This window comes from Mixophyes fleayi, chromosome 8 (genome assembly GCF_038048845.1).
Source record: "Mixophyes fleayi isolate aMixFle1 chromosome 8, aMixFle1.hap1, whole genome shotgun sequence".
Classification (NCBI taxonomy): Eukaryota; Metazoa; Chordata; class Amphibia; order Anura; family Limnodynastidae; genus Mixophyes; species Mixophyes fleayi.
The window spans coordinates 128,421,049-128,493,137 of record NC_134409.1 but is presented as its reverse complement, the minus strand read 5'-3'; the positions used below and the strand labels follow the sequence as shown (position 1 = coordinate 128,493,137).

General features: G+C 39.7%; 5 protein-coding genes across 6 annotated transcripts in view; 2 read left to right on the top strand and 3 right to left on the bottom strand.

The window, feature by feature from the left end:
- Nucleotides 1-695, top strand: part of LOC142099701 (mitogen-activated protein kinase 12-like) — a 30,287-nt gene extending 29,592 nt beyond the window's left edge. Inside the window, exon 12 of the mRNA XM_075183476.1 lies at nt 1-695. This exon is cut by the window's left edge and continues 526 nt beyond it. The gene's annotated coding sequence lies outside the window, so the exon portion shown is untranslated.
- The window catches only part of PLXNB1 (plexin B1), a 250,287-nt gene extending 237,388 nt beyond the window's left edge, over nt 1-12,899 (bottom strand). Inside the window, exon 1 of the mRNA XM_075183465.1 lies at nt 12,817-12,899. The gene's annotated coding sequence lies outside the window, so the exon portion shown is untranslated. The remainder of the gene's footprint in view (nt 1-12,816) is intronic.
- CCDC51 (coiled-coil domain containing 51) lies at nt 5,676-16,209 on the bottom strand. Its single transcript, XM_075184196.1, has 3 exons — nt 15,892-16,209; nt 12,817-12,981; nt 5,676-6,455 (listed from the first exon to the last, which is right to left on the bottom strand). The coding sequence occupies exons 1-3, from the start codon at nt 16,207-16,209 to the stop codon at nt 5,676-5,678; spliced, it is 1,263 nt and encodes a 420-aa protein (XP_075040297.1).
- Nucleotides 16,210-28,414: 12,205 nt separating this feature from the next.
- On the top strand, nt 28,415-35,575 carry TMA7 (translation machinery associated 7 homolog). Of its 2 annotated transcripts, none has more exons than XM_075183479.1 (5): nt 28,415-28,645; nt 29,840-30,002; nt 33,275-33,330; nt 33,845-33,932; nt 35,286-35,575. In XM_075183479.1, the coding sequence occupies exons 2-5, from the start codon at nt 29,867-29,869 to the stop codon at nt 35,318-35,320; spliced, it is 315 nt and encodes a 104-aa protein (XP_075039580.1). In that variant the 5' UTR covers nt 28,415-28,645; nt 29,840-29,866; the 3' UTR covers nt 35,321-35,575. The 2 variants fall into 2 exon arrangements, with proteins under 2 accessions (XP_075039580.1, XP_075039581.1); XM_075183480.1 differs by lacking the exon at nt 28,415-28,645 and adding an exon at nt 28,654-28,829.
- Nucleotides 35,576-49,980: 14,405 nt separating this feature from the next.
- LOC142099702 (deoxyribonuclease-1-like) lies at nt 49,981-66,709 on the bottom strand. The gene is made up of 8 exons (XM_075183478.1): nt 66,540-66,709; nt 60,261-60,349; nt 58,100-58,189; nt 56,236-56,348; nt 54,309-54,421; nt 53,614-53,771; nt 52,262-52,355; nt 49,981-51,638 (listed from the first exon to the last, which is right to left on the bottom strand). The coding sequence occupies exons 1-8, from the start codon at nt 66,660-66,662 to the stop codon at nt 51,564-51,566; spliced, it is 855 nt and encodes a 284-aa protein (XP_075039579.1). The 5' UTR covers nt 66,663-66,709; the 3' UTR covers nt 49,981-51,563.
- Nucleotides 66,710-72,089: the final 5,380 nt, after the last annotated feature.

Here is a 72,089-nt window from a genome sequence, read left to right as displayed (position 1 = left end):
AAGAGCGGACGTCCCTTTAGCAACTTTTTACAGCCATGTTGTCATGAGCAATGACTGTAATTTCGTACTCACTGTTGTGGATCGGTCGGAAGTTTATACACACTACACAACGGAAACGAGATTGGAACGAAAATATTAAACGGTACGACCAACCAAATGAGGCGACAATCGTCCATTTGGGCAGACTTTCGACCATCGTGTCACAGCACACACTGACCCGACTTTTGAACGAGCGGTCGTATGTCGGCTGATTTAGCTGATTATTGGACGAAAACCGTGTAGTGTGTACCTAGCTTTACACATCACACTTGCCAACTTTTAATTGTCCCCGCCAGAATTTTGCAGCGGAACCGGGCCAAATTGAAGCAATTGGCGACAAATCACGTCATGGAAGACCCTATCTTCATAGTAAGGTGGGCAGGAAGCGGTAGATTAGCCTGCGATCTCTGGTGAGCTAGCCGGAATTTGGGAGTTGACAAATATGTTACACATGGACATTAACAACAGTTGGCAGAGTTGTGTGCCGCCGTTATCATTCTCACTCTCTTATTGGCTACAGGTTGTTCCCGTAACCCGCCCACTTCACCTCCTGCACGTCAACTTCAGGCGGATTGTTGTGGATTACAGCACATTTCTACACTTGGCACAGTGTTATTAAGCCCTAAAATGTTTAATAAAAAAAAAATAATATTTTTTTTTTGTGTGTGTGTCTGGAATATGTGCTTCATGGGACAGGTCTTATTAAAAAAAAGAAATAGGAAATATTTGGGAGTCGCCTACTGGACAGTCCTGAAGTGCTTACTGTGCGGCAATGAAAGTTATATATAGCAGTAATTCCACTTTACATATAAAAGAGCTGTTGACCGCTGGAAAAAACTGCAGCGATACTATTTTTGCATATTATTATGATTGGCCCGAAGAGTATTTGTTTATTGGATATTTGGCAACTCTCGCTATAATTCAGGCTGCTGCTGAAGCTGCGGGAAATTTTAATATGAATGTCAATTATTCTGACTGTAATCCATCTTCACAGTGATAATGAAGAGGAAATTCCAGATGCAAGGCGTTGCTCCAGTTTCCATTTAGATAGTTATACGTTGCTGCAGCAACTATGAAATAAATGGAGAGTTTAGAAAACGTTGACAATAAAAGCTGCACCCGGTGATTGGCTAGTAGATGATTAGCATATATGGCATTACAAATATTTTAACACTTTAACACTTCTGAGCCATTTTTTGGTATATTTCATTAAGCCACAAACCAAACATGTCTGTATCATAATCTGCCTGTGCTGACATTACATCACTGTAATCAGAATGGCCAAAAATCAGATTTACAAATGAGACTTAGCGATAGAATTCCTAAAAGCTCTAACAAAAAAAAAGTGGAGGTGTTGCCCGTAGCAACCAATCAGATCCTAGCTGTCATGTTCTAGAATGTACTAGCAAAATGATCGCTAGAATCTGATTGGTTGCTACAGGCAACACCTCCACTTTTCCTTTTTAGAGGGTTTTGATAAATGATAAATCTACCTCTTAGTCTTAAAGTGCTCCAGTCGCCTACATACAGTAAAGGCAAACAGTTTGTGGACTGAACCATTATTTATGATGCAGCCTATCGGATACCAGCAATCTGTGACGTCACTGAGGCGTGGTAAACCGCATTGGCCTGAGTATTACTAAAAGCCGTAGGTGCATTTTATCAAATATGTTTGCTAATATTCTGGTACCTGCTGAATTGTACAGTTCTATAGCACATAACTTACCCGGAAAGACTAAAAGATCTTAATATGTATAGTTTGTAGCAGAGAAGGGAAAGGGGGGACACGATAGAAACGTTCAAATATATCAAGAGTTATAACAAGGTGCAGAAGGGAAACATTCTACAAAGGAAGAGAAGTATTAGAACACGAGGACATGTACTGACACTGGGGGGAAGTAGGTTCAGAGGAAATTACTTCACAGAAAGGGTAGTGGATAAGTGGAATAGCCTCCCATCAGAGGTGGTAGAGGATAATACAGTAGAGCAATTTAAACGTACTTAGGATAGACATAAGGGTATCCTTACAAAGAATCAAATAAGGTTTGAGGTTACCATAGGTTAAAAATTGGGTAGGCTAGATAGGCCAAGTGGTTCTTATCTCCCGTCAAATATGGCTTGTCATATATAACTACTTGGCTCAGAGTCATGGCACAACCTCACCGTAATAAATATAATGCAGACTTAAATTCGCAAACTACTTCGAAATTACTTCACAGAAAGGGTAGTGGATAAGTGGAATAGCCTCCCATCAGAGGTGGTAGAGGATAATACAGTAGAGCAATGTAAACATGCTTGGAATAGACACAAGGATATCCTTACAAAGAACTAAGGAACAAATAGGGTTTGAGGTTACTATAGGTTAAAAAAAATGGGCAGACTAGATGGGCCAAGTGGTTCTTATCAAATTCTGTACTGGAGACAATTGTAATTCCGGGACAGTCCCCTATACGTCCCACGTAACTTAAATTCCATTAACAAAACAGACATCCTGCAACCTAGGCTACGAGACATCATTCATTTTCCTGCTGCTTGAAGACAAACAATATAAAAACACAAACAATATGAGCAAAAAACATTTCCATTTTCATACACAACACAAACCCGTCCACTTTGATCAATCATCATAGCAGCTCCCAGTCTGCAACGTCTGTAGACAGTGAAAGGGTAACCTTTTAATTCTGGCTCTGTACGCTGTTGATAAATGTTTTTTTTTAGGCTAATTTTCATACCCAGACATCCCTCGGCTTTTCAGTCTTGCACATGGGAAAATTTTATAGCTCTAAGGCAGTGGTCAGGGAACAGGGGTAAATTACCCCAAATGGGGTAAAAATGAAATTCCTGGGGGTAATGCTGCCGATTCCCATGTTGTCAGTTGGATTGTAGACCCCTTTAAATGTGAAATTGCTGTTGTACCAGAAGAGTCTCAAGGGTTGGCAGAGGCACTTCTTGAGCTTCGATGCAATAATGAAGCACGTATTGCATTTGAAAACAAAGTAGATCCATCATATTTTTGGATGTCAACAGCTGCAAAGGCATCAAAATTGCACATGAGGAAGCAGTTAAAAAGTTGCTGCCCTTTGCCACAACCTACCTTTGCGAACAAGGATTTTGCACTCTAACGAACATAAAAACAAAGCAGAGAAATCGATTGGACGCTGAAGACTGTATCCAAATTGCTCTGACATCAAAATGCCCCAATATTGATGCTCTCGTATCAAAAATGAAGCAACATCGTTTCTCCAAAACCTGAAGTTTTGAAGTTGAATCTTTCAAAGAAATGTTGAATAGATTCAATAAAATTTTGAATTCCAATAATTAATAATATATGATTTCCTTCCTTTCAAATCAAAGGGGTAACGTTGGCGTATCTAAATATATTTGGGGGTAAAAGGTAAAAAAGTTCCCTGACCCCACCTCTAAGGCAAACTTCCAAAGGAAAGCCCACCAATCTTAGCATGTTTGTCAGTCTAAAGACTTTCTCACCTTCATCAGTATTATAATGTTGATTTTGCCCTAGGCGTGATGTCGTGTTTGTTTATCGTGGTAACACAGCTTTGTCCAATGTTATTATTAACATTGGTTAAAAAAAACGCCACCGTGCTGCCACCGGGGCAGCACGGTGGCGTAGTGGTTAGCACTTCTGCCTCACAGCACTGGGGTCATGCGTTTAATAACCACTATGGCCTTATCTGTGAGGAGTTTGTATGTTCTCCCCGTGTTTGCGTGGGTTTCCTCCGGGTGCTCCGGTTTCCACCCACACTCCAAAAAACATACTGGTAGGTTAATTGGCTGCTAACAAATTGACCCTAGTCTGTGTGTGCCTCTCTCTGTCTGTCTGTGTGTGTGTGTGTGTGTGTGTGTTAGGGAATTTAGACTGTAAGCTCCAAAGGGGCAGGGACTGATGTGAGTGAGTTCTCTGTACAGCGCTGCGGAATTAGTGGCGCTATATAAATAAATGATGATGATGATGATGATTATTAGAAATAAATGGCTTCCTAATGATACGTCCACTTTAATCATCGCATTTAGTAACAAGGTAAAGTGCTCAAAATGCAACACAGACATTAATCAACACAAGGACACATAGGCTGTGGGTTTATACCACGGTCAGTCAGTAGTTTATAACAGTTATCAGTTAAAGGGCAACATCAAAATATAAATATATGGTTACATACCTCTACTCTGAACACATATATCTAGGACTGCGGTGATTAAACGGTTTCCTAATTTTCACAATTTCAAAAAAAATAAATACATTTTCATTACAGGAACAGTTCCTGGTTAAATAGTAAGAATTTTTGCTTGTACACCAAGATCATTTCTAATCACTGGCTGTCATTATCTGTCTAAAGGATGCTAACATTTTATTAATAATGATAGCAATGGACATCTGTTTTGACTATAAAACCCTGATACAGCATGAGGAGTACTAGAAAAGGTTTTCGATTTCATTTTATGTCAAATAAAATAATATCATATTTGTCTGAAAAGTGGAGATGTTGCCCATAGCAACCAATCAGGTTCTAGCTCTCATTTATTTTTTACATTGTAGAAAATGATAACTAGAATCTGATTGGTTGCTATGGGCTACACCTCCACTTTTCCTGTTTAAAAGGTTTGCTAAATCTACTCCTTAGGGTCATTTATGAAGCTGCAAACCCTTGTTCCCAAATACTGTTTTGTGAAAGTCACTGTACCTATTTGATCACATTTGCAACCAACCTTAGTCATAGGGTTTGCACATGTCTCCCTGGTTTCCTCCCACAATTACAAAAACATACTGGTTGGTTAATTGCCTGCTATCAAAAAATTGACCCGTGTATGTGTGTGTGTTAGGGAATTTAGACTGTAAGCTCCAATGGGGCAGGGACTGATGTGAGTGGGTTCTCTGTACAGCGCTGCGGATCTAGTGGCGCTATATAAATAAATGATGATGAATGCGTCAAGAATGAGCCAATTTTGCTTGGTGCTGTGGGAGGAGCTTGGGTGAGGTGGGAGGAGCTGGGTGGGTTGGGCCCACATGATAAAAGCAAGATTCTGTATCGCGGTAACAGAGATTTAAATAAGATTAAAGGGGTGAAGATTGCACATTTAGGGTAGTGTTCCTCCTTAAGCAGGGGTTACAGATTCTCTACCCAGGCAAAATAACTCAATTTTTACACATACTTGGCAGTATCGAATCTGGGCATTGGTCTATATTTTTTCCATCAAATCAGGTACATTTTAAATGAGATAGTAGATTCTAAGGCTTAAAAATAAAATGTAATAAAATCAAATCTATAAGTATGACACAGTAAAGATGTACTTGCTCCTCTTACGCTCATTACTTAAGGCAATTAATGATGCTTGAACAGTATTTTTGGAGAAAAATGCAGGAGTGAATTAGGTGGCCATAACTGGATGTAAATTGTAAAAAGAATTGTTTGTTTTGCAGTTAGTACGCGACCTTATTTTCACTTACATGAAGCCGTTTTTGGATGACAGGTGAATATGAATTATGAAGCCCTGTTTTCTGCTTTAAATATGGCAAGAAAGTTGTATAAAAACTTAAAATTTTAACAATAAGATCCCATTAACATTTTGCGAAAGCACGAGTGGGTGTAGAACATTTTATTATTTTTGCTTGGCCCTGTCTAGTTTCCTTTCAGTAAAATGTACAGTATAGGAAAGGACAATGCGAGCACCGTACAGGTAAACGCGGTGCTGTAAATGGAATTCCTGTTGATCCGAGTGCCCAGTCTCTGCTCAGCTTCCGACAATCCCAGTATAACGTTCTGCAGAGGACCTTCCTGCCCGCCGTCCCCGGGCACAGAAACGGGGACGGAGAGCCTCTCCATGGGTCGCGAGTAAAGCTTCGACTTCACGTTCTGCACGTCCGTCGCTACTTTGCCGAGACTCATTTCCAGGCTGCCGAATTTCTGTTGTAAACTTTCCAAATATTTCCCCGTTTCCTTTGTGTAAGCCATGTGTTCCTTAATTACCGTAAACACCTGGTCGTCTGAACCGGCGGCCTTCGATGGAGGCTCACGGCCTCCTTTTTGCAATTCTTGGGATGACGGTTCAGTAGCCGGTACCATGTTTCTTAAAGATAAAATGAGATTGCCAAGATCCTTTTGTTGGGATTGGTGTACCGTAGCGTGTTCATGGATAGCTTCCTGTAAGCTGATTGGTCCTTTCTGTGCTTCTAGAAGCAGGCCCTTTAATTCTTGCAGCCTGACCCGATTAATATAGGTTGATCCCATGACCCCGATAATTGCACCCAACACCGATCCAATAATTGACCAATTCTTAGTCCGCTCTGCTCTAGTTCTCTCTTTTTCGTGACTCTCCCTGACTGAGGCGGAGAACAGGAAAAACGTCTCTCTCTCATTCTCTTCTGCGTGGATGTACGAAGTTTTCAATCTTTTCTCTTCCTGAATAAAGAATGTAAGATATGGTTTTAATTTACAAGACAAAAACAAGCTTCTCCTAGAATAGGTTTATAATACACAAATGTTGCCAATGTATGTATCATCATCATCATCACCATTTATTTATATAGCGCCACTAATTCCCCAGCGCTGTACAGAGAACTCACTCACTTCAGTCCCTGCCCTATTGGAGCTTACAGTCTAAATTCCCTAACATACACACAGACAGAGAGGGACTAGGGTCAATTTTGACACATATATAATATATATATATATATATATATATATATATATATATAGCAGCCAATTAACCTACTAGTATGTTTTTGGAGTGTGGGAGGAAACCGGAGCACCCGGAGGAAACCCACGCAAACACAGGGAGAACAAACTCCACACAGATAATGCCATGGTCGGGAAATGAACTCATGACCCCAGTGCTGTAAGGCAGAAGTGCTAACCACTAGGCCACCGTGCTGCCCATATGTATAAAGCCTAGTATATCTTTATCAAAGGAGCGCTCTGTGTTATCACTACGAAAATGTGTGTATTATAAAGAATAACACATCCATTACTATAATCTATTATTAATATAGATGTTACTTTATACCTATATAAACAACTGTATAAAATATCCATACTTTTGTCACCCTCTGACATCACTAGTCAAAAGTGGTTAGTTGCCTGATCCATGTCAGAGAGTGACAAAAATAATATACCTTCCAGCTATTCATAAAAGATCTTTGAACAATACTTACAGTTTCTCTCCTTCATTCCAATCTTTCTTCTACAAATTTATCTCAGCTAAACATTACACTGCATAACATCAGCTTTAGCCCTGTTTAACCTTCCTAAAATAAGTATTTTATTAACTATAAATCCTTTTCTCCTACTGCATAAAGTTTAAACAAAGACAATATTAAAAACTAACAAAACGCTTAGCGGATATGAATTATTTGATAATGGCTATCTAACATTTGCTATAGAACAATAATTAGGTCAATAAAAATGACAACATATCATCATCATTTATATAGCGCCACTGATTCCGCAGCGCTAAACAGAGAACTCTGTAACATCAGTCCCTGCCCCATTGGGGCTTACAGTCTAAATTACCTAACAAACACACAGAGAGACTAGGGTCAATTTTGATAGAAGCCAATTAACCTACCAGTATATTTTAGGAGTGTGGGAGGAAACCAGAGCGCCCAGAGGAAACCCACGCAAACACGGGGAGAGCATACAAACTCCACACAGATAAGGTCATGGTCAGGAATTGAACTCATGACCCCAGCGCTATGAGGCAGAAGTGCTAACCACTAAGCCACCATATATAGGGCCCATATTGGCCACACCAATTGTAAAAGGTTAATATTAGCAAATCATAAAGATTTTATTTGTCATAAAGAATACATTAACAACACACATTTGTCGGCAACTAACGTCAAACAGAATGGATGATGGATCTACGTACAAGAGGTTAACTCCTGCCTGCAGTATATGCCATTATGTTTTCATTAATTATTTTTCTCTTTCAAATACATAACACATGTTGGATATGATGATACTGATTGGATTAGAGATGTTCTGGACGGATCAAATCTAATTATTAAACAACATATTTAAGGCTGAGTCACTGGATTTCTTTCAAATTGAGCTGCGAAAAGAGGAAACTGACACAGGAAACATAGAAAATAGGTCTCTCGGGAGAATCCAAAACCAGTTTTGCAAATCGCACCATCTTATCTTTAACAGAGATTTAACTACCCTCCCCCCCTCCCCCCCCCCGCAGCCTCCACCACTTCAAGCAATGGAAAGATAATATTTTATGAATTATGGTCAGTTAACGACCAATGTATTCTGGGAAATAAATAAAACTCAGTGATCCATTTAGTTATCAGAGCATTCATAGTTTATCCTTTACAGTGATGCAAGAGCTCCCCCTTACTGAAATAAATACACTCTGGTAATTATACATAAACATATGTTTGTTTCTTGTGTCACTTAGATGCAGAAAAGCTAAATTGATCCTTTTGGAGTGAATCTACCGTTAATATGTTTGTATGAAGTTGTGATATTTATATAAAAAAAATAATATTGGCAATCATGGCTGCAACAAGCAAGATGAAAGAAACAGTAATGTATTACTAATCACGACATATTAAAAGTACATTTAAATGGCCCCATTTGAGTTCGGAGTGTGCAGCAATTGTTTTGGTGTAATATAAGCATTCTCCCATACCAAAAATATCTTCCTATCAAGATTTTTAGACTTGCGTGCCCTTCTAATTTGAAGACGCAGAACCGGGGAGGGCAAGTGTAAATCGTTCACGTAAATGCGACATAATTAAACTTTGATGCGTCCCCAGATGCACCTCTTAGCAGACGGGTACAGGAGGGCTGGTAGAAAACTAATCCGTGATGATGACGACAGTTGGCAGCACTAGCTAGCGGCTTCTGATTGGCTGTTTGTGTTCTGACCTCACTAGCGGACAGTGCGGTTAATTTGCGTTGCGGCTATAAAATTTGTTATTGAGCTGAGCTGCGAGCTGAAATCCAGCGTTAAAGGTACCGTAATAACGGTAATTACGCGCACTATTACCGTAATGACCGTAATCCAGGGATAGGAACGTCCGTCTTCAACTACAAGTGGATCTGAAGTAACGTCTCTTGTTGAATACAGTTGTAGACTCACTCTGCCTTATTAAGACAGACACATCTTACTACACGATACGAACAATACATAAAGTCCCAGTAGAATGCACAGGGCAGGGTTTCCCAAACCCAGTCCTCGGGGCTCCCCAACAGTGCAGGTTTTCCAGGTCACATGTGACATAATTAGGACCACCTGTGGATCTGTTACAATGTGTCAGTCAGTAATGAATACACCTGTGCTCCAGCAAGGAGATATGGAAAACATGCACTGTTGGGGAGCCCTGAGGACTGGGTTTGGGAAACCCTGGCACAGGGGAAAAAAGTATTCAATTATTGTCATTAAAGAAAAAAAAATTAAAAAAATAAAAGTCCCCTCCCCCATGAAAAACATTTATCGGATGTTATTAATGTGCACTGAACATAATAAGCATTTTGACAGTTGCTCCCGATTGCAAACACATGTTCTAGCTGCATATGTGACCATCGCTATCACACGGCGCCTACACCTGCCGTGTAGCTGGTGCACGTGATACGGCCGATTCAGACGGATGTGTGTTCCGCCCATGAAACCGTAGACTGTTGGAAGTGTCCTTTGCGTTCCAAGATGCATTGGATGTACCTGCGTTCACTGGCGTATAGCCCTATTCTGAGCATGCACGGTGCAATTGTATGCAAAATAAGGTACATGTAGGCATTCACGTTCCTTAATGAATATCTATAGATTATATTTGGGGGGGACTGGTGTTATTATTAGTATTTTGTTATAAAGCTTACAAATATCTTGCAGCACCGCACAACAGGGAGGCAAATTATTTTCCAGTGTTGACCACAAAACTGGGAACACCGAAAAGCTCTGGGGGTAAATGTATCAAGCTGAGAGTTGTCCGGCAGGTTTGAAAAGTGGAGATGTTGCCTATAGCAACCAATCAGATTCTAGCTGTCATTTTGTAGAATGTACTAAATAAATGATAGCTAGAATGTGATTGGTTTTTCAAACCCGCCGGAAAACTCTCAGCTTGATACATTTACCCCTTGGTGTCTAACCGGGGTCCCACCAATGCTTCACTTGTCGCCCAGGGCATGAGAACGGAGAAGGGAATTAAAGGGTTACTGCTTTACTAACAGCCCTGGAAGTGATAGGGTTAATGAAACGTTTACAATAATGTGCATCGCCGCTGGACACTCTTTGTGTAACGCTTAGGTTCCTGCGGTACCTCAACATCGCGGATTTCTTATCGCACCTCTGTGGGGTGAAAGTAGAAACCCGCAATGTTACATCGCCGCGGAGTCCCATCACGGCCGTTCCGGATGCACTCCGCGACCAATTGAATTCCCCCCTTAAAGGCAGAAGGGGTTGCTCGGTGATCATTTATACAAATAAGGGGGTTACTTGGAATAAATTAGAACACTTCTGGGACTGTTTGTCATCATTGTACACAACATTAAGAGCACTTAGTTGACCATTGTGAGGAGTATATCATACATAACACGTTGAGCAGCTATAATCTATTGTATACCAGCTCACTGCTGCCAAAACATATTTGTGGCTGTCTGTCTGGAAGTGACAATACAATGTATGGAATAAATTACAAACTAGTTTGGAAGAAGCCCACATAGACATAGACAGATGAAACACCAGTAAAACCACAGCACTAGAAGCGGATCATACTATAATTACTGACGCGTGTTGGATTACGTCTACTGTATACAATATGTTACAGTAACTGCAGAATTCTGGGAGAAAGATCAAAGGTTCTACACGTGGAAGCGAATAACCGAGCTCTATCCCCAATGAACGCTACAGAAACGTGACTTGAAAGCTATACTGCTTATCGCTGAGTCTACGACGTATTCGTGCGAATGTTTGGGACTCAATTTTCACCTGAAGGATAATCTCTGGAGCGACTTCCTCCTAATACAAACGGGAGCAATTTACCTTGGAGTTCCTAATTATCCATTAAGCAGTATTGGGAATTTGCCTAATTATCTGTATAATCTTACTTCGTAGCGCACATAGTACTTTTCTGATGGACCAAAACTATTTCTATATTTAAGTGTCTGTGGAAGTAGACTTGAATATTTTAGCCATTATACATTGCTATTAAAGTACATCATTTTATAAGCCAATTCTCTGAAGTTTTATTAACTCTTCTACAGTGTTTTGGGTCTTTTGAATTGCTCTTTTTATTGAGATTTTTTTCTTCTATTGGATATTTAAGGATATTATCCAGTGCTGTTGTTCCAATATATGAGGTAAACGTAGTAATTTCCTCATGAATAGCTGCTTAGGGATTGTGTCTTCATTTTAAAGTTAAACGGTTTATTAGCTCCTGAAGTTTAGTTTGTTTTAATTACAAATCGTGGTTTGTTTGTTTTTTTTAAACCTGCCAACGTGAACAAAAGTTTCTCTGATAAATTAAAAGTTTATAAAGAAAGCAACAAACAGCATCACAGTACAGGGTAAAGCCACATCTATTAATAATACTCATTTTATTGTAGATGGGAGGAAATGTCTAGTGCACAATTCCCAGGCTCTTGTGACTGCGGCTCATGTGTTGACTGAGGAACGACTTTAAAATAGAAATTGAGGAGAATCCTGGGGGTTGGAGGAAAGCTGGGACTAAGAGCTGTAGTATCATCATCATCATCATTTATTTATATAGCGCCAACATATTCCGTAGCGCTTTACAATTGGGGACAGTGTTGTCCTGTGTAACTGACTGTCTTTCTGCCATTTCAACGTGGATGTCCTTTCGTCAACTCAAACGTAATCTTTCTAAAACAGAGTTAATAATATTCCCACCCACCAACAAGAGCATACCTGACATTTCTATCTCTGTTGATAACATGACCATAAATCCCACCCCACAAGCTCGCTGCCTAGGTGTAATCCTTGACTCACACCTATCCTTTGTTCCATACATTGACTCTATATCTAAATCATGTTACATACATCTAAAAAAAAAATCCAGAATTCGCACATATCTCACACAATACCCTGCAAAAACCTTAATTCATGCATCATCATCTCCCGCATCGACTATTGCAATTCCCTCCTTACTGGTCTTATCCAAAACAGACTCAAACCACTACAATCTATTTTGCACGCAGCGGCTAGATTGATTTTCCTTGTAAACCGTTATTCCTCTGCTGAGCCACTCTGTCAGTCTCTACACTGGCTGCCTGTTTTCTACAGAATCCAATATAAAATAATTTTATTAACCTACAAGGCCATCAACAAAGTTGCACCAACATACATCTCCTCTCTTGTCTCAAAATATCTCCCAACTCAGCAACTCCGTTCTGCACTAGATCTGCGTCTCTCATCCACCCTCATTACATCCTCCCATTCCCGGTTACAGGACTTTTTCCGGGCTGCACCCACTCTACGGAATTCTCTCCCTCGCACAATAAGACTCTCCTCTGGTCTACAAGCTTTCAAGCGTTCTCTGAAAACCCACCTCTTCAGACAAGCTTATAATATTCCTCAACCACCCTCTTAACCTCACTACATTACCCTATTACCACCCGTTATACAACTACCCCTTGACCAACATTGTTGTGTGACGGGATCATTTAGCTTATGAGTCACTTTTACCTTTGTAGTCTGGCTGGGCCGAAACGCAAAATGTAGACTTGGCCTTAGCCTCATGTACACAGGCATTTTGACTGAGACATACAGGGAAGGGCACTATCCTGTGGCTGGACATACCTGCAACATTTTATGCTCCAGAGTGGCTAGTTCCAAGTACTGGATGTCATCGCGGGACACTCGGTCCAGCCGATCGCGCACCTCTTTCAGTTTCAACAGCTGGGTCTCCACGCTCTCGCGGGCCTCCCGCACTATCCCGCGGGCCACCATGAAGTCCTTCTCCGCCTGCAGGGGAAGCAGAGGGAGACGCGGGTTGATGATCTTTAAATAGGTCCGTGCACCGTTATGAATTTAAAAACTATATTTTATAAATTTTTCTGACAAGTTAAAACTGAAAACCTAAAATAAAAGCAGACAAAATGATCATTGTGTCCTAGTGCCTGTGTGCATAAGTATGTGTATGTAAGAGATGCATTAAATCTGTCCATGCATTATATTGTCAGTGGATTACAGAATCCTGTTATAAAATATTCTGCTGCTTACAGAAATTTAACCATAATTTGCATATTAAAATGAAGCAAAAACAGTATCAGCCCTTAAAAACCTAGGGCCTGATTCATTAAGGATCTTAAATTAAGAAGTTTCTTATTTCAGTCTCCTGGACAAAACCATCTTACAATGCAAGGGGTGCAAATTTGTTTTCTGTTTTGCACATAAGTTAAATACTGACTGTTTTTTCATGTAGCACACAAATAATAACTTTACATTTCAGTGTACAAATAAGCTATCAAGTATTTGTGTGTTACATGAAAAAACAGTCAGTATTTAACTTATGTGCAAAACAGAATACTAATTTGCACCCCTTGCATTGTAACATGGTTTTGTCCAGGAGACTGAAGTAAGAAGTTTCTCAAGTTAAGATCCTTAATGAATCAGGCCCCTAATATGACACATTGCCTCTATAGAAATTACATACCATTTCTCTGGCAGGAACAGGTATATGGTCGTGTGGATACAACGGCTCTTTGTTCAATCACAAAATCAAGGATGTAATGCCACTCATTAATTGATTAATAATAGTAATACTTAGCTCTATATGACCATAGAATTTGTTAGCGATTTGCAATTTTATACTGCTAATAACCCTCCAGAATCTAAGAACCTCCGAATTCTAGAACTTAATACAGAACTTTTTTAAAACTACCTATCCTTGTAGAGATTTACAGTAGTTTATCGCTCCAAACTTTTCATTACCCCCACCCCCCTCCACTATTTTTAATATTGGCACTCAACTATATTATCATATTTTCTATTGTCCTGCGTAATGTTGTACCGTTAAAGAAAAATTTGGTTGGACGAGTTATTACTTATGTACTCTTACATGTTCAATTATATATATATATATATATATATATATATATATATATATATATATATATATATTTATTTGCTGACCACTGAAATCATTAAAACATTTTTTTTAAAAAAAAAAGATAAAATCTTATTGTAACTTTTAGCTCTGATTGGCGAAATCCTAAGCGCTCAGCCAGAATCTCTTTCAGCCTCTCCAAAAACCCTTAGGATTCAGTGAAATCCGTAAACAAACGCTCGATTAGACACATCCTAAAAAATCGCGGATTTCCTGGCGACGGATTCTACAGCGTATGAGTTATCCGTGCAGAGTCACGTCACACTAATGTCTAATTGGGCTTCTTTGGATATGCCGCATTTTTAAATCTTTGTATCTCGTTGCTTCCAGGAACAAATACACACCAAGTTTTCTTTATGCATCCAGGTTTGTGTGATTTTGCCCAGCGCTGCGGAATCTGTTTTTGCTATATAAATACAGGATAATAATAATATTAATACTTAGCTACCGTGATAATAGGAAGTTAGATATCCAGTGAAATTGAGGGTGTAGTTGGGTGCAGTATGTATGGACATGTGTACCTGTCATTCTCTGCTGCTGTGACTCAGTATCTTCTCCTGTCTGTAGGAAAACCTGCACAACACCATTGTGCTATTAGTGTTAATTATTCTGCTTTAATGTTGTTCATTTGTTGAGTAATGAGCATGATATGGCTCCCAATATCATATATCTGCACCCACCCCCCCCTCCAGGTTGGCACGGTGGCTCAGTGGTTAGCACTTCTGCCTTAAAACACTGGGGTCATTAGTTCAATTCCCGACCATGGCCTTATCTTTGAGGAGTTTGTATGTTCTCCCCGTGTGTGCGTAGGTTTCCTCCGGGTGCTCCGGTTTCCTCCCACGCTCCAAAAACATACTGGTAGGTTAATTGGCACTAACAAATTGACCCTAGTCTGTGTGTGAGTGTCTGTCTCTCTCTGTTTGTTTGTGCGTGATAGGAAATTTAGACTGTAAGCCCCAATGGGGCAGGGACTGATATGAGTGAGTTCTCTGTACAGCGCTGCGGAATTAGTGGCGCTATATAAATAATCTGTAATAATAAAATAATAAAAACTATCCTAAGAGGTTTAGAAGCAGCTGTGAATTTTCAGTTTTATAAACTTTCAGGAACTTGCCATACGGTTCTCTGCTATTTCCAAACAGGGGGTAAATGTATGAACATGCGGGTTCTTCAACACCCGCGTGTTCAGCGATTAAATTTCAAGCAGCGCTGCATTGTAAAGGGAAGTTTCCCTTTACAATGCAGCGCCGCTTGAAATTTAATCACTGAACACGCTGAACACGAGGGTGTTGAAGAACCCGCATGTTCATACATTTACCCCCAGGTGTAAGAGAACCATAGATCTACCTACTGCCCGATCCCCAATGCCTGCAAAGCCACCACTTTTATGCTCTTTAACGCTATTATTCAGGTAAATTAAGAGAAAAACTTTACAAAGGAGGCCACATATCTACCAAAGACAGCAAACGAGCCCTCAAAATGACCTGCATGCTTGAGCACTATCGAAACAAAGTCACTCACATTTTCAGGCATGTTCAGAAATCCTTTTTGAAGAAGACCACTATCTGCCCCCTACCCCACTAAAAGGCCCCCATGTGACTCGACCAATCGGTCCAACTGTTGAACAATTTACCACACAGCTCCGTACCAGTACTGTACACTAATGCTTCGCTCAGTGCATAGATCTGTATCACAGCAATGCCCTAAAGGTTGTCCATCAGTCCGTGTTAGATTACCACCGATCAGTAACCAACGAGTGACCTTACCTCTGCTACTTTCCCTTGAGCTTCTCGAACTTCGACAATTCCGACAAACTCTTCGTATCGGTCCCACCAGCTTTTGGCCGTGGTAGAGAGCTTCTGCATGGAGTTTTTACCCACATTTTGCGCCGCTTCCTTCCAACCCTGTAAGGGGCTGGCTCCAGAATCGTGTGATGGGGGTTTTATGTCTGGAAGTTTGGATGCAGGGGAGCAGAGAGTCCTTACAGTGAGGAGCTTGATTCTATGGTTCAGAAGAAGAGAAGAGGACCAACTAGGTGGTCTCACAGCACCAATAACAACCTGCGTACCACAGAAGTGTTTCATGGTGTACTACGGTGTATGGATACAAGACCTAAAAGAGAAATAAAAGAGGAATTAACCATACAGATTTCAGTATTTAAACAGTCTCAAGTCCATGATTATGGACCTAGAAGTCAATAAATTTACAGGGTTTTCCACATCTTCAGTTGACTCTAATACTGTCCATTTCCTGGATATTGATCTCTGACAATATACTTATATGAATTAACTAGCAGTACTAGGGAGGGAAGAGATATGAAGATGTGGATGCTTGCAAAATAAATATCTATTCTGTATTAGCAAACTCAGCTTAGTAATGATAATCAAAAATATAAGTGGACATTTACTTAACTGCCTCGATAAACCTTGGCAAATGCCGCAGCAAAGCGGACAAACCCTTGTTGGAAGAGGCTAAAATATCTTCTCAAACTGGAGAACTGTTCAGTCTATGACATGTGGATCATGTTTGCGATCTAGTTATCTGTGGTTGTGAGACTGCTTCACCATTACTAATTCCCTCCTGGAAGAACAAAACAGCCTGTTCCTCTTTCACATACTTTGCTTATGGTAGACACAACATCTTATTGCTCTGAACACAATGACTGTTCCTGGTGAGAGTCTGGGACTGGCTGGAGGGCAGGCTGAACCTATTTTCGGCTAAAATGAAAAGAAATTGCCACTTTATAAATTAGCTCTTGCATTGGTCTCCAGAATAACTCTAGAAAGACAGTAAGTGAAAGATTCTTGTTGTCTGAATTCATGAAACGCGCCTTGAGGAGGTAACGGCAACCTCTATCCTACTTGTATCAGGAGAAAATAAATCTTCTTCCGCTCATTGTCTAGTGTTTGTTCCATGAGATCCTTAAAGGGGCTAGAACCTTTATTTCTAACTGATACTCTTTTGTTTTAGGGGTTTATGGCACTGAAGCCTCCTAACTCCATGGTTTTATTGATGCTTTGTTCAAAGAGTGCAACTAGAATTTAGCCAAAACTGGGGCATCTTTGCAGGGAAGATTGACGCACCTGGCTCTTCTAAATCCTGTATTCTTTCACACTGACATATGGAAGAGTATTGCTGATGTATTCTGGATATCGAAAGGGAAGAAACATCCCTTGTCTTTGTAGTTGATGTTGTTGCTCCGGTATGCTTACAGGGCAAGTTTCTTTGACTTTTACTGGAACTCCTCAAGGAACTAGTAGAAGACATCTTTCCCATCGCTGTGAGGTAGCAATGCTAACCGCTGGTTCACAAACTGCCCTTTTAAAAATAACAAACGCTCTTACAGATTATCCTAATTGTGTGGCTCGCCTACAGGGAAGGGGGAGCTCATGGGAAGGCAGATGGTGATGTACTTTTGAATTCTAAAATTAAAATTCACTGCGGTTGATCCTCTCATTCCCTTTGGTCTTCTTTCTTGGTCTCACACAGCAGAAGAGCAAACTGACTGGGTGGTTCAGGAACTTCAGTAAACGTGCTTAATATATACATCTTAAAACATTGAATACATGCAACAAGAAACATTGATCGCAAGCATACAACAAATATATGAACACTGGAACATTGACATATTCTATGCTAGATATCTGGGTGGTCCACGATACTGGGAATAATTCTCCACTCATTTATGATTATTACAACTGTTAATGTGTCTTGCCTCAAGGTGAAGGGAACATCCCTAGTTTGCTCAATGACAATATAATATGCCAATAATTAAACTTAGGTTCTTTTACAGAGGACCCAGATATACTACACTGCTGTAGCATGAACGTGTAACAAGCACTCCTTACTATATAATAATGAAATATAATGTGCCTACCTCTGAGCAATCTGTACTTCCTGCTTCTAGTAAAATTTTAATACATTTAGGACAAACGCACCATAGTCACATAATTTCATTCATATATTGAATTTCCCTGTGCCTCCTAATACCATCCCTGTAAAGTGTTCTCTTACCTGGATTTATTAACCCACACTCATTCTTTTTTTCCCACCGATACTGTCACTGGTACAAAGTGCTTCATGCAGATGACACAGGGGTTATACCGCTCTCTATAGACTTCCAGCTCCTTGAGAGTACAAAGATGGCCGCGGTCATAGTTCCGCGGTACTGTCACACCAATAGGCTCAATATCAGAGGAGACGTACCAAGATGGCCTCAGACACGCTTCCGGCACCTTCCGTTTCTGTCGCAAATATTAGGTGTACCAAGATGGTAGCACTTAATCTAACTACTGTCGCAAATATTAGTTGTGCCAAGATGACAGCAGTTACTCTAATTACGGTCGCAAATATTGGGTGTACCAAGATGGCAGCACTTAATTTAACTACTGTCGCAAATATTAGTTGTACCAAGATGGCACCACTTAATCTAACTGACGTCGAATCGACTGTAGCCAATTAAAATTACTTCGGAAAGGCGGGGTGGTCTGAGGTAAAGCTGTCTTATGTATGAGTCATAGCAGCGTTGGTAATCTATAACCCGCTTTCAATAATCGCTTATTATTTTCTGTATAGTATTTACAAGGGACGTAAGGGCGGAAGCACCCGGCTCTGAGTTAGACACCTCTTTCCGGTGCAGTGAGGGGTCCTCGCATAACAGTCACAGCAGCAGAAATGTCTGGAAGAGAAGGTTAGTGAGAGTGGGTCGGTGGTATCCGGTGCCATCCTCCCTGGGGGGCAGCTGGGAGCGGGCAGAAGTGGTCCTACCCCCGGGGGGGCAGCTAGAACTGGCTCTTGTATTGGTTATTGTGCAGTGTTGGGCGGCTTGTTCTAGGAGTGTAATAGAACACCCCACACATGCCAGAACTACATCACTATATAGTGGTATGTGGTCTCCGGCTGCCGTAGAACTACAAGTCCCAGCATGCTTTGGAAGACTGGCTCACCTCTTATGATGGGGCTTGTAGTTCCACAACTGGCAAGACCAGTCTGCCCTATCCTGGCTTAATATATATTGTATTACTGGAATCCTTAGCCCTTTGTTTTTTGGGGTTCAGCAGATCTGTCAATCATTGGTCTAGACTGGTGTCCACCATCTTTGCTCCCAAAAGTACCAAAGCAGCTATGGTGTTCAATCTTCATGAAACCAGTTTTTAAACAACCTATATCTCCCTGTACCAGAAATATTGGGATTACAGATTTACTTTACAGTTGTCCCTATTTTCTCCTATTTCCCTCTTTAGTGTCAGATATATGAATAAACACCTCCATGGGTTCCTCAACGTCTTATAGACTCATACCCAATGTGTGCTTAAATGTGTGTTTAAGGCATGTTAACAGCTCTGAGGTCAGAGAGCATTGAGTGTTTTTACTTATTTTGCAGTCCTCAGAATGCTGCCTGTTTTGTTTTTTTGTTGCATTTGCCACATGTAAACCCATCAAAAAGCATACAATGAGCTCTAAAACACTAGTAAAAATGCTTATCACACATGTTTGTGTGTTTACTGTCATAATTACTCTTTTGGTAAAATTAGACTGTTGTAATCTATTATCCCTTAGTGTAAATCTCGGATATTAACTGTCTGCTAATACATTTTGGTCCTTGCTTATTGTACACATGTCACTGTGCTGTGGGATGCATATTTATATAGGGATCCGTGATCCCTACACATGATGCATTTTGTTGGCCTCTGAGTGCAGTTCAAGATGTTTGTCTGGATAAACTATTGAAAACTGGCTCCACCGATGTGTCCATATTAGACGGTATCATGGCTGAGATGCTGAATCCCTTTCTGCATTCTCCAACTTGTATGATAATGTTTTGATGGGATTAGGTACTGCTGTGAGTTTTGGGTCACACACTCTTTCTACCACAACACGTGTGGGAAGCATTCTGATTACGATAATATCGGTATAACAATCTTTTACTCTTATATTCTAGGTGGTAAGAAGAAGCCCTTGAAGCAGTCTAAGAAACAGAGCAAGGAACTAGATGAGGTATTTAACCAATATGAAGCCGTAATGTTTGACACTTAAACTTTTAAATGCTAATATTGTTTTCAAATCTGTTTTATTTCTTTTTGTGGGACTGTTCTCGTCCGGATTGTCACAAACTAGCACTTTCCTGAGCCTGTGTGATGTGTGAGACAAGGGTTAATCACAGCAAACACACTTGCTCTTTCTAGCAATGATTAAGATCCCCTTTATAGTACACACTTTCTATTAATTCCAAAATGCTGAACTCCATGCCCACTCTGAAATCAACCAGAGTTGCCATTAACCAAAAAATACCTTGTATTTCAATTATGTAGCGCTCTGTGACCAAGCTTATTTAGAACATGAATTTGTTAAGATTACACAGATGAAACAGCCACAATGGTTAAGATATTAATAAGATAACATAACAAAGTGGCATACAGTAATATTAAGCAAACCTGTTTCTTTAAAAATAAAAAGGGGAAATGAAGAAAGACTAGGTGTAATGAAAGTATGGATATTCTGTATCTAAATCATACACACTATGGAAGCATACATTACTGATAACAGGACGGATGACAGATTATCGATCAGTCAGTGATTTGTGAGGGTTGACCGATTACCCACCTCTCCAGCTGCCCAGCCCAACAGCCAAGTGGCTCGATCTTAGATTAATTTTTATAGTTTAAAAGACACATAAAAAAAAAAAAAAAAACTAGTGAAGAAAGGGGAGTTTTAGCAGGGTTTTAAGGACCCCTTGCCGCAGCTTTAGACTAGTCAAAGCATGAATAGTTGTTATAGGGAATATAAAGTTATTAAAGGCTTCTTGAACACTAAATGATAAAGACTTTGATTAGGGGATGGAAAGGGGGGACCTTTTTACCTTCCTCAAGAAGGCTTTAATGAAATCCAGTTGAGTTCTACTTCAATGTTTATGGAATTAGCTGCCGCTGGAATGGTGAATGTTGAGTATAAAATTGTAGATTACATCTGATTTCCCCACCAAAGATCAATGTCTGTACATTACATGAACAGCTATTATCATTTCACTATAGCCGCACACTCTGTGGGCAGCATAGTAGTGATTGTTCTGATCAATTTCCTATGCTGCTTATATAAAAGTCTACAAGCATGTGGACATGGAGGAAATAACCAGCTTGTATTTAAAGGGATCGCTTTAAACTCTGCTGCAGTTGCTACAGATGGCTTAGTTATAAATGTTACAGCTCGTATGGTTTTGTCCATCATAAAGATTTATCAGCTACTCTGTGTCTGACAAATGTGAACCACAGGTAGCAGGTTAGTGGCCAATTAACCTGTACCAAGTGGATGGTCTAGTTTGGAAGGGAAGAGTACATTGAGATGCTGGCTTACAGCTGGGGCAATTCCAACTAAGATAGAGGAGACAGAGGTCTTTAGCTGCCAATTTTGCAAGCCAGAAAACGATTGGAAAGTTTTGTAGCCGTGGCAGCCACATACACCAACATTTTCTGGTTATTATCGCCAACATATTCCACAAAGCTGTCTCTGCCTTCACTAATCACCTTTTACTTGGTGTTGGCATTTAAATAATATGATTTAAAAACCTAACATTAGCTGAGTGTACTTCCTACAGTTTGGAACCATATTGTATTTATTTATTTTGCACACCAATGCCTAAAATATGTGTCCACCTTTCTACAAACATTCATTGATATGTAGGCGGAAGTTATTTTTAGAAAGTTGACAATAGAAGACGGCAGCTGTGTGGTTTGTAATAACTCCAGTCCCACAATGTTCCAGTTACATCCAGATGTAGGATTAAAATGAACCTGTTCCCTGTTGTCTGATTTTAGGAGGACATGGTGTTCAAGCAGAAACAGAAGGAAGAGCAGAAAAAGCTGGAAGAATTAAAGGGCAAAGCGGCTCAGAAGGGCCCCCTCAGTAAGTTCTCAGAATCTGTATAACGAGATTCCTTTCATAATGTTCCTCATGGGCAAATTAAATTTCATTAAAAATGCCATAGACCTTATCCACTTCCACAGTCGCCTTATTTCTCCTTTTAGGCTTTGCGTACAATAATGTTCTTTAAATCTGTTTTAGTTTTTCCCCTGACCCCGTTCCACATCTGCTCTAACTACTGTGCACTGTACCAGTATCTCTAAAGCTGGGTACACACTACAGAATTTCCCACCAACTTTTTATGCCGTGCGATTTTACATGCGACCGATGGTCCCATCGCTGGGTCCATGGACTGCATACACACTAGCCTTGTTTAGGACGATAAAGGGAAGAGCGGACGTCCCTTTAGCGACTTTTTACAGCCATGTTGTCGTGAGCAATGACTGTAATTTCGTACTCACTGTTGTGGATCGGTGGGAAGTTTATACACACTACACAGCGGAAACGAGATTGGAACGAAAATATTAAACGGTACGACCAACCAAATGAGGCGACAATCGTCCATTTGGGCAGACTTTCGACCATCGTGTCACTGCACACACTGACCCAACTTTAGAACGAGTGGTCGTATGTCAGCTGATTGAGCCGATTATTGGACGAAAACTGTGTAGTGTGTACCCAGCTTTAGACATGAATAATCGGAGTTTCTCCGTTCACCTGTTACATACGGAACAAAGAGGTGGCTTTAAATAATGTCTGTGTACGAGAGCACTTAGCTTCCTCCCAGCAAGCAGAATGTCATAAGGGACATAGTACGTGGTTTATCTACAAATCACCTTGGTTCACAGGCTGGACATAGCCTGCTCGGTTACAGATTATTCTTAGTGTAATCCTATTTAGTGTGTCTTAATGCTATTTGGATGTATGCTTACTCAAGTGTATCCTTCAGTCCTGTAGTCTGTGCGACACAGCTTCACCCTTGTAATGACATTGTGTGTATCCCCTCCGCATCAGTGGTAATAAGAATGTATTTCTTTTCTCCTTCAGCTGGGGGTGGAATTAAGAAATCTGGAAAGAAGTGATTGGCCGTTTACATGACTGTTTCCTGTTTTGCGTTGGCCACGATCTCCCAGGACTGTGCGGATGTCTTGTATGTTGTGTACAGCGATAATACACGTTTTGTAACTTCCCTCTTTATTTTTATGCAGTAGCGTTTGTGACTAAACTAATATTAAAAATGTTCCCATGACCTGTGTTTCTTCCCCAAAAAATAAATGTGTTAAGATAACTTTCTTTTTTTTTTTTAAATTAGAGGACAGAGGTGTATTGAACTGGACTGATATAAAGCAAAATAATCAGCAAGTGAATTGAGGTGTACCTGTTCCCTGCACACGGGGGAACCAATCGGTTCACTAGGAACTTATGACATCACTGAGGCATGTGGTAACATTCCTCTGCTGTCACTGGTGGGCCTTTAGATTCTGGGAGTTACATTGGTGCAGACATCTGCCTTGTCACTGATTTAATGTTGTAATAAAGGTTACTACTTTGACCTGTTTGAAATCCATGCAGCTTCTAACTGTGTCGTTCCTAAATAGTTGAAAACTAACTGGAGTGATGACTCTTCATGTTGTCCTGTGGCCTCAACAATGCTACAGCTCATAATGATCTGCTTACAGGAGCATAGGGGAATGTTCTTGCCAGAAAGTAATATCCACATTATGTATGAGTCCTGAATGTAACCATATTACTTGTATTCTCTTACTTCAGTTGGTAATTAAAGGGCTGTTACATCTGTTTTGCTAAAACCAGTAGCATGCCAGACTAGGGGCCTGATTCATTTAGGATCTTAACTGGAGAAACTTCTTATTTCAGTCTCTTGGACAAAACCATGTTACAATGCAAGGGGTGCAAATTAGTATTCTGTTTTGCACATAAGTTAAATACTGAGTATTTTTTTATGTAGCGCACAAGTACTTGATAGCTTATTTGTACACTGAAATGTAAAGTTGATATTTGTGTGCTACATGAAAAAACAGTCAGTATTTATCTTATGTGCAAAACAGAAAACTAATTTGCACCCCTTGCATTGTAACATGGTTTTGTCCAGGAGACTGAAATAAGAAGTTTCTTAAGTTAAGATCCTTAATGAATCAGGCCCTAAATTATTATTTGTATTTCCTTTGTGCTCAAAACCTCCCTAGGCCAGTAGAGGTTACCCATCAATCAGTTACTAACTAGTGGTCTTACCTCTGCTATTTTTCCTGGAGCTTCTCAAACTTGGACAAGTCCTACAAACTCTTCATATCGCTCCCACCACCTTTTGCCGGTGGTCTCTCTGCACAGTTTTCACCACTTCTGTTCATCCCTGTAGAGGGTTTTCCAGAATCATACAAGGGGGACCTGATGTCCTTACACGGAGCAGTTTGATTCTAGGGCTGAGAAGAGAGGACAAACTAGGCACCAATCAAAAGCTGTCCACTACGGTAGTGTAGATTTATACAAGACCCAAAAGGAAAGAAAGTGTAGTTAACCATATTAATTGCAATATTTAAATAGTCTCTAGTAAATGACTATGGACATAGAAGTCAAATTAGAATTAATGTTAAATAAAATAAACCGTTAATACAATTTAAAAAAAACAACTCATTGCATGATACCTCACATGATACTCCACCCACCCATTTTGTAAGAGTATCATGCTCTCATACAAGTATACGTGAATGTCGTTAATAAATAGTGACACTTCTTTTTATGGCTTTGTGCAGCTACACCCATATTATCTGCCTATCACCGCTTACTCTGATCATACTTTGCACACAGATTCAGTCATAGCCTTTCTTAAAATGACAAAAAGAAAACTTAAATTAAATTGTGTACTTTTGTTCCTGGGTCTATAATGTCATTAGATCTTGGTAAACTACACAAAGTTGGTATCATTATACGCCGGAGTATAAGAAGATTAAATATTGTAACATTCTGGGCTTGTTCTATTTGTAGATAACTATGGGGAATAATCATAGAAATGTGTTTCCTCCACTTTGCTTAAGTTTTCCTATATAATACCCATGAAATAGGAATACAATTATTACACTGAGCTACCGAAAGGAAATCCAATCTGCACCTCAACCCAAAGAAATAACTGTCACCAAAGTGGACTATTAAGTATGTTAGTTCCAGTAAAACTAGTACATCTTATAAACATGACATTTATTCTGGGCATTAAGGTAATTGAGCCATACAACATTATGTTCATTATGGGTGAAAGGTTATTTGGGCTCATTATACATTACATGGCCAACTGTAGGTGGACACCATCTAATTTGTGTGTTTGGCTTTTCCAGCTGCACAAACAAGCATACAGCCCTGTAATCTCCACAGTCATTGAGCCGTACTGAGGAGCTTGTGGCTTTGCTCCGTCCCAGGATACCACCGTTCCAACAAGTCAGTTTGTCAAATTTGTGCCCTGTTCAACTGTAAGTGTTTATACTGTTGAATGGAAACTTTTAGAAACAACAGCTCCGATTCAACGCAGTAGGCCACAGGAGCTCACAAAGTGGGATGGGCGAGTGCTATGGGGTGTAAAACTCATCCGTCTTTTACACGACAGAGACCCAAAATGCCTCTCCAAGCAACATCATAAGAAGAACTGCTTGTCAGGATTTATGGATTGCGTTTCTGTGGCTAAGTAGCCGCACACAAACCTCAGCTCATAATGTCAAACGTTTTCTGCAGTGGTAAAGCTGGGTACACACTACACTGTTTTCGTCCAATAATCGGCTGAATCAGCCGACATACGACCGCTCGTTCAAAAGTCGGGTCAGTGTGTGCAGTGACACGATGGTCGAAAGTCTGCCCAAATGGACGATTATCGCCTCATTTGGTTGGTCGTACTGTTTAATATTTTCGTTCCAATCTCGTTTCCGTTGTGTAGTGTGTATAAACTTCCGACCGATCCACAACAGTGAGAAGGAAATTACAGTCATTGCTCACGACAACATGGCTGTAAAAAGTCGCTAAAGGGACGTCCGCTCTTCCCTTTATCTTCCTAAACAAGGCTAGTGTGTATGCAGTCCATGGACCGGGCGATCGGACCATCGATCGCATGTAAAATCGCTCGGCATAAAAAGTTGGTCGAAATTTCTGTAGTGTGTACCCAGCTTTAGAAGCACACCGCCACTGGACTCGAGCAGTGGAATGGCGTTCTCTGGACTGATGAATAATGCATCGCCATCTAACGGTCTGATGGACAAATCTGGGTTTAAAAGGACACCAGAATAAAGCTTCCTCCCTGGATGCATACTGAATTCTGTAATTTGGTGTAGGAGTAATAATGGTCTGGGTCTGTATTTCATAATTTTCTTGGGCATTTTAGTGGCAAATCGGGAAATCTTAATGCTACCGTATACAATGACATGCTAGAGGATTGTGTGCATCTAACTTTGTGGCAACCAAATTGGGAGGGCCCTTTCGTGTTTCAGTTTTACTGAGCTGCTTTGTTAAAGTGTGATGGAGTATTTCCTCGACTCTCTAACCACACACAGTTGTATATACTCTGCAGTACTTAGTAAAATCTTTATGACAGTGGTCAAACAGTGTAAATGGCATACTGTGTTAGTTATGCTTGCATTGAGATGCACCTCTGTGTACTAACACAAAAACTCACAAAACAACTGTTATAAAGCAATAAACTTTGAAATCTATCTTGGAGCCTAACCGATTTGATGAACTTGTCACTTTTACTTTTTTGGTCCAGACTTTCTTTAAAAGTGCGCCTTCATATACTGTCCTGAGCATTGAGACTGTAACTCTTACTTGCATCAAGTTTTTCCAGAACAGTATTGAGCCATGGTAAAGCAGAAGGTATAAACTGAGTTTAGATGATGGTCCTGCTGCCCACAGCTATGGCTCACCTACAGAAAGGGAAGACTTCCGGCAAGGCAGTTTGTGATTCACTTTTGAATTCTAAAATGAAAACTCATTGTGGTACATTGTCTTTCCTTTTGGTTTTCTTACTTGGTCTCCTGTAGCAGAACGGACAGCTGACTGAGTGTTCAGGGTGGCTGCCCTCTCTCGATAAAGACATTTAATAAATGCATGTCAAAAATGGATTATATGCAGCAAAAAACAGTGTTCACAAGCATAAACATATGTATAAAATAAATATTTTGATGTTAAGTCCTAAATTATTCCAGTGTGGACCACTGATTTATTCTACCCCTCTCCGATCTGCCTATGACTGTCGCCTCTCTTCCCCCCTGATCACCTCCTCCCATGCGCGTATCCAAAACTTCGCCCGCGCTGCCCCCCTCCACTGGAACAAGCTCCCTCCCTCTATCAGAACTTCCCCTAATCTGTCCAGTTTCAAACGGGCTCTAAAAACCCACCTTTTTCTTAAAGCCTTCCAGTCTCCCACTTAATTTCCTACCTCTTCTTCTACCCCCTCATTCCCCTTCCCTTATCCTTATCTCTCCCTCGTGTCTCTCTGTCTGTCTACCCCACCCCTTAGATTGTACGCTCCTTTGAGCAGGGTCATCTCTCCTCCTGTCTTCACCACTTTTAACTCGACTCTCCAGCTACCTAGCCCTCCTCCTCGAGGACCCTCTTCCCCCCATCCCCTCTCGCTCCTTCCTCTCCCCTCTGGGGGTTTCCCTGTCATCCGTGCCCTCCCTCTTGGGCTCAGCCGTATGCAGGACCTTCCCCTCTCCCCTCCCCTGCCCCTCTAGCTGTGCTTTGAGCTCACTGAGTTACTGTGCTTATTGTTTACTGTACTGTGCTGTCTCACCTTGTATTGTAATTTTGTTTGTCCCTGTACGGCGCTACGCACACCTAGTGGCGCCCTATAAATAAAAATTAATAATAAAATAATAATACCATAGATCTCTAGGGGTCCATGATATTGGGAGTTATTTTCCTCTAAATTTACAATCACTACAACTGGCATTCTATTGAGAACACACAATGCCCAATATGCACCTAATTAAGTTTATGTGGACACAATAAACTACATTACTGTAACATGGACACATAAATGATGAAGTGCCTACCTCTGAGCAATCTACACTTCCTGCTTCCAATATAACTTAGAGCAAATGAACCATAGTGAATTAATTAATCCCTATAAAGTGTTCTCTTACCTGGATTTTGTATTTATCTTACACTCATTCCTCTTCATGCTGATACTGTTACTAGTGTAAAATGCTCCATACAGGTGACATAGGGGTTACACTGCTCATCAAAGATTTTCAGCTCTTCTTTGAGAGTACCAAGATGGCCGCTGCCATACATCCGCGGCACTTCAACATCATTCTGAACATAAGGAGACGTACCAAGATGGCTGCTGCAAAACTTCCGCTGCAACTTAACAAGCTGACTGAATGACTCCAGTCACGTGGCTTCCGTTCCAGCCGTGAATTGGGTGTACCAAGATGGGCAAATTTCCGCTCTTAAAGATACCCAGATTAGTTTAGCAAGTCCAAATAACGTTGGAAAGGCGCAATATTATCAGTATCTATAATCTATAACTTTCTTCAAAAATATGTTTTTTATTTTGTACATAGTCTTTACCAGCTGAAAGAGGCGGCAGCATCTGGCTCTGCGTTAGTCACCTACTTCCGGTGCATTGAGGGGTCCTCACATGAACACAGATCTGTGGAAGAGCAGGTGTGTGAGCAGAAAGGCTCAGCCCTTCCCTGGCGGAGCTGCTGGGTGCCCGCAGGGGTGGTCCTACCCTCGGGGGGCAGCTAAAACTGGGTCATGTATCAGTTATTGTGCAGTGTTATGAGTTTATATTCTGAGGAGTATAATAGGGAACCCCACACATGGCAAAACTACATTGTATATAGAGGTATGTGGGCAGCAGCTGCTGTGGCACTACAAGTCTCAGCATGTCATGCAAGACTGGCCCTCAGCTTATGATGTTTAAAACTCCACACCTGCTGAGCCATAGGTTGCCCCATCTTGGCTTATTGTATATTATGAGTTACTGGAGTCATTGGCTCTTTGTTTTTGCTATCATCATTATCAGTTATTTATATAGCGCCACTAATTCTGCAGCGCTGTACAGAGAACTCACATCAGTCCCTGCCCCATTGGAGCTTACAGTCTAAATTCCCTAACATACACACAGACACACACACTAGGGTCAATTTGTTAGCAGCCAATTAACCTACTAGTATGTTTTTGGAGTGCGGGAGGAAACTGGAGCACCCGGAGGAAACCCACACAAACACGGGGAGAACATGCAACCAAACTCCTCACAAATAAGGCCATGGTCGGGATTTGAATTCATGACCCCAGTGCTGTGAGGCAGAAGTGCTAACCACTGAGCCACTGTGCTGCCCCAAAAAAGCTGTCGATCACTGACCTACACTGGTGTCCACCATCTTTGCTCCCAGTACCTAAAAGCAGATAAAAGTGCTACAAAACCATTGTTTATATGATAGATGTCTATCAGGAATGTTTGGGTTATGTTCAAACTCTTTCCCAGTGGTCCCTCTTTTTTCACAATTAATCCTTCGCTAGTGTCTGATGCATGAATAAACGCCTGCATTGGGTCCTCAATGTCTTATAGCATCCACACTGTATGTTAGTGTTTAGGGTTTATACCTGCTGGTGGCTTTTAAATGTGTTAATGCATGGGAACAGTCTGATGCTTGAAACTTGTTGGTGTTTCTACTTCTGTTGTATTTTTCAGTACGTCACTTATTTATATTTGAATTTTGTTTTGAATTTTCCTCTTTTGATAAAATTTGAGGCTGTTGTAATATTCATTGTATTTTTAATTAGCTACATAGCGTTAATAGGAAATATTAACTGTCCACTAATTCATTTTGGTTCGTGCTGCATTGTTCACAGGTTCAGTTGCTCAGACTATACACCAGAATGGATAAGAAATGTGATCTAACGGACTTTGACTGTGGAATGATAGTTGGTACCAAATGGAGTGGTTTGAGTGTCTCAGAAGCTGCTGATCTCCTGGGATTTTCACGCACAACAGTCTCTGCAGTTTACAGAGAATGTAAGTGAGCGTTAGTTGTGTGGGAAAAATGTCTCAACGGAAAGCAAAAACTTATTTCCACAACAGAAATTGGATGTACCTCTATAATACATATATTTTCTATGCCATTATCTCATTGGGCAGGGTGTTCTTCCGACTTTAGGCTAAGCTAATTTTACTAAAATACTAGAATGTTAAAAAACAACACTCAATTCACAAAAGATTTTTAAAATTCAATAAGTCTTTTTTAAAATTATATTGTATTCATCAGACCTTTCTTTTCATTCTTTTTTTTTTATGGTGAAATATGGTTAAAATACAGACAGTGTGATAAATGCAAAGTGTTAAAAATGACCATTTATTGTCTGTTCCAATCAAACCTTTAGACAAACCAGAGAAATTTAAATTGTATTTTTTGTGATTCTTCATGCCATTTATTTTGCCTCCTATTGGGCAGTTGAGGGATTTAATTCGATATCTAGGAACATTTGTTACTTTTGTGATTTCACATTCTGGACCCATCTGAAATTATTTTTAATACAATAAAGATGTTATTTAACATATCTCTGATCTCTATTCTTCCATATTACAAAGCTCTCCTGGTTCCAAAATAGTATCGCCCCTATGTACATGCGCACATAGGATGATCTCCTGTCATAAATATATTAGTGTCTCAATTTTTAGTTATTTGTATATGCAACCAATGTAGAGATTACAAACTGTCAGTCATTGTAGTATTTAAATCACTTCTCGTTGATAAAATGTTGCACTTTGATTATTTTATTTTATATATATATATATATATATATATATATATATATATTCATTTATTTACATACAGCTGTTAATACAAATGTGTTACAGTACTTTATAATATTTATGGAAGACCCACCACAATATTTTTAAGTATTCTGTATCGGATAGATATATTATACATTTAACTATAATGAATGCAGTCATCAAATGGACATTTGTTAGTATATTTTCTACATAATCAATTTATATTTGGCAATAGCGGGTCTGAGTCGTTAAGAGGAAGGCAAAAAAAAAGAGTACCGTTAGTTTGCTCCTGGACAAATCATGTTACAATGCAAGAGGTGCACATTAGTTTATTTTGCATGTAAGGAAAATACTGTCTGTTTTGTTTCATGTAGCACAGAAATACTGGATAACTTTACATTACATGTTGTTTAATGTTGATCTAGGACATGCCCTACCCCAACTATAGCCCAGTAACCTAAAAATGTATTATAGCAGTTAGTATCAGATCTTTCCAGCTCATTATCCCAAAAAATAATATATATATATATATATATATATATATATATATATATATATGTGTGTGTGTATATGTATTTATATGTGTGTGTGTGTGTGTATATATATATATATATATATATATATATATATATATATATAATGTATTTATTTTTATTTATTTGAGACGCTTACCATATTATATTTGCAAAGTCATTATACATATCTCCTCAGCTGAAGTTCTTAGGTATTTTTGTGTAATTAAAATGCTAAAACAGTAGCTGTTGGTGTATGTTCAATATACTATGTTTCAATATTGCAGCTCCTACAATAATTTCTGCAATCTCTTAATGATGTTGTTAATATATTTCCAGTATAATCTGAATTTATTTTACACCAGTGACTTTAAGATATGTTATAGCTGCCGGTGTCTTAGATCTTTATAGCTTATTGTTTTGTAACTTGTAATATTCATTATTTCAGATTCTGCAATGCTGATATTCATATATATTGTATCTGCATGTCGGCCCTGAGTATAATTGTATGTATAAAGCGTTTAAACAATAGCAGATGGTGCGTATTTAATGTTATCTCAGCAGTCGTAATTTCAAAGCATTTTATAGCTACTTAAATTTAAATTGCTGCATCTTATTGTGCTAAATATATATTGTACACAAATACAGTTTATAAATCTATTTTGTGTCAATAGTTTATTTTGTACATCGGTGAGATTAATATATGTTATAGTTGCTACTACAGTCATTAGATCTCAGTAGTATAAATATTCAGCAGCCAATAGCATTGAAGTGAATAGTTCCTCCTTCTGGCTGGAATTGCTAAATTCACTATTGCAGGTACATGTACTTGTAACAGCCACTCACGTGTGTTACTGAGTCAGACATTGGTGACTTTGAGGCATATATTGGTCATTCTTAAACACGGTCTCTAGATCTGGCTTATTATTGATAGGATGTATGTCGTTAATATGTTTGAAGCCGGCACAGATTATTACAGCTCGACGGCGTTCGCCAACATTCCGGACTTCGTCCCCTGAGTTTTTTTTACATCTAAGTCCAAAGTACGTTTCGCTATACGCTTTCTCAATGTTTTTGAACATTTTAATCTTTTAGTATAATTAGATTAGAAAAAGGTCACCTGGTCTGACAAATCTCGATTTCTTCTGCGACCTGCAGATGGTAGAGTCAGAATTTGGCATAAACATCATGGGTCCATCCTGTCTTGTGTTAACGGTGCTGGCTGGTGGAGTAACTGGGGGGGAACAATGTTTTTTTGCCACACATTAGGCCCCTTCATAACAAATGACCATCATTTCAATGCCACAGCCTACCTGAGTATTGTTGGTGACAATGTGCATCACTTTTTGACCGCAGTCTATCCATCTTCTAATAGCTACTTCCAGCATCACAATGCGCCAAGTCACAAAGTTCTCGTCATTTCAAGCGGTTATATGTGAATGAGTTCAGGGCACTTCAGTGGCCTCCACAGACACCGGATATCCGTCCATTCGAGCACCTTTGGGATGTGGTGGAATGGTAGATTTGCAGTATGAATGTGCATCCGACAAATCTGCAGCAGCTGCGTGATGACGTCATGTCCCCATGGACTGGAATCTCTGAAGGAATGTCTCCAGCACCTTGCTGAATCCATGCCGCAAAGTATTTAGCCTGTTCTCGGGATATAATTGGTCCCTACCCAGTACTAAAAAGTGGTCACTGAGTGTGTCCGTGTGCTCGGGGGATGCACAGTAACACCGGGATCAATGATCCCTATGCATGATGCATTATGCTGGCCTCCAAGTCCAACTCTGACAAGCTGAGATGCCAAATCTATTTCGGCATGACTGTGGTTTCTTGGTTGATGGTTGTCCTGCTCAGACCACAGTCTCTGACATGTCTGATACTTGGATTAGGTATCATTTTTGAGTCCCAAACACACTACGTTCTACCCCAGCATGTGTGGCCAGTGTTCTGATTACGTTAGTATCGGTATAACGATCATCTACTCTTGTGTTGCAGGTGGTAAGACACCGCCCCTGAAGCAGACTAGGAACCAGAACAAGGAATTAGATGAGGTATTTAACACCTTTCTTAACCGCTAACAGTTGGGTAACTACGTTAAGAACCCGCCATGTTTGGGAGATTCAGTGAAGCTTTAAATGCCAATTTTCATTTTTAACAATTGTTAGATGTTCCTCAACTCTATTTATGATGGAGGCAGCAGCTTTCCTGTTTTGGGATAAGTATTGGGGTACAGACTAATGCATATATTAATATCAAGTGAATAGGGGTAATACTGATGTATTCTGTAGGTTTCCCTCTAAGTGAGGCCTAAAGATGTAATGAAGGTTTGGATATTTTATAACTAAACCGCACATGATGAGCAGTGAAGCCTATAGTAATCTAAATCCCCTCTGATTACTTGTTTGTTACTTTTACTATGGCATACATTGACATTCAATTGATCAGTCAGTGATTGGCAATAGAAAATGGGAGTTACGTACTTTGTAAGACCGACAGTCCCACAATTTACCGGTTACATCCAGAGGTAGGATTTCCATCAACCTGTTACATTGTTTCTGATTTTAGGAGGCTTTGATGTTCAAGCAAAAACTGGACAAAGAACAACAAATGCTGGAAGAAATGAAGAACAAATCGGCTCAGAAGAGACCTCTCGGTAAGTTCTCAATGACAGAATTTGGTCCAAATGGAAGTGAAACAGGATTCTACATATAAGAATCCACAACCTTTATTATTATAGGTTTTTAAGGCACAGTACAGTAGGGAAAACAGGACATACAAGGTAGACAAAATAAATGCCGATATGAAAATAAAAGGCATGGAGGACCCTGCTCAATAGAGAGCTTACATTCGAAGGGGAGGAGATCACAGCTGAAACGAGGAGTGAATGTGGCTCAGATTGGGACATTAGTGCGGGTAGTATAGGTGAGAATGGGGTAAGCTCTAAAAAAGATGGGTTTTCAAAGGGTGTTGAGTGATTTGAAGTCTGTGGAAGGATCTGATTGAGCGTGATGGTGAATTCCATAAGTGGGGAGCAGCACTGGAGAAGTCTTGTAGGTGGGAGTGAGAGGTGGTTACCAGAGATGAGGCAAGGTACAGGTTAGAGGTAGATCTGGTTTAGAACACTGGGTGAATATTAGAAGTTTTAAGTATGTTTGTTTGGTAATTGAAAGGGCAGTGCAGTAAAATGAGAGGATGCATTTATAGTGGAGGAAATTGGTATAGGAATGAGATTTTCCAGTGGCGCTCTGCAGTGGGGGAGCACTGTGGAGGTAGCGGGTCTGTTAGGTGCGCCATGGTTGGGGTTTGGATCATTGAAGACTGTATGCTGGGGCTGCGTTGTGTAGGGCTGAGTGTTTTGTTGTAGAAAGACCCTGGTCAGGGCCGGACAGTGTAGTAATAGGAGAAGTAATTGCTTTAGTGAAAATAAGAAGTGAGTTGAGTGTCTCTCTATGGGTTGGGTGCAGGGGGGAGGACGTGAGGCTGAACTAAAGGAGGCTGTGGGAGAACACAAAGTTATGGGAGTATTTATCACAGTGGGTGGGAGATGAGGTCCCTGGAAAGAAGTGATCGGCCTGTTTATATGACTTTATTTCTTGTTTAGCATTGGGGTCGAGGATCTCTCAGCAGTAACAGCACTGTGCGGCTCTCTTGTATTTAATCTTTAAATCTTGCGCCAAAGGTAACTCCAGGAAACCTACTCTGGGGTCTGTTTTCCCCTAAATTGGCTCCAGAGGGAGAATGGCCAGATGCCTGAGCTCTCTGAGATCCCATGATGCACTGCGACTCTAACCGGCACTGCACTGACACACATCAAATAAACACATTTATTGTATAAAATATATATTAAAAAACATTTTTCCTCCTCCCTTACGCCTGCCCACCCATTTCTACCTGATTCTTTCCTGACTTTCCCTCCCCCTGCTCTTGCCACCTTTCTTTCACAGAATAACAAAATTCAAAGCAGACACTCATGTTAATAAGAATCTGTCTGTCTTTTCCCCTTTAGCTGGAGGCGGAGTAAAGAAATCTGGAAGGAAGTGATTGGCTGTTTATGTGACGCTATTTTCTGTTCTGCATTGGGCCTGAGGGTCTCCCAGGAGCACTGTGCGCCTCTCTTGTATGGTTTAGTGTACAGCGATAATACATTCTGTGACTTCCACCTTTTTCTTTACTGCAAGTAGCCTCTGTGACTAAACTAAGCATCATCATCATCTATTTATATAGCGCCACTAATTTCGCAGCGCTGAACAGAGAATTCATTCACATCAGTTCCTGTCCCATTGGAGCTTACTGTCTAAATTCCTTATTATAATATCAGCTGTGTACATACATAAGGTACCAATCTATGATCTCAACAGAAATGGAACATTCTTACTTCAAACATATATGTGAGTAGTGATGCAAATCAACAATATACGTACATTAGGCAACAAATGATGTCCCAAAAGAAAATGGAACGTCCCTTCTTCGATACATCGGTATTAAGTCAGCTCATTCTCATGGCTAAAACTTAAAAAGGTATAACATAGTGTAACATGTTTAAACGTCCACTTTCTAGCCACCACTGGTTTACTCCAAACACCACGTGAATACACAATAAAATGTAGGTCTGTGGGTTTCCTGTGGCACCTTGACCCCAATGGACATATGCTTACAGTGTTTCCACTTTAAACCAGCCTTCAGACAAGATGTGCACTTTGTTTCTTCTCCCTCTCCTTCATTTAGATGTTGTCATACTCTCCATGATGTATATGAATAAAAATGAAGACAGGAAGAGTCTAGTGCAACACTGTTTTACTTCTCATAGACATTAAAAACAAGTTTACTTATAAAATAAATTAAAAACAATCCCAAAATGGATAAGTCAGGGACTCATACCAGATAAAGGTAGAACTCAGGCATGGATCACAATGATGTTCCAGATCAGTTCCCCATCCAGATCAGGTCCCGCTATCGCCAACGCGTTTCAACTCTCTCTGAGTCTTTCTCAAGGCTGATGTTCCTCCATATGATTGTAGGCAGTATTTATATTCTGTCTCTATGCGAAAGAGAGGCTTGGAGATTCACTCCCTTCCGTAATGTGAGTCCTCCGTCACATCGCTATACCGGATATGGATAGATGCCCCACTTCCGGTTGGCGTGTGCGATTCAAATCTTCCTCGGATACTAATACAACACCCATAATACTATACATGCAACCAAAGGTCACTCCACAACCCCAGTTTACTACAATAGTGTATCCTGCCATTCTCTCCTGGCATGTCTCCGTAACGAGAGCGGTGCATTGCCCCACTTCCGGTCGGGCATGCGCAGTTACTCAAGTCAGGAGAAACACTTTGCAACATGATTGTAACATTTTAAATCTGGTGACAAAAAGAGTACTACTATTCCAATTAATTCCAAAACATTTAGAGATGATCAGAGAAACAGACATGTTAATATGTGTGATAACAAATCTTTCATCCTATCGGATTTTCTTTGATAGGATTCGGCCATTCCATATGTTAGTTCGAAGTATATCCCACATATAAGAAATATACAGAGAAAAAAACAGTTATTAACCACACATTCATATAACACGTAGAAGTTAGTACATATTTGTGTTCCTCCTATAATTGACAGAGGATCAAATCTTCTTAATAATGTATTGGAAAAAAAAGGGGGGGACTAAATAAATTCTTTTGTTTTTTCTATATACTATATATGGATTCACAGGAACCACTTCAGTTCAAAATCTAGGTTCAAACCACCTGGGGCTAAGGTTTTTAATTTGAAAATCCATTTCATCTCAGTTTTTGATAGTAAAGTGACTACATCCCTATTTTTGTCATTGTATTCAATTTTTTGTATTCCCCAAAAGCCAGTGATTTTTTTAGGGTCACATGCATGGTGGCTTTTAAAATGACTGGAAACTGAATGTGTCTCCAGCCCTTTTTTAATATTGTACACATGTTCCCGTAATCTGACTTTGAGCTGTCGGGTGGTCCTGCCAACATAAAAGAGCCCACACTCACACTCTAGAACGTATATTATATTCTGTGAGTGACACGTAATGAACTCCTCAATTTTACATTTATGGTCATTAATAGTCACCTCTGTGAATTTACGGTTATTCGATTTACATGTTTTACACATTAAACATTCGCCACATCGGTGGAAACCTTTTGTCCTGTTCAACTTTCTAGTTTCTCCATCTAACTGACTGCTGACCAATTGATCCTTAAGGTTAGGTGCCTTTCTATATATGAATTTTGGTCTAATGGGAATGTCCTTCCCTATGACATTATCCTTTTTTAAAATGTCCCAATATTTGGTAAATATTTTTTCTACATCTCTAAAATCCCCATTGTATTGGGACACAAATGCCCAGTCTACATTTTGATGTGTTTCCTCAATTTTTTTCTCTTTTTGAATAAAAAGTTCCTCTCTATCTACTTTCAGTGCTCTTTCTTCCATCTTCTCTAAAATTTCCTTCTTATAACCTTTTCCTTCGAATTGCTTTTTCATATCCCTAACTTGATGGATAAATACTTCTTCCTCTGTGCAATTCCTCCTTATTCGCATCATCTGACTGAACGGAATATGGTCAAGCCAGACTTTATGGTGGTTGCTATCATACTCGATATAACCTGCCGTATCAGTAGGTTTCTTGTATGTCTTTGTTTGTAAACCTTTCTCATTCACATAAATAGTGATGTCTAGGAAGTTGACGGTGATCTTACTAAAGTCAAAGGTAAGTTCTATATTGCACTTATTGGAGTTCAGGTAAGTACAAAAGGTTTGGAGAGTCGCCTCTGATCCATTCCAAATAAAGAATATGTCGTCTATATATCGGCTCCAGGCCACCAGGCTCGCCCCAAAGTCGTGACCAGCCCACACCCACGACTCTTCCCACTGAGTCATGAAAATGTTTGCATAACTTGGAGCGAACCTGGTGCCCATCGCCGTACCGACGCACTGTTGGTAAAAGGATTTCTGAAACTTAAAATAACTATTGTTCAGGATGAATGTAATCCCTTCTTCTATGAAACATTTGGTGGCTTCGGTGTAATCTGAAGTTTCAAGGCTGGCTAGAATCGCCTCTATCCCTAAATCATGTTTGATGATTGTATATAGGGATTTAACATCCGCTGTTACTAAATAGAAGTCTGGTTGCCAATCGATCTTACTCAATTTTTCCAAAAAACATCTTGTATCCTTAAGATGGGATTTGGATTTGATTACCAAAGGCTGTAGAAAATAATCTATCACTTCTGAAAGATTTATGGTGACCGATTCCAAGCCTGAAATAATGGGCCTACCTGGTGGAGTTTTAGGATTCTTATGTATTTTAGGTAATGTATATAATACCGGTATTCTTGGAGTAGGAATGATTATATAATCTGCTATTTTTTCACTAATTGCTCCTGCTTCTACATGTTTCTTAATTAAACTCCTCAGGTTTGTAAGAATATTTTCTGTGGGATCTTTTTTTAGGCTTTTATATGTTTCCCCAGCTGACAGTTGACCTTTAATCTCATTCGTGTAATAGTTGTAATCCATTATTACGACCCCACCCCCTTTGTCGGCGGGCTTAATAATGATATTTTTGTTAGATTTAAGATTTTTTACCGCTTCTCTCTCCTTTTTTGTCAGATTATATTTGCCCCTCTTTTTTCCTCTTGATTTTGAATGTATTTTTTCTAGATCCCCTATCACCATCCTATTGAAAGTTTCGATAAAATTACCTTTAACTTGCACAGGATAGAAATAAGATTTTCTTTTAAACTTATTCCCTATTGGATCTGATTCCTTCTCTATTGTGTTAACATTCTCACTTTCCTTTGTTCGGAAAAAATTTTTTATTGTTAACTTTCTAATGAATTTTTGAACATCTATGTATATATTGAATGGATCAATCCTATTTGTTGGGGCATATTTGAGCCCTTTTTCTAGGACAGACATCTCGTCCTTCGTTAGTGAGATGGAACTAATATTGAATACTTTTGATCCTTCCTTCCTTTCTGTATTCTCTACCTTCCCATCTATTGTCGATGTTCCAGGGATATTTCTTACTGAAGTCTTTTTTAATTTCTTAAGAATTTTAAATTTTTTCCACTTCTTCTTTTTACCCCCTTTGTTTCCTCTTTTTTTATTTTTATTCTTATTGTTATTTTCCTTATTGCCTAGGTATTTTTTAATTTTATTGGCATTCAGAAAAGACCTTCTTTTTATTACTTGATGTGATTTTATCTCCATCTCTCCTTTAGTCTCCCCTCGTCCAAAAAAGATTGGGAAGATGACTCTGGGGCCTCTGATTCCCATTCATCTAGGATCTTAAACCTATTGTGTAGTGGGACAGGTTCTTCGTTACTTTTCCACCAACTAGAAGGGCTTTTGTATGTCTTATTCTCCCAATGGTTATCTATGTGTTCTTTGTTACCTCTTTTTTTATAAAAGTTCTCTTTTTTCCATTGTGTTCCTTTAAACTTCTTTTTTTCATGGGGATATTTTTCTTTCGTATTCTGGTATGAATAATCATTGTTTGAACTATTGAGTCTCTTACTTTTTCTGTTCCCATTATCCCAGGTGGATCTCCTGTCATATTGTTCTTTTTCAGTCTTTCCCTTTTTTCTTTCATAGTTCTTATTCTCCTCCTTATCCCTTTCATATTTCTGATCATCATTATGATCCCTTACTTCATAGATGTTTTTCTTGTCCCTTAGGAACTTTCTAGACTTTCTACTCACTAGTTCTTTACAGTCCTTTTCTATTCTCTTCTCTATTCTTCTTTCTATTTGCTTATATTCCTCTACATCTCTAAAAGGTCTAATTAAATTATTTAGGGTTTGAATTTCTTCCTCTAACTCCTTAAGATCCTTCCTTCTTTCTTTCAGAATTAAACGTATTAATGCAAAAGAACAGGTTTGTAAGATGGTATTCCATTCTTTTCTAAACTGTTCTGATGCTGAATCAAAGGATGGTTGTTTCTCTATCCTAAGACCTTTCGGGATCAGCTGCTCTGCAATATAGTTCTCTAAAGACACTACCTCCCACCATATGCGATTTTCTTTGATGAGAATCTTTTCTAATTTGGACATGTTATAGTCCAAATCTTCATCTTTAGGGTTCAGTGTAAAGGAATTTTCTCTAAAAACTTCTTTTACCAGCTTATATCTTTCCTCTCTGTGAGAAAACATGGTGCAGCCAATCGATACTCAATACTAGGGGAACCTGGGTATAAATGCAATAGTGGTTTGATCGAGTACTGACAGCGCTCCAAAAGATCTACTACCCAATATGTACACACTAGGAAAGGTTCCCTTCCTCCTATACACAACAACAGTATTATAATATCAGCTGTGTACATACATAAGGTACCAATCTATGATCTCAACAGAAATGGAACATTCTTACTTCAAACATATATGTGAGTAGTGATGCAAATCAACAATATACGTACATTAGGCAACAAATGATGTCCCAAAAGAAAATGGAACGTCCCTTCTTCGATACATCGGTATTAAGTCAGCTCATTCTCATGGCTAAAACTTAAAAAGGTATAACATAGTGTAACATGTTTAAACGTCCACTTTCTAGCCACCACTGGTTTACTCCAAACACCACGTGAATACACAATAAAATGTAGGTCTGTGGGTTTCCTGTGGCACCTTGACCCCAATGGACATATGCTTACAGTGTTTCCACTTTAAACCAGCCTTCAGACAAGATGTGCACTTTGTTTCTTCTCCCTCTCCTTCATTTAGATGTTGTCATACTCTCCATGATGTATATGAATAAAAATGAAGACAGGAAGAGTCTAGTGCAACACTGTTTTACTTCTCATAGACATTAAAAACAAGTTTACTTATAAAATAAATTAAAAACAATCCCAAAATGGATAAGTCAGGGACTCATACCAGATAAAGGTAGAACTCAGGCATGGATCACAATGATGTTCCAGATCAGTTCCCCATCCAGATCAGGTCCCGCTATCGCCAACGCGTTTCAACTCTCTCTGAGTCTTTCTCAAGGCTGATGTTCCTCCATATGATTGTAGGCAGTATTTATATTCTGTCTCTATGCGAAAGAGAGGCTTGGAGATTCACTCCCTTCCGTAATGTGAGTCCTCCGTCACATCGCTATACCGGATATGGATAGATGCCCCACTTCCGGTTGGCGTGTGCGATTCAAATCTTCCTCGGATACTAATACAACACCCATAATACTATACATGCAACCAAAGGTCACTCCACAACCCCAGTTTACTACAATAGTGTATCCTGCCATTCTCTCCTGGCATGTCTCCGTAACGAGAGCGGTGCATTGCCCCACTTCCGGTCGGGCATGCGCAGTTACTCAAGTCAGGAGAAACACTTTGCAACATGATTGTAACATTTTAAATCTGGTGACAAAAAGAGTACTACTATTCCAATTAATTCCAAAACATTTAGAGATGATCAGAGAAACAGACATGTTAATATGTGTGATAACAAATCTTTCATCCTATCGGATTTTCTTTGATAGGATTCGGCCATTCCATATGTTAGTTCGAAGTATATCCCACATATAAGAAATATACAGAGAAAAAAACAGTTATTAACCACACATTCATATAACACGTAGAAGTTAGTACATATTTGTGTTCCTCCTATAATTGACAGAGGATCAAATCTTCTTAATAATGTATTGGAAAAAAAAGGGGGGGACTAAATAAATTCTTTTGTTTTTTCTATATACTATATATGGATTCACAGGAACCACTTCAGTTCAAAATCTAGGTTCAAACCACCTGGGGCTAAGGTTTTTAATTTGAAAATCCATTTCATCTCAGTTTTTGATAGTAAAGTGACTACATCCCTATTTTTGTCATTGTATTCAATTTTTTGTATTCCCCAAAAGCCAGTGATTTTTTTAGGGTCACATGCATGGTGGCTTTTAAAATGACTGGAAACTGAATGTGTCTCCAGCCCTTTTTTAATATTGTACACATGTTCCCGTAATCTGACTTTGAGCTGTCGGGTGGTCCTGCCAACATAAAAGAGCCCACACTCACACTCTAGAACGTATATTATATTCTGTGAGTGACACGTAATGAACTCCTCAATTTTACATTTATGGTCATTAATAGTCACCTCTGTGAATTTACGGTTATTCGATTTACATGTTTTACACATTAAACATTCGCCACATCGGTGGAAACCTTTTGTCCTGTTCAACTTTCTAGTTTCTCCATCTAACTGACTGCTGACCAATTGATCCTTAAGGTTAGGTGCCTTTCTATATATGAATTTTGGTCTAATGGGAATGTCCTTCCCTATGACATTATCCTTTTTTAAAATGTCCCAATATTTGGTAAATATTTTTTCTACATCTCTAAAATCCCCATTGTATTGGGACACAAATGCCCAGTCTACATTTTGATGTGTTTCCTCAATTTTTTTCTCTTTTTGAATAAAAAGTTCCTCTCTATCTACTTTCAGTGCTCTTTCTTCCATCTTCTCTAAAATTTCCTTCTTATAACCTTTTCCTTCGAATTGCTTTTTCATATCCCTAACTTGATGGATAAATACTTCTTCCTATACCCAGGTTCCCCTAGTATTGAGTATCGATTGGCTGCACCATGTTTTCTCACAGAGAGGAAAGATATAAGCTGGTAAAAGAAGTTTTTAGAGAAAATTCCTTTACACTGAACCCTAAAGATGAAGATTTGGACTATAACATGTCCAAATTAGAAAAGATTCTCATCAAAGAAAATCGCATATGGTGGGAGGTAGTGTCTTTAGAGAACTATATTGCAGAGCAGCTGATCCCGAAAGGTCTTAGGATAGAGAAACAACCATCCTTTGATTCAGCATCAGAACAGTTTAGAAAAGAATGGAATACCATCTTACAAACCTGTTCTTTTGCATTAATACGTTTAATTCTGAAAGAAAGAAGGAAGGATCTTAAGGAGTTAGAGGAAGAAATTCAAACCCTAAATAATTTAATTAGACCTTTTAGAGATGTAGAGGAATATAAGCAAATAGAAAGAAGAATAGAGAAGAGAATAGAAAAGGACTGTAAAGAACTAGTGAGTAGAAAGTCTAGAAAGTTCCTAAGGGACAAGAAAAACATCTATGAAGTAAGGGATCATAATGATGATCAGAAATATGAAAGGGATAAGGAGGAGAATAAGAACTATGAAAGAAAAAAGGGAAAGACTGAAAAAGAACAATATGACAGGAGATCCACCTGGGATAATGGGAACAGAAAAAGTAAGAGACTCAATAGTTCAAACAATGATTATTCATACCAGAATACGAAAGAAAAATATCCCCATGAAAAAAAGAAGTTTAAAGGAACACAATGGAAAAAAGAGAACTTTTATAAAAAAAGAGGTAACAAAGAACACATAGATAACCATTGGGAGAATAAGACATACAAAAGCCCTTCTAGTTGGTGGAAAAGTAACGAAGAACCTGTCCCACTACACAATAGGTTTAAGATCCTAGATGAATGGGAATCAGAGGCCCCAGAGTCATCTTCCCAATCTTTTTTGGACGAGGGGAGACTAAAGGAGAGATGGAGATAAAATCACATCAAGTAATAAAAAGAAGGTCTTTTCTGAATGCCAATAAAATTAAAAAATACCTAGGCAATAAGGAAAATAACAATAAGAATAAAAATAAAAAAAGAGGAAACAAAGGGGGTAAAAAGAAGAAGTGGAAAAAATTTAAAATTCTTAAGAAATTAAAAAAGACTTCAGTAAGAAATATCCCTGGAACATCGACAATAGATGGGAAGGTAGAGAATACAGAAAGGAAGGAAGGATCAAAAGTATTCAATATTAGTTCCATCTCACTAACGAAGGACGAGATGTCTGTCCTAGAAAAAGGGCTCAAATATGCCCCAACAAATAGGATTGATCCATTCAATATATACATAGATGTTCAAAAATTCATTAGAAAGTTAACAATAAAAAAATTTTTCCGAACAAAGGAAAGTGAGAATGTTAACACAATAGAGAAGGAATCAGATCCAATAGGGAATAAGTTTAAAAGAAAATCTTATTTCTATCCTGTGCAAGTTAAAGGTAATTTTATCGAAACTTTCAATAGGATGGTGATAGGGGATCTAGAAAAAATACATTCAAAATCAAGAGGAAAAAAGAGGGGCAAATATAATCTGACAAAAAAGGAGAGAGAAGCGGTAAAAAATCTTAAATCTAACAAAAATATCATTATTAAGCCCGCCGACAAAGGGGGTGGGGTCGTAATAATGGATTACAACTATTACACGAATGAGATTAAAGGTCAACTGTCAGCTGGGGAAACATATAAAAGCCTAAAAAAAGATCCCACAGAAAATATTCTTACAAACCTGAGGAGTTTAATTAAGAAACATGTAGAAGCAGGAGCAATTAGTGAAAAAATAGCAGATTATATAATCATTCCTACTCCAAGAATACCGGTATTATATACATTACCTAAAATACATAAGAATCCTAAAACTCCACCAGGTAGGCCCATTATTTCAGGCTTGGAATCGGTCACCATAAATCTTTCAGAAGTGATAGATTATTTTCTACAGCCTTTGGTAATCAAATCCAAATCCCATCTTAAGGATACAAGATGTTTTTTGGAAAAATTGAGTAAGATCGATTGGCAACCAGACTTCTATTTAGTAACAGCGGATGTTAAATCCCTATATACAATCATCAAACATGATTTAGGGATAGAGGCGATTCTAGCCAGCCTTGAAACTTCAGATTACACCGAAGCCACCAAATGTTTCATAGAAGAAGGGATTACATTCATCCTGAACAATAGTTATTTTAAGTTTCAGAAATCCTTTTACCAACAGTGCGTCGGTACGGCGATGGGCACCAGGTTCGCTCCAAGTTATGCAAACATTTTCATGACTCAGTGGGAAGAGTCGTGGGTGTGGGCTGGTCACGACTTTGGGGCGAGCCTGGTGGCCTGGAGCCGATATATAGACGACATATTCTTTATTTGGAATGGATCAGAGGCGACTCTCCAAACCTTTTGTACTTACCTGAACTCCAATAAGTGCAATATAGAACTTACCTTTGACTTTAGTAAGATCACCGTCAACTTCCTAGACATCACTATTTATGTGAATGAGAAAGGTTTACAAACAAAGACATACAAGAAACCTACTGATACGGCAGGTTATATCGAGTATGATAGCAACCACCATAAAGTCTGGCTTGACCATATTCCGTTCAGTCAGATGATGCGAATAAGGAGGAATTGCACAGAGGAAGAAGTATTTATCCATCAAGTTAGGGATATGAAAAAGCAATTCGAAGGAAAAGGTTATAAGAAGGAAATTTTAGAGAAGATGGAAGAAAGAGCACTGAAAGTAGATAGAGAGGAACTTTTTATTCAAAAAGAGAAAAAAATTGAGGAAACACATCAAAATGTAGACTGGGCATTTGTGTCCCAATACAATGGGGATTTTAGAGATGTAGAAAAAATATTTACCAAATATTGGGACATTTTAAAAAAGGATAATGTCATAGGGAAGGACATTCCCATTAGACCAAAATTCATATATAGAAAGGCACCTAACCTTAAGGATCAATTGGTCAGCAGTCAGTTAGATGGAGAAACTAGAAAGTTGAACAGGACAAAAGGTTTCCACCGATGTGGCGAATGTTTAATGTGTAAAACATGTAAATCGAATAACCGTAAATTCACAGAGGTGACTATTAATGACCATAAATGTAAAATTGAGGAGTTCATTACGTGTCACTCACAGAATATAATATACGTTCTAGAGTGTGAGTGTGGGCTCTTTTATGTTGGCAGGACCACCCGACAGCTCAAAGTCAGATTACGGGAACATGTGTACAATATTAAAAAAGGGCTGGAGACACATTCAGTTTCCAGTCATTTTAAAAGCCACCATGCATGTGACCCTAAAAAAATCACTGGCTTTTGGGGAATACAAAAAATTGAATACAATGACAAAAATAGGGATGTAGTCACTTTACTATCAAAAACTGAGATGAAATGGATTTTCAAATTAAAAACCTTAGCCCCAGGTGGTTTGAACCTAGATTTTGAACTGAAGTGGTTCCTGTGAATCCATATATAGTATATAGAAAAAACAAAAGAATTTATTTAGTCCCCCCCTTTTTTTTCCAATACATTATTAAGAAGATTTGATCCTCTGTCAATTATAGGAGGAACACAAATATGTACTAACTTCTACGTGTTATATGAATGTGTGGTTAATAACTGTTTTTTTCTCTGTATATTTCTTATATGTGGGATATACTTCGAACTAACATATGGAATGGCCGAATCCTATCAAAGAAAATCCGATAGGATGAAAGATTTGTTATCACACATATTAACATGTCTGTTTCTCTGATCATCTCTAAATGTTTTGGAATTAATTGGAATAGTAGTACTCTTTTTGTCACCAGATTTAAAATGTTACAATCATGTTGCAAAGTGTTTCTCCTGACTTGAGTAACTGCGCATGCCCGACCGGAAGTGGGGCAATGCACCGCTCTCGTTACGGAGACATGCCAGGAGAGAATGGCAGGATACACTATTGTAGTAAACTGGGGTTGTGGAGTGACCTTTGGTTGCATGTATAGTATTATGGGTGTTGTATTAGTATCCGAGGAAGATTTGAATCGCACACGCCAACCGGAAGTGGGGCATCTATCCATATCCGGTATAGCGATGTGACGGAGGACTCACATTACGGAAGGGAGTGAATCTCCAAGCCTCTCTTTCGCATAGAGACAGAATATAAATACTGCCTACAATCATATGGAGGAACATCAGCCTTGAGAAAGACTCAGAGAGAGTTGAAACGCGTTGGCGATAGCGGGACCTGATCTGGATGGGGAACTGATCTGGAACATCATTGTGATCCATGCCTGAGTTCTACCTTTATCTGGTATGAGTCCCTGACTTATCCATTTTGGGATTGTTTTTAATTTATTTTATAAGTAAACTTGTTTTTAATGTCTATGAGAAGTAAAACAGTGTTGCACTAGACTCTTCCTGTCTTCATTTTTATTCATATACATCATGGAGAGTATGACAACATCTAAATGAAGGAGAGGGAGAAGAAACAAAGTGCACATCTTGTCTGAAGGCTGGTTTAAAGTGGAAACACTGTAAGCATATGTCCATTGGGGTCAAGGTGCCACAGGAAACCCACAGACCTACATTTTATTGTGTATTCACGTGGTGTTTGGAGTAAACCAGTGGTGGCTAGAAAGTGGACGTTTAAACATGTTACACTATGTTATACCTTTTTAAGTTTTAGCCATGAGAATGAGCTGACTTAATACCGATGTATCGAAGAAGGGACGTTCCATTTTCTTTTGGGACATCATTTGTTGCCTAATGTACGTATATTGTTGATTTGCATCACTACTCACATATATGTTTGAAGTAAGAATGTTCCATTTCTGTTGAGATCATAGATTGGTACCTTATGTATGTACACAGCTGATATTATAATACTGTTGTTGTGTATAGGAGGAAGGGAACCTTTCCTAGTGTGTACATATTGGGTAGTAGATCTTTTGGAGCGCTGTCAGTACTCGATCAAACCACTATTGTGTCTAAATTCCTTAACACAGAGAGAGAGAAACTAGGGTCAATTTTGATAGCAGTCAATTAACCTACCAGTATGTTTTAGGAGTGTGGGAGGAAACCGGAGCACCCAGAGGAAACCCACGCAAATACGGGGAGAACATACAAACTCCTCCCAGATAAGGCCATGGTTGGGAATTGCACTCATGACCCCAGCGCTGTGAGGCAGAAGTGCTAACCACTGAGCCATTTAAAATGCTTCCATGACCTGTGTTTCTTCCCTAAGACATAAATGTGTAAAGAGAATTCGGTTAGCTCTTCTGCCTAGAGGACAGTTGGTGGACAGTTCTTATTGAACTGGACTAATTTTAAATTCTAAGATAATTGGCCAGTGAACAAGTCAATTGTGAACACACAGTGGAGGCTGCCATTGTATGGGCTGAACCAGTACCCACGAGAATGCAGCCAATCAATTCACTAGGAACTTATGACATCACTGAAGCATACGCTCATATTCCTGTGATGTCACTGACTGTCCTTTAGGTTCTGGGAGCTACATTGGCGCACACACCTCTGCAGTGCCACTGATTTAATGTAATAAAGGTTACTACTTTGACCTGTTTGATGATCACAGCCGCAAGCTGTGGATACTTTCCAGCCTGTCCTCGGGCCCCAACAATACTACGAGTCTTGTGGATATGCTCAAAGGACCACAGGGGAAATGTTCTTACCAGAATGTAATATCCACATTATGTATGGGGTCCTGGATGTCAGTAATTATAGGGCTGTTATATCTGTTTGGCTCAGACTAGAAGCATTTGAGACTAATTGATCCCATGATCAGTTAAATGGACATTATACTTTTTTTTTTTTATATATATAAATAAAAATGTTGCACATTAATAGTCTTTTAATTAAATGTTTGTCTATGTGTATTTTATTTTCGGAGAAGTTCTGCCATACACACAGGCTGCATACCAGTATAGTTTGCTGTGCAGTATGTGTTCACTATAGAATCAGGAGCCTGTAATGAATGAGGAAGGTATATTGGGGTTATGGTGTCACTATAGCCCGCTTCCCTTTTCTTGTAAGGCTCTGATTACAAATACTGCGGCTGAGACTGATTGTTTCACAATAGATGGAGAGTTAGTGGCCGTCTACAGGGGCTGGCGGGTAAATCTTGCCCGGGGTGTGGTGATACTCTTCTCTGCAGCCAATTAGGAATATTTTAAAGGAAAAAATGCAAGTAGCTCAGTGACCCAGCCCAAGATAGCCCGCTATGGGCCGGCCCGGGGGGCAGAAACCCGTCGGCCCAGTCAACCCTGTCCGTCTATTGCGATGTATATAAAATAGCTGATGATGCATCTTAGCTGGAGGAGCCTGATCCTCCAGCATGCTGGGGCTTGTAGTTCCAGGAGATGGACAGATAGCTATTCAAAGGCAGGCATCCTGTGGAACTACAAGTCCTAGCAAGCTGACCGTAAGATCTCTGTCTATTATACAGAAAAAGTTAGGAACACGCTCACACCTCTTACCTTACTGTGCAAAATCCTCACACTGTCCATTCCCAGTCCCTAGGGAATAACAAAATAGACAAATATGTACCACCAAGGCAAGCTGGGACTATATTCTAGTATGCACAATGTGCTGGGACTTGTAGTTCCCCAGTTGTGATGTGTACTTAGGCAGAAAAAGTATTGCAACTCTGTGTTCTACTGCTTTTTTTTACCTCTTCCTTATCAGCCTATGGTCCCCTGAGAGCTGCCACCAAGCTATAATTTAAACCAGTGTTTGCTAACCTGTGACACTCCATCTGTTGCGAAACTACAAGTCCCAGCATACCCTTCCAGCAATAAGCTGCTATTATTTTGGCAAAGCATGCTGGGACTTGTAGTTTCAAAACACCTGGAGTGTCACAGGTTAGCCAACACTGATCTAAACTATACAGAGTTTTCTCACTCTGGTTCACAGCAGCCCTGAAGTGAGATCTTGCTCCTGGGAAGCACACAATGAGAATGTGGGAGAAGCAGCCATAGTCCATTATTACGTGTAAAGATTTATAGGGTGCATAAGTCAATAAACACATATTTACGCCAATAGATCTGTGGATATAGTGAAACAATTATTAATCTTGTGTTGAGTAAGAGAAGATTTTCTTTATTTTGATTGTGTCATTTTAAGAAAACATTGTACAATTCAAGAACTACGAAGCCCCCCAAATTGTCATTTACACATACAAGCTTAGAGGTAAAATACATTATACAGTGCTTACTAAGTAATTCCACTGCGGCTCTGTTAAAAAGTGAAGTAGAGTATTATGTCTCCAGTCTATTACAAACAATTGAAGGTCATCCTCCATTTTTAGGACAGACATAGGTCAAAGTCTGAGACTGCAGTCTAGGTGATATTACTATCCCTGTGTATAATTCCACCCAGTACATTTCTGCCTCACTGTCGCCCCCTCTCTGCTGTACTAGAGAAGGGTTTCCTTGCTAAGTATGGAGTAGGTCACTGGTCTGCCTAGTTGTACAGAAAAGTGCAAAATAAAACACTGTTTTTAATTTGCAAAGTAACAGTATTAAAAGGACTGAAGGGGATGGGGGGCTCGTATTTAGGTGCTTTCCTTGCATTGCACCAATGTACATAGACATTTGCAAGCAAAATAAGGCCTGAGATGGCAGAGATCTGCTTTCTACCTATACTTCAGATTGCCTTTAGTTGCAGATTACAATTATAGGCACAGTATAGCAAATTTTTTTTAGAAATAAACACAAATGTAACGCTTAATAAAGCTCCTGCCACACTCCCATCAACTGAGGCTTAAACCAAGTGTGTATTTTAGGGAAAGTTTAATATAATAAAAGGACAGTCTTAGAGTGGTAGAAGGTTGGACTTGCACAATGTTCCGCTTTAGATTTTCCTGCTTCCTTGCGGATCTAGTTTATAGCTGTGTATTCCTAGATCAGTGTGTGCACTGTGCGGACAATCGAAGGTGCTTCATACATGAGGTCTACTGTCTGCGTGTTTCAGACTGCTCACAGCTAATGTGACTGGTGAGCCCTGGGCTGTGGTATTGTTGGCGGAACTGGTCTGTATGAAAGAGATTACCCGGTAATTACACATCATAATGCTGCCCACACCCATGTACATACAGTCATTCAGTTGCGGAATAATGGAGATAGTTTGACAAAATTGCACAAAACTTCATGATCGGAGTAAATGAACAGATCACATGATACGCGACCTTCAGTCAAACAAACAAAGTAAACAGAATGTGGTGCAATCTGATGTGCGTCCGGCCACATGAAAATGCAACTAGAACACACAACAACATGGGGAACATTGATCCCTATGGAGGTAAGCTTTCAGTGCTGACACCATGTGATGGATCAGCGCAGTGGCGGAACTACCATTGGTGCACTGGGGCCCATGAAGATAATGGGCCCCGCTGCATGGGGAACTAGCGAGCTGTGGCCCCCGCTTCATTGCACCGGGACCCACAGCTCGTTTCGCCTCTGGATCAGCGCAACAAGCTTGCAAAACTTTTATGTGTTGGTCTGGTGTGTGTACAGATCAGCTTATATCGATGGGGATCAATGTTCTTTATTTTGACGTGTTCTGGTTGTATTTTCTCTGCCCCAATCAATGGAACAGGGGTGCAGAGAAACACCCACGTGTGATGACCCTTAAGAAATAATGGAGAGCAGCTGATAAGATTTTAAGATTGTGATCTGTCATTTCTTGGCAGCTTTTCCTTTGGCTCGCTGCAGCTCTACTTCAACTGGATAGTGATCGCTTACTGCCAGGGCCTGTGGAGAAATGTAATTATAGTTAATTCATGGTATACAAAACAGCAGAGGCTAATTAACTTCTTATGTTCATCTGTGATTTTTGAGACCAGGAACCATGTTTCTTTTAAGGACAACCTAGTTCCGCATCTGGGCTTGTGCTCTCGCCTAGTAAATAATCCTTTTGTACATTAGTGAAAGTAACACTAGCTGGGCAAACCATAGGGTTCTATGATCCCTACATTATGTTGAAATTCTTTGTCCATCAGCATTTCAGAAAATGAATTAAATTATTAATTTGATAGTAGAGAAATGTTGACTGTTTATGTAGAAAACAAAAATATTTGAACATTTTTTCCAAATTTGAGCCATAATTATCAAGCCCTTATAAATCTTTCCATCATGTAACCAGAACTCTTAAACATAATGTCAAAAACAGCGCTCAAACCATAGATAAGGGTATCGATAAGCCTAATGTGGAGTGGGTATTGATATCAATCGTGAGTAAAATAAGGTACCATTTATTCTGTAATACACTTAAACAGTATATACATAAATGTCCAGAATTTACCTCATTTATGTGTAAATGGACTTCTTGCAAGGTTTTTAGTGCAGCATGTATATTTATATTCACAGATACTCACCTGTTCATCTGTCAGTTTATATTCTACCTGGAAGTTGAAAGGCTTGGCGGAGTCAGGAACAATATATTGGATCAGATCATCGTGGACAACTATCCTAAGAGACAAATAATAAAATGCTTAACCAGGGTTTAAAAACACATAAGTCGCCATTACTCCATCAAACACCTCAACTCTTCCCGCGCTGCCAGTTCCTCTTATGAAGTGATCAAGTTATCAAGTGTGCAGTCTTCCTGAGATCGCCATTGTGTTACAGAGCTGTGACCAGGCTATTGGCTGATAGCAGCAGCGTTATGTCTCCTGTATTGATCTCCAGCAGTTGGAATCACTTTCCTTCACTGATGGTCACCTGGCTGCTGAAGTTCAGTGGAGAAGAGGAACCTCTGGTAGAAGCGTAACGGGAAGGTAAATATGCATTAGGGACCGGGCTCTGTGTATAACAGTGGATTCCAGGGACCGGGCTCTGTGTATCACACTGAATTCCAGGGATCGGGCTCTGTGTATAACAATGGATGCCAGGGATCGGGCTCTGGCTACCAAGGACATAACTCTGTGTGTCACACTGGCCACCAGGGACCGGGCTCTGTGTATCAGGGCACAGAGTGTGAGGATGAAGGGGGCACAGAGTGTGTAGGTAAAGGAGGGCACACAGTGTGTGGATGAAGGGGCACAGAGTGATGATTTTTGTACATATTATTGTTTTATTTTGTTTGATCTTATTTCTCTGAGTATTAGCTGTAAATTATTCTTTGACAGAAAAATAATTGAAAACAATATATAAAAATATTCTTATGTGTATTATTTTTGTAAACAACTTACTAAGTATTTCTGTCCTGACTTAAATACTTATTACGTTATTTTGACCCAACTACTTATAAAACAGGACTGCTCAGTAATTATTTTGGAGGGGTGCCTTGAAAAAATTGTGGAGACTCTAGGGCAGGCCTGTCCAACCTGCGGCCCTCCAGGTGTTGTGGAACTACAAGCCCCAGCATGCTTTGCTGGTAGACAACCAGTTGATAGCTGGAAGGGCATGCTGGGACTTGTAGTTTCACAACATCTGGAGGGCCGCAGGTTGGACAAGCCTGCTCTAGAGGCTAGATTTACTAAGCTGTGGGTTTGAAAAAGTGGGAATGTTGCCTATAGCAACCAATCAGATTCTAGCTGTCATTTTGTAGAAGGTACTAAATAAATGAAAGCTAGAATCTGATTGGTTGCTATAGGCAACATCTCCACTTTTTCAAACCCACAGCTTAGTAAATCTAGCCCCAAGGGTGCCGCGAACTGAAACATTTTGGGAACCACTGCTGTGCACAGTTTCATTTAATAAAAATGCTGTTATTTGTGTTACATACCGATCGTAAGTGCAGTCCGTGGTGTTAGTGGCCGTAGTGTCTTTGTCATCGGTAATTAGCCAATGAAAACGCTTATCTGTCCTCAGTCTTATAGTTTTCATTTTCTTGTTTGAGACATATGACCCGTCCGCATTAAAGTCCCCAAGTAACATGATATTCTGTATAGAAAGTACACAAAGATAAGTATTAGTTTAAGTAAAATGCTAACATAACAGTGAGCAGCCAATATGAGTTTTATGAAAGTTGCTTTATAATTTTAGGGTAGTGTCACGCAGACGCTTTGGCTGCTGTCGCTTCAGAAACAATTTTGCCTCATTAAAGTTGCTAATTCTAACAAATCTACTTAACAGCAGGAGATCTCAGCTGTCATGTACTAATTTAGCAGTTTAAATGCTCACTTCGCCCAACATTCCGGAATCCAACTCAAGACACCGGCACTGTCAGACAGAAGTGCTAACCACTGAGCCACGGTTATGAAAGATAATAATAAAAAAAGCTCTCCCCCGACCCTGATACCCAAATATTGACGCAGCATTTTAAACATGTTTGCCCGTGTCAGCGCACATGGATTAAAACGCCATCGCTCTGCATAGAATTTTTCTTGTTCGTCCTATAATTGCATTGGTTCCCATAGTATGTTAGTGCTCTATAAATAAAGGTTGATAATAATTACAGCAATAAATGTCCCTCGTTACCTCTGTCCCCCATTTTTCTTTAACATCAAGATAGACATCATACAGCTCATCGATCTCTTGCACGGAGTCTTTGGGGGTGGTGTGTACAGGGATTAGGACAAAATCTTTAACAGCTGGAAGAAAAAAATAATTGTCTCCATTACCGCTCATGTTAAAGCACACTCTCTAATATGATACAAGTGGGAAAGATAATTAGAGATTATACGTGCAGGTTGTTACAGAAATACTTATTCAGACTGACCTGTCTCTCTGTTGGTTGTTCATGACTAACGCTAAGGGGTAAATGCATCAAGCTGCGAGTTTCCAGCGGGTTTGAAAAGGAGATGTTGCCTATAGCAACCAATCAGATTCTAGTTATCATTTTATAGAATGTGCTTAAAATAAAAGCTAGAATCTGATTGGTTGCTATGGGCAACATCTCCACTTTTCAAACCCGCCAGAAACTCGCAGCTTGATAAATTTACCCCTAAGAGCCTCTAGGTGCTAATGTAAGTCTGGAGCTGCATTCAAATAGTTTTAAAAAAGTTGGATTGTGCCTTTCTAGCTTAGAGGATAGGATAGAAAAGGTAAATACAAAAAGTCATCTTGATAGAAGTGAACAGATACTAATTAAGCAACGACTGTGTGAATTACAAGGGCACATTTACCAAAAAAGCTCTTTGTGCTATAACCCACAGCAACCAATCAAATTGTGTTAGTTTTCCCAAAAAAAAGGAATATATTGGGAAAAATGCTTTTATTTACTAAATAAAATTCACCTTATAGTGTAGTAGAATTATGAAAACTAGGGATAAATTCTCAAAAACTGGGACTGACCCAGGAAAGTGGGGACACAGTTCCCATATTGCAAACAATACTTACTGGCTCTAATTGAATACCTGGGAGAATCCTGAACTAGAGGGTGATCTCCCATTCTCCTGACAATCTCCCTGAAGCCAGTGTGATGTCATTATGCTCCACCGTGATGTCATCATCGCACTGCTGTGGACGCGACATTACGAGGCAAGTCGTATCATAACCCATCCCCAACTTCCCCTGAAGCTCCCCTCTGCATCTCTTAGTGGGGAGCTCTGAAAAGTCAAAAACTGTGTTATACCCAGAGCATAGTTGCACACTCTCCCGGAATTTCGGATAGGTCTCCCCGACACCCACATCCTGACTACTTCCTAGTGACGTGGGCAGGACGGGAGGCTCCATGACGCAATTCTCGGTGAATCGCGTCATTACACCCCACACGGTAAAATGATACATTTGCGTCATTGCATTGCGGTGCCAAATTACGTGATTCGCCGCGCTCTGCCCCCACCTGTCTTCACACCCCATGTCCCCTCTGGAAGATCCCATTAAAAAGTTATTAACTATGACCTAGAGTTATTATGTATATATATCATACTGGAAGGCTTTTCTCAGGCATAGTGAGGGCTTAGCGCTAGATTTACTATGCTGCGGGTTTGAAAAAGTGGGGATGTTGCCTATAGCAACCAATCAGATTCTAGCTGTCATTTATTTAGTACATTCTACAAAATGACAGCTAGAATCTGATTGGTTGCTATAGGCAATATCCCCACTTTTTCAAACCCGCAGATTAGTAAATCTAGCCCTTAGTGGCATATTTAGCAATAACCGGTTTTTGGGCATGATCTTTTTCATTCCTTATCGCAATGATAAAGAATGAAAGACAGTGACCATTTGATAAAAGTATTCTGCCATCACGATAAACGGCTCTCCCGGCAAACACCTGTCTCCAATCTCTTCTACGGTCAGTATCGCAAAGCTGCCACAACAGAACGTTTTGTGGTAAACTATTGCAAATAGAAAGTTTTATGTTATAAAAAAAAAGAAGCACAAAAGATCCCAATATCTCCCAGCGTCTACTATGCATAACTCTGTTTGAGTGAAATTAGTCCGTGAAATATATTTTTCATACCGGTCTTTTTCGATTGAAATCTGACGATAAAAGGTTCACGTGCAAAGGAGTCCTCATCTCCTGGCTGCATGTCCATATATTGATACTGGTCCTTCACTGTCACTAGGTCCCCTCTGAAACAACAACACAGACTGCTTTATACGGCTATAAATCAAGGTTTATTGACGTGAGATCCAGTTGGGTTAGGAATTGAGTTTGACCTGTTTTTGTAGTTTTGACAAATCTCTAAAGGACTAAAGCCTGGAAATTGTCAGATATGAACCATGAACGTAAAATATATATATTTCAGTGTTAACCTGAGATTATACTGCAGCATTGTTAAAAATAAAGTACCCACCCACTTTCCATTAAAGACAGATGAATCTCCTCCCACATTTTAGGACAGTGGCTGAAACAGGTCAAAAAGGTGAGACTTCAGTCATTCGAGTGGCTGTGACATCACTATCCCTCTGTATGTCAATAGCCAAGTTCATTAAAAAACCCAGAACTCTGTTTGTCCTCCACATAAATGTCTGCAATGCTACAGAAAAAAACAACAGGCAGAATGCACACATTAAACAGAGGGCTGACGTCTGAGCTGTAAAACTACCCCCTCGTCAGATGCTCATGAATCGTTGCGCTTTCAATTTTGTACATTTTTCAGCAAATCAAAGCAGCAGAAACAGAGTATAGTGGACAAATTTAGTTAAACATAGACAGAGTTGGTGTAGGGACTTGTCTTGAAACGCATAATACAAATGTGTGGGTGAGATTTATTGGTGTGAAGAAAGTTTTGTGCTTCCGCCATGAAACTCAGCTCTGTCTGTCATCACCCTCATTTGTTGTACATTCCAATGATATCGGACTGACGTCTATCAAATGGCCCATATCATGGGCTTGTGATACAACTCCTCACACTTCTACCTAGTGCATTCAGACAGCTGTGTTTCAGTGTAGTGCAATAAACAGTGCAATGTTTGCACTTAACACTCCTAGTGCGTGGGAGTGAGATACCTGTATACAATGCAATATCTCTGCTTAACTTAGGGACCGTGCGGAGTTTGTATGTTCTCCTTGTATTTGCGTGGGTTTCCTCCCATACTCCAAAAACATACTAGTACAGTGGTTTCGAAACTGGCACCCCAGGGAGCTGTGGTGATCTCACAGGGGTACCAGGGCCAGTTGTAAGCAAGGTGGGGGACTACTTGGTAACTATTTTGGCTTAGGGGTGCCTTGAAAAAATTATGGAGACCCTAAGGGTGCCTCGAACTGAGAAAATTTGGGGTCCACTGTACTAGTTGGTTAATTGGCTGCTATCAAATTGACCCTAGTCTCTCTCTCAGTCTGTGTGTGTGTATGTTAGGGAATTTAGACTGTAAGCTTCAATGGGGCAGGGACTGATGTGAGTGAGTTCTCTGTACTGCGCTGCGGAATTAGTGGCGCTATATAAATAAATGGTGATGATGATACATAATTCACCTACATAAGCACATCAGGTCTACGCCAAACAATATTGTCTTGCAAACTGCAATTTATCTGCATTTTTGTACCTAGCTGTTGTACGTCAGCGGAGACGCGCATTTCCAAGTGCACTTTCTTAACGTAAAAAAAAGCTTCAAGCACACAAAAGAGACACATGTAATAATGGCTCTCTTGATGTCCCCCCACTCTCATTATTAATTGAAGTCATGGGACTAAACCCAAAAGTTTTTAGAAACAAAAGCTGAAACTATTTATTTAATGAAAATGGCGGCTGTAAAGTGGCCGAAGGTTGCACTTCGATGCAACGTTTAAACTCTTGCATAAACTCTTAGGTTCTTGTTAGTCTCTCAATAAGGCATATAAATATATATTTCCAACTAATATAAAATGAAGTGACACTTACTGGTATATATAGAGGTATTGTTCTTTATAATCATTTCTTCCCAAGGGTTTGCTTATAACGTACTTATAAGAAGCCCCATCCTCGCATGTGCTGAATAAAGAAAGGGGTATTAATTTACAGTCTGCCTCCACAGCAAAGGATATACATTTATCACTAAAACTGCCCCATGGCAAATGTATGTATGACAAGAGATCAGAGTACTAATATAGAAACGTAATGTTCCACCTACAGGAAGCATCCTCGTGGTCGAGGTTTCCAACCCTTGAAATTATTTTTTACTGACGATTTTAGGAACAAAAAAATTACCAACAGCTTGTGTTGTTTTTTTAATTTACTGATTCTTAAAAATGTAACATCAAGATGTGTCTAAGGAGCAGTCTAGTGATTCACAGGCACGTGGCACGTGCTGGGGGCGTAGCCAAGCGCAAATTGAGATGAGACCATGCCCCCTGTCCCGATTCATATGACCCCTAAAGTTTATCAGAGTGCCTATCACTGATATATGGTAATATATTGTGCAAATTTGGAAAATTCTGTAATGCATTAAATAAAGTTTGCATGATATCTTTTGACCTTCAATAGCGCCCTTTCAGTATGCTTCAGTCAGCGTTTAAACTTTAGAGAAAGTATCGCTCTCTGTAGTCATTGAAGAACATAGCTCCACCTACAGTGCATGGAAGGTACTGCACATCCCTACAATTGTAGCAAGCTTCTTCAATGACCTAATTAATTAGAGCAAAATTAAAGTTGCGACATGTTAAATATTGTTTAATAATCGTTGTGTAGACTCATTCATATTTTTATATATATAATATCTTTACCATTTTAGGCACATTTCACATTTGTGGTATCTGTGCATTTTGCGGGGATATTCTATAAGAAAAGAGGAAAGGCAAATTTTGCCTTAACTTGTCTTTTGAATCCTACTCCACACCGTTATATCGCCACTTTTTTCACCACGTAAGTTGTGACTGACAAATGGACGTGATTTAGTTAATATTACAATAAAACGTCACTTTTATAAAATACAGTCACATAATATGCAAAATGTAGACTTAACCTCACGTGTCAAACTCCCATTGTCCCATAGATTGTAAGCTTGCGAGCAGGGGCCTTCTCACCTCTTTGTCTGTTTTACCCAGTTTGTTTATTAGTTTACTGTGTTTGTCCCCAATTGTAAAGTGCTACGGAATATGTTGGCGCTATATAAATAAATGATGATGATGATAATGTCATTTTTTTTCTACATATCTTTTTCTGACTGAATCAGCCCCTTATATTAAAGAAGTGGGAAATTATCCTGTCTATACAACAGACAACACATTAAGAAAGCACAAGAACAATGCCTTTTACGGAACAAAAAGGACTGCAAAATGACAATTGTTCATCAATAAAAAAAATAAAATAATAATAATATGTAAATTTCTGTATTCGTTCCATTAAATATAGTTTAAAGAAAAATGTTCAGATATCTTCGCTTTAACTGGATATCACAATTGAGATCATTGATTTTTCTCAGCAACATCCAAATGCAGTAACTTGCTGAGGGTGAGGACCCAGCACCAACCCCCTCCCCATGTGCACACTTCCTGTCACAGAATCCTCCACCATGACATAGCTATCTGACAGGGGGCAGCCTCCCCTTATCTTGTTTAAAAAAAGAAAAAAACTTTAACACCTTAAAAATACAAAAAAGAAATATAATACTGTTAAATAGTTAAAAAAAATTATTTCTTTGTCAAAAACTACTATATATGTACTACAAGGAATAATGCACCCCCTATTGTGATATGTAAGGATAGCAGAAGTCATGTGACAGTTCTCAAAAAACATGTGACCCTCCAAAGCATTCTTAGAGCTCTCAGCCTAATTTACATAGATTTATCAAACCTAAAAAGGAAGAGTAGAGATGTTGCCCATAACAACCAATCAGATTCTAGCTGTCATTTATCCAGTACATTCTAGAACATGATAGCTAGAATCTGATTGGTTGCTATGGGCAAAACCTCCTCTTTCCTTTATAGAAGGTTTGATAAGTCTACTCCATAGGCTTTATATCATGTAAAATCTTTTTATTTTTTTAAGTAGAAGTCCTCAGATCATAGGAACGTCTGAAGCCCGAGGACCATAGTTAGCCTCATATTCCAGTCATAGCACTGACCTGTTCAGCTGCTCCACCAGACGTTTTGCTGCTTGCTCTTTTGCATCGAAGACCTCCAGAAGGACGATGATATCGTAACGAGACACAATCTGAAAGAGAAGGGACAGGTAGGCTTATAAAGACGTACCCACAGCCTTAATGTCAGTGAAGGAGGGGTAATCCCACCGCAGTTGGGGTCTTACCCTGGTCCTGAGGTTCAGACCAATCACATTTCTATTTTGCAGACATCGTTGCCTGGAGGATTTTCAGAAGGGTCAATGTGCGCAGGACTTTGCTGGCCTGCATCCAAGCTGGCAAATTTAATATATACACGCCACACCCCCTCGCCACACTCCTCCAATGTTCAAATAAAAATATTGGGACACAATTGCCCGTGCCTCCGACCATTCCAGGCCTTGTCCCCAGTCCATTAGAAGGAACAATCACTGTCTCGTGTCTCTTTATAGGTAATTTTGTCCACTTTATTTTTCTATATAAATAAATAATAACTAAATAATTCCGTGCAGATACCCTTATTATGCAGCATGTGTGCATTTATTAACACAAACTGAAATATGTCTGGAATCCAGTATCACAATTGTAACACTGTCCGATTATAAGGTGTTAGGCCCAGCCTGACAAAATAAGAGTGAGGTTTATTAATTCGTCAACCAGGGATGTTGGGGCCATTGTGATTGCGCACAGGTAGGATCTATTCAGATTAGTAAGAGTCTTGTTTAGGCAATTTTTCTACCAGAGTAAATTTAGGTTTGTTATGGTAACCGGCTCTACCAAAATTTAAATCGTATGTGTGAGACTTTTAAAAGCACCCTGGATAAAACATAATTGGGGTAATTAACGATGAAGTGGTCCAGCTCTTCTATATTACCTTGCCATGTGCCTGCTATAAGATTGCTCTATATGTAATGATTCAGTCTCAGTTGTGCACCAGACGTAGAGTTAGAACAAGATTTATCCAGCTGTGAGAGATATATGAATGAGATACAGCTGGTGGGTATTGGGTAAATATGAATACATTATTTATTTTGCATGATGGCGCCAAGATTCACACTGCATAAAAGGCCATGTGCTTTATTCAGCCTGTAGGTAGTGTTAACCAATATGTTCATGTTTGCACATTGTAGCCCCCTAGACACATAGTTACGGATGTAACAAGGAGAAATCTGAAACTGTTCTTAAAAATGTCCTTGATAAATTGACTATAAAATTTGACCAGATATTCTATTAGAAGTATTTACAATGTACAACATTTTTTTTGGCCTTTTTTATTCCTTTAAGTGTAGTTTTTCTGTTCTTTCTTTTTTAATATAGGGACATGTTCAGTGGTCAAAGTGGGAACTTAGAAGTGGTATAGAAAGTGTAAGTGATTGGAATGTGATAGTGTTACAATAAAGGCAGTAGGAGAAGTGGCGGTTTGACATACCACCGTATACACCCCCAGTTCTACCACTGTATATATATATATGTATAATGTAAGTGACTGGAATGTGATAGTGTTACAATGAAGGCAGTAGGAGAAGTGGCACTATGACATACCACCGTATACACCCCCAGTTCTACCACTGTATATATATATATGTATAATGTAAGTGACTGGAATGTGATAGTGTTACAATGAAGGCAGTAGGAGAAGTGGCACTATGACATACCACCGTATACACCCCCAGTTCTACCACTGTATATATATATATGTATAATGTAAGTGACTGGAATGTGATAGTGTTACAATGAAGGCAGTAGGAGAAGTGGCACTATGACATACCACCGTATACACCCCACTTCTACCACTGTATATACTGTATATATAATGTAAGTGACTGGAATGTGATAGTGTTACAATGAAGGCAGTAGAAGTGGCACTATGACATACCACCGTATACACCCCCAGTTCTACCACTGTATATATATATGTATAATGTAAGTGACTGGAATGTGATAGTGTTACAATGAAGGCAGTAGGAGAAGTGGCGGTATGGCATACCACCGTATACACCCCCAGTTCTACCACTGTATATATATATATGTATAATGTAAGTGACTGGAATGTGATAGTGTTACAATGAAGGCAGTAGGAGAAGTGGCACTATGACATACCACCGTATACACCCCCAGTTCTACCACTGTATATATATATATGTATAATGTAAGTGACTGGAATGTGATAGTGTTACAATGAAGGCAGTAGGAGAAGTGGCACTATGACATACCACCGTATACACCCCACTTCTACCACTGTATATACTGTATATATAATGTAAGTGACTGGAATGTGATAGTGTTACAATGAAGGCAGTAGAAGTGGCACTATGACATACCACCGTATACACCCCCAGTTCTACCACTGTATATATATATATGTATAATGTAAGTGACTGGAATGTGATAGTGTTACAATGAAGGCAGTAGGAGAAGTGGCGGTATGGCATACCACCGTATACACCTCACTTCTACCACTGTATATATATATATGTATAATGTAAGTGACTGGAATGTGATAGTGTTACAATGAAGGCAGTAGGAGAAGTGGCACTATGACATACCACCTTATACACCCCCAGTTCTACCACTGTATATATATATATGTATAATGTAAGTGACTGGAATGTGATAGTGTTACAATGAAGGCAGTAGGAGAAGTGGCACTATGACATACCACCGTATACACCCCACTTCTACCACTGTATATACTGTATATATAATGTAAGTGACTGGAATGTGATAGTGTTACAATGAAGGCAGTAGAAGTGGCACTATGACATACCACCATATACACCCCCAGTTCTACCACTGTATATATATATATGTATAATGTAAGTGACTGGAATGTGATAGTGTTACAATGAAGGCAGTAGAAGTGGCACTATGACATACCACCGTATACACCCCCAGTTCTACCACTGTATATATATATATGTATAATGTAAGTGACTAGAATGTGATAGTGTTACAATGAAGGCAGTAGGAGAAGTGGCACTATGACATACCACCATATACACCCCCAGTTCTACCACTGTATATATATATGTATAATGTAAGTGACTGGAATGTGATAGTGTTACAATGAAGGCAGTAGGAGAAGTGGCACTATGACATACCACCGTATACACCCCCAGTTCTACCACTGTATATATATATATGTATAATGTAAGTGACTAGAATGTGATAGTGTTACAATGAAGGCAGTAGGAGAAGTGGCACTATGACATACCACCGTATACACCCCACTTCTACCACTATATATATATATGTATAATGTAAGTGACTGGAATGTGATAGTGTTACAATGAAGGCAGTAGGAGAAGTGGCACTATGGCATACCACCGTATACACCCCACTTCTACCACTGTATATACTGTATATATAATGTAAGTGACTGGAATGTGATAGTGTTACAATGAAGGCAGTAGGAGAAGTGGCACTATGACATACCACCGTATACACCCCCAGTTCTACCACTGTATATATATATATGTATAAAGTAAGTGACTGGAATGTGATAGTGTTACAATGAAGGCAGTAGGAGAAGTGGCGGTATGGCATACCACCGTATACACCCCCAGTTCCAGAAGTGTTTACTTTTTCCTACTCCATATTTTATAACGTTATATAACACTTTTATTCTGCTGCTTCCATCTCTTCTTATGCTAATGAGTAAAATGTGCGCAACAACATGAATTTCAAACCGTGCGGTGAGTGTACCCATGGATGACACCGTCCAATCACTGACTAACCTGTGAGATGGACTGTAGGATGGCACCATCCAATCACTGACTAACCTGTGAGATGGACTGTAGGATGGCACCATCCAATCACTGACTAACCTGTGAGATGGACTGTAGGATGGCACCATCCAATCACTGACTAACCTGTGAGATAGACTGTAGGATGACACCATCGAATCACTGACTAACCTGTGAGATGGACTGAAGGATGCCACCATCCAATCACTGACTAACCTGTGAGATAGACTGTAGGATGACACCATCGAATCACTGACTAACCTGTGAGATGGACTGTAGGATGGCACTATCCAATCACTGACTAACCTGTGAGATGGACTGTAGGATGGCACTATCCAATCACTGACTAACCTGCGAGATAGACTGTAGAAAGGCACTATCCAATCACTGACTAACCTGTGAGATGGACTGTAGAAAGGCACTATCCAATCACTGACTAACCTGTGAGATGGACTGAAGGATGCCACCATCCAATCACTGACTAACCTGTGAGATGGACTGAAGGATGGCACTATCCAATCACTGAGTAATCTGTGAGATAGACTGTAGAAAGGCACTATCCAATCACTGAGTAACCTGTGAGATGGACTGTAGGATGGCACCATCCAATCACTGACTAACCTGTGAGATGGACTGTAGGATAGCACCATCCAATCACTGACTAACCTGTGAGATGGACTGTAGAAAGGCACTATCCAATCACTGAGTAACCTGCGAGATAGACTGTAGGATGGCACCATCCAATCACTGACTAACCTGTGAGATGGACTGTAGGATGGCACTATCCAATCACTGACTAACCTGTGAGATGGACTGTAGAAAGGCACTATCCAATCACTGACTAACCTGTGAGATGGACTGTAGGATAGCACCATCCAATCACTGACTAACCTGTGAGATGGACTGAAGGATGGCACTATCCAATCACTGACTAACCTGTGAGATGGACTGTAAGGTGGTACTATCCAATCACTGAGTAACCTGTGAGATGGACTGTAGAAAGGCACTATCCAATCACTGACTAACCTGTGAGATGGACTGTAGGATGGCACCATCCAATCACTGACTAACCTGTGAGATAGACTGTAGCATGGCACTATCCAATCACTGAGTAACCTGTGAGATGGACTGTAGGATGGCACCATCCAATCACTGAGTAACCTGTGAGATGGACTGTAGAAAGGCACTATCCAATCACTGAGTAACCTGTGAGATGGACTGTAGGATGGCACCATCCAATCACTGACTAACCTGTGAGATAGACTGTAGCATGGCACTATCCAATCACTGAGTAACCTGTGAGATGGACTGTAGGATGGCACCATCCAATCACTGAGTAACCTGTGAGATGGACTGTAGGATATCACCATCCAATCACTGACTAGCCTGTGAGATAGACTGTAGGATGGCACTATCCAATCACTGAGTAACCTGCGAGATAGACTGTAGGATGGCACCATCCAATCACTGACTAACCTGCGAGATAGACTGTAGGATGACACCATCCAATCACTGACTAACTGCGATATAGACTGTAGGATGACACTATCCTATCACTGACTAACCTGTCGATAGACTGTAGGATGGCACCATCCAATCACTGAGTAACATGTGAGATAGACTGTAGGATGACACTATCCAATCTCTGACTAACCTGCGATATAGACTGTAGGATTGCACCATCCAATCACTGACTAACCTGTCGATAGACTGTAGGATGGCACCATCCAATCACTGAGTAACATGTGAGATAGACTGTAGGATGACACTATCCAATCTCTGACTAACCTGCGATATAGACTGTAGGATTGCACCATCCAATCACTGACTAACCTGCGATATAGACTGTAGGATGGCACCATCCAATCACTGACTAACCTGCGAGATAGGTTGTAGGATGGCACCATCCAATCACTAACTAACCTGTGATATAGGCTGTAGGAAGGCACTATCCAATCACAGACTAACATGCAAGATAGACTAGGATGGCACCATCCAAACACTGACTAACCTGCGAGATAGACTGTAGGATGGCACCATCCAATCACTGACTAATCTGCGAGATAGACTAGGATTGCAGCATCCAATCACTGACTGTAGGACGGCGCTGTGCTAATTTTAATAATCATTAGGGAAAGTAGCAAAGAGTGTTAGGTTGCTATTACCTGACACTAAATGTTTTGCATTTTTATCTGCATGGAAACACAAGGTGTAATGGACACACATACTGAATTAGGCAAATGTGCAATTTGTTGTAAATGTCTCTTGTCTGGTTTTATGTTGATTTTCTTCTTTTAATTCTCTAGGGGTCATTTAGTAAAAAGTAATATTCTCAGTGAATCAGCAATGTACTTTTACCTGGCGAGCGCAAGGAAGACAATGAAAGCAAGTGTCTGATTGGTGGCTTAAATACACTATTAGTAATTCATCTTTTCTGTACTTTTTCTTACTGTCTGATTTTTTGTTGTTCTGCCAGCTGACTTCTCTGTTTTTACTGCAGACGATTAATCTCTCCCACAACCTGGGCTTTTGAACCTACCTGTGTGATGAATGGGAACACATTGCAATCTTTACACTTCTTCAGTCCAAACCGTCTAATGTTGAATGAGGCAATCTTCATTCTTTTAAGTCTTCTGGTACAAAAACAATATTGACAAGCCATTTTATACTTTACATCAAGCAGGGGTAAAAACCACAGTCTGACTCTTCCTCTTCCTTCTCTGCGAGATTCTGACTGAACAGAAACGTAAATCGCGTACATCACAATATACATAGAGGAAGCTTAAACTGTTTTTCTTTGTGTTACCAGAAAAAAGAAAATAAAAGTAGAAGCATTATTAAGATATACTTTTAAAGCTTAGTGTAACATTAATAATGATATGCATGCGGCATCAAGAGAATGTTTTGTTCCATAAGAAAAATATTATATTTTAATAAATGACTGTTGTGATTTGGTAAAATGCATTAGTTCTTATAGCTGTCTGAAACATGGGACATTAGTGGGAAACAGCTGTACTGCATGCTTGATATTTGGGGGCTACCTTCTAGACATCCGGGTATAGGGTTTGGGGATCTAATATATACTGAGTATTTGGGGCTAATTATAAGATGGACAAGGAGTTGTATAATATACTGGGAATATGGGGAGGTTTTAAATACTGGACATTTGAATTGTGTCATAATCTGATCATGTTTCTTACTGTTGGCCTCTTAACACACTTAAGACGTTCTGTATATTTTGCAATGAACCCCTAAAATAGTAGCGGGGGTGCTGGTTTGAGTATAGCCTTCGCGGTGGCTTAGTGGTTAGCACTTCTGCCTCACAGCAGTGGGGTCATGAGTTCAATTTCCGACCATGGCCTTATCTGTGTGGAGTTTGTATGTTCTCCCCGTGTTTGCGTGGGTTTCCTCCGGGTGCTCCGGTTTCCTCCAAAAATATACTAGTAGGTTAATTGGCTGCTAACAAATTGATCCTAGTGTGTCTGTCTCTGTGTGTGTCTGTGTGTGTGTGTGTATATGTCAGGGAATTTAGATTGTAAGCTCCAATGGGGCAGGGACTGATGTGAGTGAGTTCTCTGTACAGCGCTGCGGAATCAGTGGCGCTATATAAATAAACGGTGATGATGATGATGGTTTGTCTGCCAAGATAGAGCCAAATGGCCCTAAAAGCTGTCCAGGGCCAATGAGAATATTGCCACATTTCCGGGGAATAAGTGGAGGGGGGGATAAGGGCTAGCATGGGGGCCTGAGTACTGTGAGCGTCGACTCATCCCTCCCATGCTCCAGGGTCTAAGCTATAAAAGCTCACTCTCCTCTTACACGTTCACAGTAAGCTCTGTCCCCGTCTCTAAGTATGAGAGCTGTCTATATAAGCAGGCCCTGAGGGCTGGTCGCCATTATTTTCCTTTTCACTGTGCATTAGCCCTAACCTCCCACTCAGGCAGCCCCATCATGGGTTGTTATTCTTTCCAGCTGACTGCTTATTTTCAGGTACAAAAAGGAATCATAGCTGCAGAAAACACTGTGACCAGCCCCAACTGTTTTGCAATGCAAGCCAATAGTAAACTCCCCCTTGTTCTGTGGCTGAAGCACTTGGTATCTCCCAGGAGGGAGTAGGTCCTGTGCAATGCTACATAGGGTCCAAGAAGTGTACCATGGTGATTGTGCGTTGGGGGGGGGGGTTCCCCAAACTAGCCCTGGCACAGCAATACCAAAAATGTTTTCATTTGAGGGTGCCAGCTTTGGACAACTTTTTAAATTTAGCTGTGAGTTTTTTCTTGCCAGAAGCATGTCTCTGTCTGTTTGTTTAATCAAATCTGTGATGGAGGGGGCACAATAACCAGTGGGCACTAGGGGAGGGCTGGCAAAGTTCAGCCCGGGGGGCATGACTCAACTCAGCAACCTATTTAAAGGTCAAAAAATGCTGGTGGCCCATTGACCCAGCCCAAGATCGCCCTCTATGGGGCCTGCCTGGGGGGGCAGATGCCCCCCTGCCCCCCAGCCCAGCCCTCCCCTGGTGGGCACCTTAATTCAACAATTCTCACACTGCCCGCAGAGCTTTCACATTCATAGCACTATAAAATGTCCTTGTGTGACAGAAAATGCATATTGCCCATTAGATGTAAGATCTCGCTGGGAGCATGTAATAACTATAGAACGATAAATCCCAAAACAGCAGCTTTATAATATGCCGGCGTGGCAGGTTCCTTAAGCGTTCATCACTGTCTCTGTGATATGAAGTCACCTATAGGTTACCTTTTACATTGTCTATCGATTTTAAGAAAATTGGAATTGTTTTGTTTACATTTTTCGCCTAAACAAGTAAAGATTCAGACACCGGAATTTGAAAAATCTTTGACCCTCCCAAGTACGGAATCATCAAGGAAGGTAAAGCAAATAAAGGAGTAACTTTGCACCTTGGCAAATCCTGTTGCAATGCAAGGGGTGCAAATTAGTTTATTATTTTGCACGTAAGTTAAATACTGGCTACATTTTCATGCAGCACACAAATACTTGAAAGGTTTATTTTTACATTGAAATGTAAAGTTAAACTAGGACATGCCCTACCCCAACTATAAATCTGTTGCCACATTTTAAGTTTACCTCCCCCTCCAATGAAAAGGTGCAAAGTTACTAATTTTTTTGCTTTGCTTTCCTTAATGAATGAGGCCCGTTGTGTGCAATTAGATTCAGAATCATCACAATAAACCACCATATATAGCATATTTCTGCTCCTCAAGCTCTCCTGTGCACATTTGACCTTATCCAGAGTTGCATGTAGGTGAATTTGCACAACAGACGCAGGAACACAAGCGCGCATCATTGCTCATGTGCAAGTCGGGCATCACGTACATCGCTAAATAATGCCCATTGTGTAGCGTATTCGAGAGGAGTAACACAAATCATGATTATAGAATTAACTGATGTATTTAAATCATCACCTTTGTGGTACTGTGCTGTTGTTCATGTATGCAGGAGAAAAACAGATACTGAGAATTTCACTCAGCATATGCAAAAAAAAAAAAAAATTCACAAACAAATATCGGTACAGTACAAGAGTAAATGCAAAGTAAAAATAATACTTCAGTGTTGAAAACAAATATTTAATAAAAAATAAAATCTGTTAATGTTATTTTTGATTGATATAATATATATGAGTGATCAATAGTCTATCTATTCTATGCACCATAATTGGACACACTCATGAATTACAAAAGACCATTATATAGAGATACACAGTCTCAGCCACGACATATTAACCCATCTAATCTATGTATCCACTTTGTGCCCCAAACGCTTTTTCCAGATTTCTATGTTAAAAACTTACAGTTGTCTCTGTGAAGCTCCTCAAGGCTCTGTGGGTGAGTGACGAGTGGGAGAGCAAACCTGATAATTCTGTCTTTTGAACCTACAGACAGGAAAATCTGGTTTCTACCTTTCCTAGGTAGTGGTTCCTAAGTGTCTGTTGTGTCTAGCAAGTTATTGTAACCTAAAACGCATAACACAAATGGCTCCAGCAATGGAATTCCTGTTGTTAACCCGTAACTTATAATGGCCCAAGGGTTCGTGTTTCAACGCTCTATAGAGATCACTGTATTACACTTCCTGGGCTTTGTACAGCATAATGGAGATCTGTGCCATCTGTATCCTCCGCTGATGTTCTCCCTGCCACCCCCAACCCCTGGACACATACTCACTAAATTTTATCATCCTATTAAAGTGTGCCTCCGGCGTACCATATACACCGATCAGCCTCAACATTAATACCATTAGGTCATGACGTCCATCTGTCCATTCTCGCCCCTCCCTACCCACTTTATCCTAATTCACACCTTCCTCTGTTGATGCTATCTCCATCCCCTTCTCCCCACTGTAATACCCTCTTCCGAGCCCACTCCCCTTCTCTTCCTTCACTCCGGTATCTGCAGATGAAGTTCACACCCTCCTCTTCACCTCCCCCCCTGCCCGCATGACCCCATCCCCAACCACCTCCTCCGCTCACTCTCTCTTGACGCCTGCTCCCACCTCCTCAACCTATCCCTCTCTTCTGCAACCTTCCTCTCCTTTAAACATGCTCTTGTCTCCCCTTTATTCCAATAAAACTTCTGTTTACCCTGCCTCTCTTTCTAATTATCGCCCTATTGCCCTCCTTACGTTTGCCCACAAGCGTCTCAAACGGGTTGTCTTCAACCATCTCACCTCCTTTCTCTCTTCTCACTCACTTCTTGACCCACTCCAAACCAGTTTTTGCTCCCTCCACTCCACCGAAACTGCCTCCCTTGTCCCAGCTTTCTCCCTCCACTCCCCCAATCGATACCACAGTATTTGTGTCTTACCCTCTTTCTCTTATGCTCTGGCTTACTTCACGTTGGTCTACAAGCACAGAAATACATATATATATATATCCACCTTGTGGGTACAGACTGGTCCTATCCTGAATGATAATCAGAAATCTGAGATATAATATATATATATATATATATATATATATATATATATATATATATATATATATATATATATATAAACACATTAAAAACCTCTGAACATAAGTGGTCCTCTGTCTATGTCAAAATAAGAAATACACAATGGACAGAGGAACATCTATGTTGTATGAAAGGAATTTAAAACTTAAAAAAGATACCAGAAATACATGATGAAATCTACCAAAACACCCCTATTTTCTGGTAACTCCAAGTATTGAATAGCCATCATTACGTGCTTGGTTTAAAACTGGTGTTTTTAAAAGATGCTGATTAATCCAAGTCTGTAGGTTAAAGACACAAAAAATCAATTTCTTCAATTTTACATGATCAATTTCAATTTTTTTTCACATATATAACATTGTTTCCATAAATCCTTCACATTGTTTTACAAGTATTTATGTTTTTACTATAGAATTTTCTTTTTTTTTTATAATTGTTTTAATTAGGATTGTAAAAATGAGTATCGCAAATTTTGTTTATTTAGGATTTGTGAATATTTTCATGTTCATATTATTATACAACATTATTTATTGTAGGACCCACAACATAAAATGTTATACATAAAAAATATATTTTTTGAACACTATATGTAGACTTAAGCATTGGCATCAGGCAGTCCATATTAAAACTTTCAAATAAATACCGTACCAGCATATTAATCTTTTCTATGTCACCTATATAAGGTTCAGTAACTTACAATATATTGCAGTTGGATTAGCAGTTCTGACTGGCTTTATTTAACACCAGCGTTTGAAAGTGTAGTTAAATGTTTTAATCTAAATGATAAACAGATTGATTATATACATTTCTTCCAATAAGTCCAAAGAACATACTAGTAGGTTCTTTGGCATCTGACAAAATTAACACTAGTGTTTGGGTGTTAGGGAAAGTTAGACTGTAAGCTCCAGTGGGCCAGGGACTGATGTTAGTGAATTCTCTGTACAGAGCTACGGAATTGGTGGCGCTATATAAATAAATGGTGATGATGAATTATGGGTTTGGCATTCTATAAAGTTAATTTGTTTTGTATTACCTACCGAACTTGGTCTTGCATCCCTGTGGCTAGACGGCTAATTGTTGTTGCACAACTGAAAAAAAAAATG

What these genes read in the sequence shown, in the direction of transcription:
- CCDC51 (XM_075184196.1), bottom strand. Translation starts at nt 16,209, where the DNA reads ATGAAACACTTCTGTGGTACGCAGGTTGTTATTGGTGCTGTGAGACCA. An exon ending in CTCAAGGGAAAGTAGCAGAG is followed by an intron (nt 12,982 to 15,891) that starts GTAAGGTCACTC and finishes CTTCCCCTGCAG; the next exon opens with GCGGAGAAGGACTTCATGGT. An exon ending in TGGAGCATAAAATGTTGCAG is followed by an intron (nt 6,456 to 12,816) that starts GTATGTCCAGCC and finishes TTCTTTATTCAG; the next exon opens with GAAGAGAAAAGATTGAAAAC.
- TMA7 (XM_075183479.1), top strand. Translation starts at nt 29,867, where the DNA reads ATGGATAAGAAATGTGATCTAACGGACTTTGACTGTGGAATGATAGTT. An exon ending in CTCTGCAGTTTACAGAGAAT is followed by an intron (nt 30,003 to 33,274) that starts GTAAGTGAGCGT and finishes CTTGTGTTGCAG; the next exon opens with GTGGTAAGACACCGCCCCTG. An exon ending in GGCTCAGAAGAGACCTCTCG is followed by an intron (nt 33,933 to 35,285) that starts GTAAGTTCTCAA and finishes TTTCCCCTTTAG; the next exon opens with CTGGAGGCGGAGTAAAGAAA.
- LOC142099702 (XM_075183478.1), bottom strand. Translation starts at nt 66,662, where the DNA reads ATGGCTTGTCAATATTGTTTTTGTACCAGAAGACTTAAAAGAATGAAG. An exon ending in ATTTCAATCGAAAAAGACCG is followed by an intron (nt 54,422 to 56,235) that starts GTATGAAAAATA and finishes TTTTTCTTCCAG; the next exon opens with CTGTTAAAGATTTTGTCCTA. An exon ending in AAGAAAAATGGGGGACAGAG is followed by an intron (nt 53,772 to 54,308) that starts GTAACGAGGGAC and finishes CTTTCTATACAG; the next exon opens with AATATCATGTTACTTGGGGA.